The sequence below is a fragment of the Mangifera indica genome, unplaced genomic scaffold (genome assembly GCF_011075055.1).
Source record: "Mangifera indica cultivar Alphonso unplaced genomic scaffold, CATAS_Mindica_2.1 Un_0058, whole genome shotgun sequence".
NCBI lineage: Eukaryota > Viridiplantae > Streptophyta > Magnoliopsida > Sapindales > Anacardiaceae > Mangifera > Mangifera indica.
Window position 1 is genome coordinate 10,941 of NW_025401150.1, and position 72,089 is coordinate 83,029.

At 32.3% G+C, this 72,089-nt stretch overlaps 3 protein-coding genes and 1 long non-coding RNA gene across 10 annotated transcripts in view; 1 reads left to right on the plus strand and 3 right to left on the minus strand.

Annotated features, from left to right (window-relative positions):
- Nucleotides 1-485, minus strand: part of LOC123207088 — a 5,092-nt gene extending 4,607 nt beyond the window's left edge. For 2 of the 5 annotated variants that reach the window (XR_006500211.1, XR_006500208.1), the window contains exons 1-2: nt 361-479; nt 1-58 (exon numbers count right to left, since the gene is read on the minus strand). The exon at nt 1-58 is cut by the window's left edge. This is a non-coding gene — a long non-coding RNA (uncharacterized LOC123207088). The other 3 variants (XR_006500209.1, XR_006500207.1, XR_006500210.1) reach the window with 2 other exon arrangements.
- Nucleotides 486-25,710: 25,225 nt separating this feature from the next.
- Nucleotides 25,711-29,112, minus strand: LOC123207089 (UDP-galactose/UDP-glucose transporter 3). Its single transcript, XM_044624344.1, has 7 exons — nt 28,909-29,112; nt 28,662-28,759; nt 28,423-28,550; nt 28,089-28,119; nt 27,202-27,305; nt 26,872-26,993; nt 25,711-26,283 (listed from the first exon to the last, which is right to left on the minus strand). The coding sequence occupies exons 1-7, from the start codon at nt 29,010-29,012 to the stop codon at nt 25,875-25,877; spliced, it is 996 nt and encodes a 331-aa protein (XP_044480279.1). The 5' UTR covers nt 29,013-29,112; the 3' UTR covers nt 25,711-25,874.
- Nucleotides 29,113-50,884: 21,772 nt separating this feature from the next.
- On the plus strand, nt 50,885-55,274 carry LOC123207093 (probable serine/threonine-protein kinase PBL3). Of its 3 annotated transcripts, none has more exons than XM_044624348.1 (6): nt 50,885-51,322; nt 52,634-52,974; nt 53,057-53,192; nt 53,988-54,124; nt 54,233-54,356; nt 54,681-55,274. In XM_044624348.1, exons 1-6 carry the CDS (start codon nt 51,253-51,255, stop codon nt 55,133-55,135), a joined length of 1,263 nt encoding a protein of 420 aa, XP_044480283.1. In that variant the 5' UTR covers nt 50,885-51,252; the 3' UTR covers nt 55,136-55,274. The 3 variants fall into 3 exon arrangements, with proteins under 3 accessions (XP_044480283.1, XP_044480284.1, XP_044480285.1); XM_044624349.1 differs by having other exon boundaries at nt 51,089-51,322; nt 52,576-52,974; XM_044624350.1 differs by having other exon boundaries at nt 51,185-51,322; nt 52,570-52,974.
- A 130-nt stretch (nt 55,275-55,404) lies between these two features.
- LOC123207091 (probable serine/threonine-protein kinase PBL9) lies at nt 55,405-56,404 on the minus strand. The gene is made up of 2 exons (XM_044624346.1): nt 56,374-56,404; nt 55,405-55,802 (listed from the first exon to the last, which is right to left on the minus strand). Exons 1-2 carry the CDS (start codon nt 56,402-56,404, stop codon nt 55,405-55,407), a joined length of 429 nt encoding a protein of 142 aa, XP_044480281.1.
- Between the last annotated feature and the right edge of the window lie 15,685 nt (nt 56,405-72,089).

Sequence of the window (72,089 nt, forward strand, 5' to 3'; positions counted from 1 at the left end):
TGAAAATGTGATGATTTAATCAATTACCCAGCAACACTGAAGAACATTATCTGGTTTCCTGGGCAATATTTGGCTCAAAAACTCATTTCAAACAGAGATCATCATTTGAGTAAACAAATCAAAAACTGAAACATCAATGGATTTTAGTAAACAAAAACTAAAACAAAGATTATCACCATTTCAAACAGAAACTCATTTGATTAAATAAAACTGAAACATTAACAGATTTCAGTAAACAAAAACTGAAACAGAGATCATCACCATTTCAAATAGAAAAACAAGCACTAAGACCAGAGATTACAGTAGACCCATTTCAGTAAACAAGGAGATAAATAACAAATCAGGAAGAAGAAGACTTACTGACAAGTTGAGCAACGATTGAGACTAGAGATATAGAATGAATTACCAATGCTACACTTGGGAGATGGCAGACTAGAATACCCAGTGAATTGTGATGTTAAGTGGAATCGTGAATTGGGAATAATTAAGGTTTTATGCTAATTCAATTAATAATATTAATAGTCTTAACCCAGACTAACCCAGACTAACTAGAAGGCAGAAGCGACAAGAGCCAACAATGCCATCCCACCACATATGGAATTTATAAACAGTTTTTTTTTTTTTTTTGGGAAATTTTAGAGTCAAACTCAATTCTTCTGGTTCTGATCTGTCTGTCTGGTTTACCGATTTTGATCGAGCCAATTAACAGACCATGTTTTTATATAAATTTGACCGGACTTGAAGTGGTTCCTGATTAAACTGATTGGTCCAGTCTGATTTTAAAAACCATAGTCCCAAGTTAAAAAAAAATACAAAATTGATAGTTTGTTCTTGATAAAATATCACGTAACCAATTTACCCACATCTTTGAAATAAAACACATAAAGTTCAACAATATAAGCTTTATAAATTAGAGGTATACTTGCTTATAACACGACTTTCCATTTTGTTAATTCTTGAAAGCCTTATTGATATCTACTTTGTTAATTACAACAAAACCTTTTTTTTCAATGTAAACAACCAAACATTCATTTATCCAATTGTTGTTCGTTTGATTATGAAAAGTAATCTTTACAGAATTCATTGTAAATAATACCCTTTCAACTTTTTCAATAACTACGAGTAAAACCAATACTAACTTAATAAGCAAGAAAACTTAATCCAATACAACATTTTTCTTAAACTCTACAATTTTCTTAGTAGTGTCGACAATTCCTTCATCATAAAATTCATAGAAGTAAAAAAACAATCTTAAACATAATCATTAATGTAAAAACTATAACCTTACAAATTAGAGACTCAAATGTTGGTTTGGAAAAATTGCATATTATAGACAAAAACCAATATCGTAGTTTGCAAATAGCACTGACAGAACAACTGGGCAAATTGTAGATTGCAAGGCTCATCTTTTTCGGGATAAGCTTCAACGAAATATTGCAAAAGTAAACAAGCTAGAGAAGGAAATGGCCAGTGTGACTTGTAGCCTACAAATTCCAAGATAAGGATAGGCCTAAGTTATACTATTAAACTTTTTTTAAAAATTATTTTAAGGATAGGACTAGGCCTACCGTAAAAAGGGTTGGTTCCATCATTGAAAGTGGGATGGTGGTGGTTTCACAGTATGAGGAGGTTATGGGTGGTGGTTAATATAGGGAGGGATAATGGTGAGGTTTGAAATGAAGGGTTTTGGATAGTGGTGGAGTTTAATATGCAAGAAGTTAAATTTTATAAATTTTTGAGGTAAACTATTATTTAGCTTCAACAAAAGCAAATCATAATTTAGTATTTTTTTACTAATTTTATGATAAATTAGCATATTTTATTATCAAATTTAGGGAAAAGGACTATTTCCCACCCAAATTTTAACCCAATTTCAAAAGTATATCTACACTTGATGAAAAACTCAAACACCCACCCAAAGTTTAATCTGTTAGGACTTACCCACATATTTTCTGTTAGGGTTAAGGGATAAATTTGTCATTTTATCAATAATATTAAATAATTAAAATTTTATCTCATTTTTTTCCTTTAATTTGAAAACCTAACATTTGTCCCTTGAATTAAGTTTTAAAAAATTCATTTTTTCCCCTTGAAATTCAGCCACTTTCTTTGGCAACGGAGAAGTTTTTGTCCAAAGGTTGACCTCTAAACGACGATCGTCGTCTAGATCTGGACGACGCTTGTCACTCTCTCTCCAGCCACATCATCACCGGTGGCCGGAGGGAAAGTGAAAAAAAATTAGGGATTTAGGGGGGTGAAAGTCACTTTTCAAAGTTCAGGTATGGGGGAAAAGTTAATTTTTAAAATTGGAGGGGAAAAATGCGATAAAATTATATAACTTGAATATAAACAGTAAAATAATGGTTTGACCCCTATATTTAACAAAAAACTTAACGACGGTTTAGAAATGGGTGGATGTTTGGGTTTTTTATCAGACGTGGGTATGCTTTTGAGATTAGGTTAAAAATTTGGTGGGAAATAGTCGTTTTCCCTTAAATTTAATATGGTTTGAAAATTGTAATTTTTTTGTGATAATACACTCAACCATGGGTGAAAGAGTAATGAAAATAAAGATCAAATTTTAACTTGAATTTAAGGTTGTCAACCTGACCCAACTTTAGTAGGGAGGAGATTCCTAATAGAAATGAAGATGGGGATGGGAATGAAAATATTCTCGCAATTAGGGATGAGGATATATATATCCTCACCCACAACCTAACTTGTGCCTGTCTCTTTGTATTAATATCTAAACTTAAAATACTAACATATATTTTGTAAGTTTAGTTTATTACAAATTTGCCACTATTATAGAAACCCAAATTCTTAACCCTAAATCTCATTACTTTTCTTTGCACTTGCCAATACCCACCAACTCTTTAGTTCTCTTTTCATCTCTAGACTCCAGCTCTCTAACCACCATTTGAATTGATTCCATTGTGAATTAAAGGCATATTTTAACTCTCTCTTAGCTTTATAATTTTCCTCCAACTCATTATCTTAGTCACTTGACTTTATCTCGTTGTTGTAAAATGAGATAACATTATTAATGGAGTTGTTATCATTCTTCTCATCCTTATATAAATTTTAAAAAAAAATCATAATAGAAAGCTACATTAAATAAGAGAGGTTGTGATTGAATAGGAGAAGTATTTATATGATTGAAACGAAAAAAGAAACTCCCATTAATGTTGAGAATTTTTAAACGTTTCTTTGGTAAATTTAAAGGGATTTATATAGATGTACATTGTATAGGCTTTTGAAACTTTTAAAACCACTAAAACTTGGTTGGATGGGAAAATAGTAAACTAAAGAAACCTAAAAACAAATTGGAACCTATTAAAGAAAGTCCAGTTGACTGTTGTATGCCTTTTCAAGCTTGAAAATTTATGTTATTCCTAAATCTCATAAAACTTGGGAAAAGTACAACTAAAGCAGAATCTTATTAATGCATATGAACATAAAAATAAGGCTTAAAATTATATTGAGAATTGTATGGAGAGCTAGCTCTTCAAAGTAGAACAATATAGATGAACTTTGGCAAGATACTAGTATTTTGATATAAAGGAAAATTAATAATTATTTTAAGCTTCTTTCTATTTAAAATTTTCTTTTATACACATACTTATATGTCCGTAAGATAACACAAAAAGTTTCATAAAATTTGAATGAGAAATAGAATTTGGCTTTTGTGTTCTACATTGACTTATATTCTAAATTTTGGACTATTTGTCAAGAATGTTAGTTAAAGACTATTTTTCTAATTAAAAAAAAATTGAAAATGTTAGCATCCAAAATTCTTATTCTTCCAAAATTTTAATATCTTTTAAAAGTGGTCATCATACTACAACTATGGTAAGAAGTAATCAAATGCAATTGTTAGTTGATAAAAGTAATGAACCAATCCAGGAGATGGATAACCCTTGTTTAAGCCCTCTTCAAAATTCCCCTAACAAATTTCTTGTTACTAATTCCACTGGAAAGTGTAAGTCAATTTTATGACAATACTTCGAAAAAGTGAAGATTGATGGAAAAAACAAAGAGGAGTGTAACTAAGGCTAGATAAGAGCTAAGTTGAACCCAAACAGGGTTTATCTCATTTTTGGCTCATTTTCGATGAGTAGAGGCTCGGGCTTTTTGAGCTTGCTAAAAACATGATCGTGTTTGATCCGCTTCATAATTTTAGTGTTTGGGATCGATTCGCACTTTGCTTAGATTCGTGTGTTCTAGGTCGGGTTTCCTCTGATCAACTGCAGGCTCATATTTCATTCTTGACTTTGGGCTCACATTTTAGGCTCATATCAAATTCTTTCTAATCAATCATCTAACAATTTCAAACATTTAATCAACTAGTGTTATAATTTTATAGCCAATATATATTCTTAAAAACTGTAATAAAGGGCTCATCATATAAACTCATTTGCAACATTGTTTTGATATGAATCACACACAATATTTTTTCATTAGTACTTATCTAGTGCATTGCCTATTAATCAAGGAATTAAAAATGAATACATCATAAAAAGGAGCAATAGAAACTAGATTACTCAACTCGAGCTTAAACATCAAGCATCTTGGCACCTCAATCTTAATACAATATAGATGACCTTAATTCCATCAAATATAGCTTATGCTTAGAACACCAAAATTCAATCTTAGCAACAAAAAAACCTTCTTCTATAATATTCAAAAGATGTAACTTATTAACCAATAACCATTTGCAAATTCAAACGTTCACAAATAGACAATATCATAGTTGATAATAAAAGTATGAATCAACTTTAATAGAAAGAAATTTGATAACAAAAATTTTAGAGAAATAATTAATTAAATTAAAACCAGATTACATATCTAGGAGCTAAAATTTACATTAAAAATTTATTTGAATATTTTAAACTAAAACTTCTGTAATTGAAAGAAGTACAAAAGCAGTAATATTCTGAAGTAGAATTTTATCTTTTTTTGTGGCTAAATGTGGACAAAGGCATATGAATTTTGAACATTCTTTATTTGAATAGCTTGTATCTTCAAGGCTTTGTACTAAAATTCCCTTGAACAAATGCTTTTCAAAACTCTCAAAGCTATAAATATGGAGAGGACTCATTACAATATACAAAACATGGGATCATCACAACTTATACCTTATCACATGAGTCATTAAATTAATCCAAAAAGAAGGGGACAATCATCATAATAACTGTGTTATAGATTTTGGTTCTTCATTCCTAAAATTTTATCTTATTTTATTTTTAAAGTACTATTGATCTTTCTAAAAGCTTCATCTAGGACTTACATATGAATTATAACGCTTCTATGACTATAAATTAGGGTTGGTTGAATTCGATCCAAAAATGCGGAAGCAACAGAACCAAATATGCAGAACCCAGTATATAGAAGAATACAACATATAAAAGCCATATAAGATGCAAAACAATATAAAAGCCATGCAAGATGTAGAACTGCCAAATGCTTACTTTGTTGAGACATTGTCGAACGGTAAAAGTTTGTTAGAGAATGTTGGAACAAATGCAAGAGAAACTCCAAAAGTGAGATGACGTCGTGAACAAGTGAAAATGCAATAGAAAACATCAAAGTCACAACAATTGAACAGAGGCACTGCCAACTGTTAAGAAGTGACTATGAACGATCATCTAGTCTAGACAAATTGTATGGTGGTAAACGAAGGCACTCAGATTTAGTTTACTTTAGGTTTAGTCTGAGGATTTTTTAAAATGTTATCAAGAGAAGTCTTTGAAAGTGGAAGAAAAGAAAATCCAAAGGCAACCTGTATGGTGTTGTTTCTTCCAAAGTTAAAAAAATTAACCATTTAAACGAGTCATGATTAGCTTGCCAGTTGAGCTTGACTCACTCAACTCATGTTCAAATTCAGACTTGTATTCATTTTTTGCTTAAAACATAAGCTCGTGTTTGTTTAGGGCAGTTTAATTCGGGCTCGTCTAAGCAAAGCTTGTTTCGAGCTCGAATAAGCTCACTTTGAATTTAGCCTAATGTGTAACTATTGCTATAAATAATTGGTAAGTGGTGGAAAAAATGGCAAAATAAATTGACATTATCTATTTGTCAATTTGAAATGGACCTTGTAAATATGTTTATTTTGCATGAGTATCCCTAAGCATAACATATCATTGTAGGTTTAGGAGATTTTACGGCACCATTTAATCCTTGTTCAAAATTGTCCTTAGAAACACTATAATGAAAGATGTAATGAAAATTTATGATGTTGAAATGGGCAATAAAATTGTTAAACAAAAATTGGGGAGAATCGCAATCACTTGTGATTTGTGGATCGCAAGCAATGAAAATAAAAGATACATGACCATTAAATCCAACTTCATTGATAACAAGTAGAAGTTACAAAATAGACTCAGAAGGTTGGTTTTTTAATGTTTAATGTCTTTTAATATATTTTGTTGTGTTTTATCTAAATTTTAGGTTTGTTTATGTTCCCACCCTACATACAAACAATCTGCCTTTTAAGGTGTTGGTCAAATGTTTTTATGAGTGGCTTGTACAAGGATTGTTATGGTTTGATGTCATCTAAAGTGTTGCTATAAAAGGGGTAATTATAAAAATGGTGATTAACAATACCGAGATCCATATAGAGGCTACGGTAGATCAATAAAGGATTTGTCACTCTCATGCATAAGAGAAGATATCTCAAATGAGAGTACTAAAAGACATCGATAACCACTCAAAATTGTGGCCACAATGGGATTAGGTCAAAGCCTGATTTTGAATCATATAACCATTGAAGTGTATCAATTCATATTAAGGAGTTATTAAGACAAATATGTATTTGTGTTTTAACCTAGAGAGATATCAATTGACAAAGGAATCATATTATGTGTAACCGTGAAGTTGACAAAGCTTAAGAGTTGTTTGTTAACACTCTGTTGATTGGGTGAGAATGACACCTTGTTGGAAGCCAATCTTGATCCATGTCTAGATTCAATTCGAATCTAGCCTCTATTGGCTCAATAAAGAGTTATAAATTATACATAAAAATGAGTTGATTTAGACTCTAGAGGCATAGAGTTATTTGGTGATAATCTTGAAGTGTTTAAGGTGAAATTACGAATTAATTAGGCTTGCCCAATAGAATTGAATCAACCTAGTTTGACCTTTTCATTTACTATGAATGACCGTTCATGGCTTATGAACGTCTGTTCATGGTCAATCAGATTAGGATAAAACTTTATTCAAATTCATGTTGGAGGATCTAAATAAATCACAAATCGTATAAGATAAGAATCAAGGATGAACGATCGTTCATTTGACTATGAACTATTGTTCATGGCATTTTATAAATATAGACACAATTTCACAATTTTGCAATTGCAAAAGGCCAAACGACTATTTCCCACCCAAGGTTTGATGTTTTCTCAAAAGTCCCCCCTTTAACTATGGAAACACCAAACACCCACCCATGACTGGTTAGATTTAACCAAACCCTAACGGTGGTAAATTTAATCTCATTTTTCCTCCTAAAAGTTTAAAAACTAACATTTTTTCCCTAAGCTAGGTTTTAAAATATCTCATTTCCCTCTCTAAGGTTTGAAAATATCGCATTTCCCCCTAGGGTTTATCTCTCCGGCGTCATCACTGGCCGTCTTCCCCTCCCGACGGTTTCTCTTCCACCGACAGCCTCCTTAAACTCTTGCACTACTCATCCGACGCAGAGATAAGTCATCTGGGAAAAGAAATCGTCTTCCCAGATGACGAAGATGAGATCTTGTCTTCATCGTCTGGGAAGACGATCGTCTTCCCAGACGATGAAGATGAGATCTCGTCTTCATCGTCTGGGAAGACGATCGTCTTCCTAGACGACTTATCTGACGACGACGATCGCAGTTGGAAGATGAAAACGAAGATTAAGCCCGATCGCAGTTGGAAGATGAAGACGACGACGACGATTGGGAAGACAAAGAACTTCGTCTTCCCCGACGAAGTTCTTCGTCTTCCACGACTTCTCCAACTCCGATGGGGGGTCCAAATGGGAGGAAAGAGATCGTCGGAAGGAGAGGATGCTTCGGGAGGGAGAGACCGTCGGCAATGGAGCCAAAATGTCGTCGAAGATTTTCGAAAGAAACCCTAGGGTGAAACTGCAATTTTTTAAAACTTAGGCTGGGGGAAAGTTTTAGTTTTTAAAGTTTAAGGGGGCAAAATATATTCTATTTAAGTTTATTTTTAATATTATAGCAAAAATGACGATTTTACCCCTACCACCGTTATAGTTTGTTTAAATCTAACCGACCATGGGTGAGTGTTTGGTGTTTCCATAGTTAGAGGGGAGACTTTTGAGAAAACATCAAACCTTGGGTGGGAAATAGTCGTTTGGCCATTGCAAAATTATACAAATGAATGTTTGTCCTCAAAAATACTTTTCTCATTCACATAGCCTTTTGTAAATGATTCTAGCCTCTTTCAATTCGTGTTTTGCATTGATACCAAGGTATTGCCTCATAGTGTGTTCGAGAGCAATTTTCTTGTCATGTAAAGATTGGAGGAGTCAACCAATGTATGTGTCATGTTCTAAACACCCTATGGGTGATCTAAGCGAAAGAATTTTTGGGGTATATGTTTGTTTATTAAAATTTTGTTGTATTTTGTTGCCATTGTTGAATTCCAGTGACCCGAAAATTCTAATATTTAAGGAATGTACATGAAATAAATACTTGTTTGATTGAGTGATGATGTATGTAGTCATATATATTTTTTACATCAATTATTGTTTAATTTGTAAATTCAATTTGCATCTATTGATTGTGGGTTGTTGATAATTGATACAATGTAAATAGCATGTTGAATTATTAAGTTTTATCCCTTCTTTTTTGTTTGTTAAAATTGTTAAAAGTACAACTTTAGAAATTTAGTTTATTACCAATGATTTCATGTTTTTGCATGAAATCATCTTTGATTTGTGTTGTTGCAAATTTTGAGGGTTATTATTAGTGTGAAATAGGTTAACATGCCATGTTGTCTCAATCTAATAAAGGCGTACCAGATTTGGGGAGGTTTCTAGTGACTACTTCATAGCATAATCTGGAAAATGTGTTACGAAGGCTCGTCCACGCAACAATGAATGATCATTCATCAACACATTTCACAGCTTTAACAACCATATGATCTCTTTGTCCTTTAACGTATTTGCAAATAGATGTTCGTTCATCTTGGATGGATGCCCATCCATTAGTGGAAAAAGTTGTCAATTACATGGTCATTCACGGCTTTGGAATTTATTCAAAATTTAGATACAAAACGATGAACGAGCATTCATGAGCCTTGAGAAATTATAGTTTTAACCCAGTTTCAAAGAATGTGGACCAAATTGTAATTTTTCATACCTTTTGATTACGATGTATGTATGAATGTATATACATGATGTCTTATATCATTGTTTTTTAAATTAGACCATTGATCGAACTAGTTATCTCATTGGTTCATGATTTAAGTGGTTCTCAAATTATAATGTGTTTTTTGAATACTATCAATTATTTATCACATTTTTCAAACATAAATCATATGTATTTAAACAAAAATGATTTGATGTCACTTATCTAGTTTTCTCCTATTAAGAATAATTGTATAGATAATTAACTTATTTCAGCCTACGAAAATCAATTCAATTCAACTCTTCTCTCTAATTAATATATGTTTATTTTCAATAACAAATTATTTAACTCCTAACTAACTAGTCAACTATACTCTTTTAATGTTATCCACTATCATTTTGATTTTTCTTTTTTTATAAATACATATACAAAAGACATGTCAATCTTTTTATATGAAAATTAAACAAAACCATGAGTCGGTTCATGGTAGAATCAGTAATCTAGTCTAGTTTTAATAGCACTATTCAGTATATAGCAAAAGACATATGAATGTTTTGTTTCTTTTAGAAATGTATGGTTGTAAAGTTTTCAAAATAGGACATACACGTCTTGCCTTCTCTATTATTCTAGCATACTTTATCTTATCAACTAACTTCCCTCAAATATAACTTAAGGTTTCTAATTTTATCAAATGAAAATTTAGAGTAGTTTTATTTTATTTTATTTTTAAATATAATTAGGAAGCAAAGGCTTGTACACTTGAAGAATGAAGATGAAAGAGTTCTTGAAAACCCAAATAGTAGAACCTAGGTTGACTAGTTAACTCTTCATGGCTCAAAGGGATTGACATTAGATTAAGTTGTATTACATTGTAGAATGCATGTTTAGGGTTTTATTTTATTGTAAAATAACACTTCACATGTGAATTAAAACTGGTAGGACACAAATTATCAAATCCCTCAATCAATATTATGTCAAACTATTAATAATCAACATCTTCCAATATAACACCTTGATTGAGTCCCTGTTCACTAGAACCTTATTTTCTAAAGTGAATGATACTTTTCTATGAAGAAAACAATCATATTGTGGTTATATGGGGTCTCACATAACTAATATACTTTGTTTACTGATCAAAGAGATTGTTGAGTTGGTTCAATGGGATCTTAGTTTACTAAGAAGTTTACTGGGACTTTCTTAATCCAACTGTGAGGGTTATTAACTTGAAGAAAATAGTGGAAGCATTTAGTTTAAAAAATGAAATTAAATGAATGAACAAATTAATTACTCATGCTTGTAATATGTAATTGTAGATAACCAACAATCACCATGTCTAACATTTCATTTCATTCAATTCTTGAGAAGAACAATAGGTTGGATAAAGGCAACTTCTCTAATTGGTGTAGAAATCTACATATTATACTACTTCATGAGAAAAGGTTATCTATCCTCGAAAGGATCCTAATCCTTGAGCTTGGTCCTAACACCACCCAAGAGCAAATAGATGCTTGCAACAAGTACCTTGATGACTCCATGAAGGTTTAGTGTCTTATGTTGGCCTTAAGTACATTATTTAGGTGTAAACTTGTTGGGAGAGGCTAAGTTGGCCCTTATGTAGTGAAGATAATTGACTACATTGAGTGGTTAGTGAGCTTAGGCTTTTGCATGGATAATGAGCTTGTCATTGACCTAGTTTTAAAATCTTTTCCTCTATCTTAAGTGAACTTTATCATGAATTTCAACCTAAGCAAGAAGGAGAAGGCCCTTGAAAAGCTTTTGTATATGCTAAAGACTACAAAGAATGAGGTTAGAAAGGTTAATACTAATGTGCTTATGGCTGAAGCTAAGGGTACGACCAAAGCTAAATCCAAGGCCAAAAATTAGTCTGCCACTACTACATAACCCACTAGTGGTGTGAGAAAGGAAAATGTTGTTTGCTTCTTCAGTGGCAAGTCTAGTCACTAGAGGAGACGTTACAAGGCCTTTTTAAAAGCTAGAAAAAAAAGGTAGTTACTTATATTTTAGGTATATTTGTCATTGAGATAAAGTATTCTCTTTATACATCCTAGGTTGTAAATATAAGATATGGTTCTCATATGTATTCTGATATGCAGGAACTATGTTTGAGTAAATTGCTTACCAAAGGAAATGTTGACCTACATGTTGGAAATGGAACATGTGTTGCTGCATTAGTTATAAGGACTTATTATCTTTGATTACTTACTCGGTTTGTTTTAGAATTAAATAATTTCTATTATGTAACATCTATTTTGAGAATTTTAATTTTTGTATCTGTTTTAGATATTGAGGGATATTATTTTCAGATTGCTAATAGTGTTATAACCATAAGCTTAAATGATATTCAATATGGAATAGCAATATTATGTAATGGATTGTATATCTTGAAACTCGATAATGAGATACACAATATGCAAATCAAATGTTTAAAAACAAACAAATTTGAATACCACATATTTATGACATTACATGCTAGGTCATATAGAACCGAAATGTGTATCAAACTTTCCAAAAGGTGGGTTTTTGCAATCATTTAATTTTAATCATATAATGAATGTGAATCTTCTCTATTAGGCAAAAAGGCCAAAAAACCTTTCACTAGACACAATGAAAGGGTGTCTAATATATTAAGGATCATTCATAGTGATGTGCGTGGGCTTATGATAATGCATGACAGATATAGGAAATCATACTTCGTCACATTTACTGATAACCTTAATAAATATGACTTTGTGTTTTTGTTGAAACTTAAGTTTGAATATTTTAAGAAATTCAAAGAATTCAAGAATGAAGTGGAAAACATTAAAATCTTCTAAAGTGATCAATGAGGTGAATACCTAAGTACTGAATTCAGAGAATACCTAAAAGAGAATAGAATAGTGTCTCAACTCTCTCCTCTTGGTATACCTCAATATAATGGTGTATTTGAACAAAGAAATAGAACCTTAACATAAATGTTCAAGTCTATGATAAGTTTTACAAATCTACCTACCTTTTTGAGACAATGCCTTAGAAACAACTACCTATACATTTCGTCCAAATCTATGGACAAAACTTCATATAAATTATGAACTAGACGAAAGCCCAATCTAGATTACTTAAAGATTTAGGAATGTGAAGTTGCATTAAGAAATTGACTTTGAACAAGTTGAGTGCTAAACCTAATAATGTATCTTCGTGACTTGAAGAAAACTAATGGTTATTGCTTCTTCTACCTAGAAAAGCGAAAGGTCTTTGTTGTTGGAACTGGTGTTTTCCTCAAGAGAGAATTTATTTTCAAAAACACTAGTGATAGGAAGGTATAACTTGATAAAGTTTTAATACCACAAGATATTATAGATATTAGACTAGATAATATGCTATTTAAGATGGTTGATCATAGTGAGATAGTTACTCTACCTCAGATGGAATGCAATGAACCAACTTAACACACACAAGAATTACATAGGTCTTGCTAAGTGTACCATGAGCCTAAAAGATTTGGTTTTCTTATGACTCAGCTCAGTAATGTACTTGTCATCTATGATGATGAGCCTAAGACTTATGTTGATGTTATTTCAAGTTTAGGCTCTAAAAGATGGTTTGAAACCATGAAGTCCGAGATAAATTCTTTGTATTATAACCAAGTGTGATCTATGGTGGATCCACCTAAAAAGGTAAAACTTATAAGGCATACATCAGTTTTCAAAAGAAAAACTGATATGGAAGGTAACGTGCATACCTATAAAACATGACTAATTGCCAAATACTTTACCCAAAAACATAGAATTGACTATGATGTAACCTTTTCATTAGCTACAATGTTTAAGTATATCTTTATTATGCTTGCGATTATTGCATACCATGATTATAAAATCTAGCAAATAGATGTCGAGACTATCTTCCTAAATAGTAACATTGTAGAGGATGTGTATATGACACAACCTAATAGTTTTATTCTTGTTGGACTTACTAGTATTGTAACAGTTCATTTATGAACTAAAGTAAACTTCAAGGAGTTTGAACATTTGTTTTAATGAAGTTATGAGCGAGTTCAGTTTCATTAAAAATTAAGATGAATTGTGTGTGTATAAGATTGGGAGGATAATTACATTTCCAATATTATATGTTACTGATGTATTAATTATTCAAAATAACGTACCAAACTTACGATTAATAAAGGTTTGGTTATCCAAGTGCTTGTTCATTAAAGACTTAGGAGAAGTATCCTACATATTTGGTATTAAGATCTATCATGATAAATCACATAGATTACTTGGACTAAGTCAAAGAAAATACATGGATAAGGTGCTGACTAGGTTTAGTATAAAGGAATCCAGGAAAAGGTTTCTGCTTATGTCCTATAGTGTATATCTCTCAAAAGAGATATGTTTTTATACATAATTTGAGATTGATAAGATGAAATAGATCCTATATGCATCTATTATAAGATTGATCATATATGTCATGCTATGTATGAGAGTTAATCTCTCTTACACTTTAAGTGTTTGTAGTAGATATTAATCTAATCCAAGTGAAAAATACTAGACAACTATTAAAAAAATATCCTAAAGTACCTGAGAAGGAAAAAAGATGTATTTTTAGTTTATAGAGAATACCTTAAGCTCATTATGAGAGGATATAGTGATGCTAGCTTTTAGACTAATCGAGATGACCTCAAATCTCTATCGAGATTTGTATTGTTTTTGAATAGTAGTATAGTTATTTGGATAAACTTTAAACAAAGTACAATAGTTGATTCTACAATGAGGTCTGAGTTTATTGCCTTCTCCAAAGTGACAAAGGAAGTTGTTTGGTTCAAGAAGCTCATCACAAAACTTATAGTAGTTCCTAACATTGTTGAACCGATCAAGCTCTAGTGTAACATGTTGTAGTAAAAACATGCACTCATATATAGGGTCAAAAGGCATAAAAAAACTCCACATTTAAAAGTAATTTAGCTTAAGATTTTAGTTATAATTATTATAATTATTAATTATTCTTTTTTCAGTTTGTAGGAAAACAACTCATAATTTAGGAAAGATTTGCTAAGGAAACATGAAGAAACAAAAAACATTCAAAGAAGTTTTCTAATTGCATTAGGAATCAGTTGATGCAGGCAAAAGAAGAAGAAAGTATCCAACCTTGCTAACATCAAAAGGTTAGGAAAGTGTAAATTTGGCACTAAATAGAATCAAGAAAGGATTTTCATGGAATCTCGAGAGCATAAGGATAAAAAAATGCTATAAAAATGTGTCAACATTCATTCAAGGGGGAGACTTTTCCAAGGAGAGCCTTTAGTGAAAGCTTCAACAATTCGTAGACTACATTCCAATAGCTACCAAGAGAACTTATGACAATGCATGATAGCAATGATAGTGACAACTAACCTTCCACAACATGTATTCATACTTAATATAAGTTTCTTTACTTTTGATACAATGTTTCATATTTGTTATTACACGCTTGTATTTAATATAAGTGGCTAAGTTTTCTTTATTCTAGGAACTAAGAAGGACATGTTTACCCCATAAGTTTGTAGTACACTATTTATGATTTTATAAATTGTTATATTTGCTTCATTGAATAGTTATTCCATGCTTGTGAAAGAGATTTGGGCATATCTTACACATGTTTAGAGGCTCACGTAGATTATCAAAAGGTAGGTACAAAATTAAAGCATATATTCCTTGAACTTGGATCATTAATGCTAAAGATAAGTCAGTTCTTTATGGAGTAATTAGAATCACAACTTGTAATGGGTAGCAATTGTTAGGTTATCACGAAAATAGAAACTTATTCAAGAGTTACACACTTAGTCAACCTCGCAAGGGGAGTTTGGTTAATTCAAGATATCCAAATGATAATAATATCTTGATTACTTTAACTGCATTATTATGCAGCAGACTTATATGTATGTTATCGATGAACCCCAAGTCCTAAAAATCCAATGTATACGAATTCTTTAAGATTGTTTATTTACTTAGTTGCAATTTAATTTAATTACTTTGTTATCCTTTATATCTAAGCGTATAGTTGAAGTTGAACACAACCTCCTTAGCTAAATCCAAGCCTTGGTTTAATTAGTGATTGATTTCACAATCCCTAGAGGATCGATAGATATTATATTACTTGATAAGTTGTGAACTTGTGAGTGGGATGCAACACAACAACGATGGAACCATTGGTTAGGCAAATGAACCATGGTCTTACTAGAGGTCTAAGCATATATTAATATGATATCACTTGATTCGAGATCATTCAACATAGAGATATACAAATTGTGATGGTTAACAAAGATGACAATTTGGCAGACTCGCTAACCAAGTCTCTATCGTAGTAAAAACATGACAAACATGTAGCTGCATATGACATTAGACATATGAGTGATTAGTTATAGTATAAGTGGAAGAATGTTAAAATAGTGTCATAGAGCCAATCGATTTGTACTTTTGTATATTGTGTTTAGTTCATTTATTAATAAAAGTGTTTCCATAATTTATTAATATTAGCATGTATTTAATAAAATTGTAAGAATAATATGTTGTTAAAATGGTAGAACCATGATAAGGGGATCAGATAATTGATCATGGGAGCCCTATAAACACAATAGGTGACCATTTTAAAAATGTTTATGATCTTGACATTACTTTGACAAAAGACATAAGTATTAGAGATAAGATTATTATAGTGTTAAACTATCTCACCAAAAGATGGCAACAATTTTCACATGTCGAAGCTATTAGTAGACAAAACTTCGTGTAACACATAGATGCATATTGTAGACATGTTCATCAAACTAACCTGACTTAAAGATTTCAATATAGATGGTTATTCCAGTGCCTATAAAATAAATCCTTTAACTCATGAATGCATGTGATCTTTCAACTTAAGGTCATTAGACTATCTCCTACAAGGTCTGTTATGGTTTGATGCCACCCAATGTGCCATCGTAAAAAGAGTAACCATAAAAGTGGTGATTGACCATACTAAGAACTAGATGAAGGTTATGGTGGATCAATAAAGGATTCATTGATCTCGAACACAAGAATAGATATCTCAAATGAGACTACTAAAAGAAATCAATAAACACTCGAAACTATGGCTATAGTGGGATTTGGTCGAAGCTTGATTTGAATTATATGGTCATTGATATGTATTTGTTCATATCGAGAAGTTATTAAGATAAACATGTATTTGTGTCTTAACCTCAAAAGATATCGGTTGACAAAATGATTATATTATACAAAATCATAAAGTTGACCGGGCTTAAAAGTTATTCACTGAAACTTTGTCAACCGGGTAGTCATGACTCATTGTTAGAGGCTAATCTTAGTCTTGGTCCAGATTCAACTGAATCCAAACACTGTCGGCTCAATAAAAAGCTTATAGGTCACATGTAAAAAAGATTCAATTTGGACTCCAAAGACATAAAGTTATTTGATGATAATCCTAAAGTGTATAGATATAGGTGAAATTGTGAATTGATTAGGCTTGTTCAATAGGATTGAATAGGCCTAATTTGACATTTTCCTTGACCATGAATGATCGTTTATGAACTATGAATGCTCGTGTACAGAGAGTTAAATTAGAATAAAACTTTTTTTCAAATTTACGCTCAAGGATTTGGATAAATCACGAAATGTATGGGATAAGGATTAGGATGAATGACCATTCATTTGACTATGAATGGTCATTCATGGCAGCTTATAAATATAGACACAATTTCAAATCTTTTTGTAAAATTACACAAATAAACATTCGTCCCTATAGACACTTTTATAGAGCCTTAGTAGCCTTTTGTGAATGATTCTAGCCTTTTTTAGTTCTTGTTTCGTGTGAATGCCAAGATGCCACCTCATAGTAGGTTGGAGAGCGATTTTCTTGCCACATAAAGATTAAAGGAGTCAACCAATGCAAGTATCGTGTTCTAAACACCCTATGGGTGATTTGCATGTTCATGTATGTTCTAACTAAAATGTGATCCAAGCAAAGGGATTTTCGCGGTGTATGTTTGTTTAATAAAATTTTATTATATTTTGCTTCCATTTTTGGATTTTGGCAACTTGAAATATCCCTACATTTGTAACATTGCTAATACAAAAACTTTTGTATATTCCAAAGTAGTAATAAGATAACCTTATCAAGATTAGTTTCTTACTCTTCTTAATCTCTTTTGTTTATTTAACAATAGTATCCAAACCTACATAGAATTAAGCTATTATAGATGCACTAGATTTCTTAGTAGTTTATTAATTTATTGCTAATTGAGTATTGTCTTTGCTTGTTTTGTTTTTCAGAACTTTTTTTTCTTTTGTTGCAATTAATTTTGCTTTTGAAATTAATCATTGCAAATTAATTTTTAAAATATTGTTTCACATCAACATGGAGAGTTATTAAAAATATTGACATGAAGAGTTAATGATGAAGGGATTGATTATTGCATATTGTAGTTGTGAATGAAATTGATTTTAAAAAAAAAAGAAGAAATTTTTGTATTTAAATTGAAGTAGCAAGCAAATATTTTGTGAAAGAAGTATCGTCATGAAACATTTAGTTAATGGGAAAGTGTAATGATTTATTTTACATTAATTTGTTTTATCTTCTATAAGTATTGGAAAAGAGAAAATAAAAGTAATTTATGCATGTAGATATAAAAAGGAGATTTTTTCCCATAGGTATAAGTATAAAAAGGGAATTTTTCCCTATAGGTTCCTTACATGTACACGACTAGGAGGGGGTTTTTCGATATAGGTAGGGTGAAAAGAAGAAGAGAAAAGATTTGCTTTAAACTTGATAATCATTGAATCAGGAATACATATTTTATACAAATATTTTCCTATAATTGTGCTCATCTATTCTAATTATGCTAATAAATTACATACATAATTGTAATATAATTGTGCTAATAAATTACATAATTGTGTCATGATTATTGGAGATATCATTGACTTTCTCAAAACTCCCCCTCAAGTTAGAGAGTGAATATCAAGAACTCTTAACTTGTATATCATTACAAAGAAAAATTATTTTCCCAATAGCTTAGTGAATACATTTGTAAGCTGATTAGTTGAAGAAACATATTTGGTTATAACCAAACCATCTAGTATTTTGTCATGAATAAAATGATAGTCTATCTCTATATTCTAGTTCTTTAATGAAAAATGGGATTTGTTGCTATGTGTAAGGCTACTTTATTATCATAATACAATAATGTCGGCTTTGGGTGAAATATTTGTAAATCTTTCAACAATGAGTGCAACCAAGATAATTCATAGCATGTTCCTGTCATGGCCTTAAATTTGGCTTTTGCTAAGGAGAGAGATACTATTTTCTGCCTCTTTGTCTGCTAAGAAATAAGAGAAGATCCTAGAAAAACATAATAACCTATGGTGGATTTATGAGAAGTTAGACAACTTGCCTAATCCAAATCACAAAAGGCTTGTAAAGATGAATCATTTTAAGAAGGGAAGAACAAACCTCGTCATAGATTGTTTTTCATATAAGGCAACACGCGTAAGGCAGTTTCCATATGTAGTCCACGTGGTGCATGCATGAATCTGCTTAATGTATGCACCGAATAAGTGATTTATGACCAAGTAACAATTAAATAAATTAGGTATCCAATAAGCCGCCTATATCGAGATGGATCTCTAAATAGTTCACCGTCATACAAGAGTTTTGAGTTTTGCTCCATGGATAATTCACGAGTTTAGCACCCAAAAATCCACCATCTTTTAGAATTTCCAAAGTATAGTTTCATTAAGAGATAGAAATACCTTTCTTTGATCGAGAAACTTCAATGCCCATAAAGTATTTCAAATTGCCTATGTCTTTGATTCGAAAATGATTATGTAGAAATTGTTTAAGAGTAGATATGACATCGAGATCATTACTCGTGATAAGAATGTCAGCAACATATATCAATAAAGTTGTAAAGGATTTGTCTTCAACAAACAATAGTCAATAAAGTTGTAAAGGATTTGTCTTCAACGAATAATAGTCATTTTCACAGTAGGAAAAAAAGTGTCATGATAATCGATACTTGCCAATTATGTATAACATTTTGCAACCAAACGAGTTTTGTAATGCTCAAGAGTACCATATGAGTTATGCTTAATTTTATAAACCCAACGATAACGAATGGGCTTTTTGTCAAAAGGAAAAGGAGTGAAAGACCAACTATGGTTGGCTTCTAAAGCAGTCAATTCAAATTGTATTGCTTCTTGCCAATAGGAATGAAAAGTGGCTTCTTCATAAAAGGTAGGCTCAATATCTTAACTGAGGTAGAAATAAAGAAACGATGATGTGGTTAATAATGATGATAAGAGAGAAAATTATAAAAGGGATATCAAATACCTTTTTGTGAACCAAATGAGGAAGACGATGATGGTTTAGGAGACGCCACTCGATTACATACATAGTCACGTAAAGTTGTGGTAGGAAATAAGGTCTTTAAGAAAGACGTAAAGCTGGTATAGAAGAAAGACTAATAAAAGTAGGCAGAATAGGGTCCAAAAGAAATGGTGGTGTTGGTTGGATAGTTGAAAGAGTTTTTGAAGGGAATGAATCTGATATGATAGTAAGAATAATAGGTGCTAAATTTGGAGTAGTGGATGGAATGGACTCATAAGGAAAAACATTTTCGTGAAAACATCACGACTAGTAAACACTTGATAGGTTGCAAGGTCATAAAACGTGTAAGCTTTCTGGCCAACTAGATAACCAAGAAAGACACAACGTTTAGCTGGAGCAAATTTATAAGGAACATGCATATCAGTAGTGTATGCAAGTCACTCGAAAACTTGAATACGAGAATAAAAATGGACTTTGCCATAACGCTGTTCAAAAGATGTATGTTGAGAAAGAAATGTTATAGGCAAACGATTAATGATATGGACAATAGTGAAAACATATTCAACCCAAAAACATAAAAGGAGATAAGGTTGAAAGCGAAGGGCTCGTGTTATCTCAAGAATATGGCGATGTTTGTGCTCTACAATCCCATTTTGTTAAGAGGTGTAAGTGCAAGAATGTTGATAAATTGTGCATTTTTGTTTAAAAAATTCCTCATAGAAAAAATTTCCCTTCTATTGTCAACCTAAATGTGAGCTATAGAAGCATTGAATTGTGTTTAGACAAAAGAGAAAAAATGGGCAAGTAAATGTTGCATTTCACTTTTATAATGCATAAAAAAAAACATATGAATCTATAATAGTCATCCATAATAATCAAAAAATATTTAGCACTAGAAAGTAAGAGAATTTTATAAGGGCCTTATATGTCATAATGAATCAATTTAAAAGGTCTAACAGACAAAATTGAACTGGTAGAAAAAAGAAGCCGATCTTGTTTTGCAAGTGCACAAATATCACAAGCATCATTGGATTTAAAAGGAAAATTTAACAAATTGTTTGCTAGAAAATCTAATCTAGCAAAAGACAAATGGCCTAATTGGTGATGCCACAAGGTTGTAAAAGAGGTGTCTTGAGAACAACATGAATGACTAGCAAGGGTTGTTGGAGATTGGATGTTATATTATAGTTTCTCTGCTACCATTGCAACCAAGTAATAGAGTCCATCTTGTTGTTTACCCAAACCAATCGTCGTCCTTGTCATTAGGTCCTGCAAATTACACCAATGTGGAAAAAAAGTTATTGAACAATTGAGATCCCTTGTAATTCGACTTACAGACATTAAATCCACCTTACAAGATGGCATACCAAGCACATTTTTCAAAGAAATAATTGAATTCAAGGCTAAAAGCCCAATAGATGCAATCGAAGCCTGTTGTCCACTTGACATAACAACTGGTGGCAAAGATGTGTTCTTACTATTGTTGATAAGTAAAGTTGGAGATGAAGTAATGTGGTTTGTTGCACCACTATCAATAATTGATTGAGATGTTTGTGATAAAACTGAGAAGGCACTGGCAACATTAGCCTTAGGATTGGTAGAATGGGATGCCTCTTTACCATGTATGATAAATAATATTTATTTAATTTGTAAATCAGAGAGCTCATTCGTCATCGATTGCATCTCCTACATCATTGAACCATCATTGACACTATTAACCAAAGACTAATAACTATTGTTGTGTTTAGAACAAATGCCTCTTTGATGAGACTTTGATGATGCATGTTTTGGATGTCTTGTTGGGTACCCATTCAACTTCCAACATGTTTCTCATATATGATGATCTTGATCACAATAAGAGTAATGTAGAGGTTTGCAATTAGATGAGTTGGATCAAGAAGAGGTACTTTGTCTATGTCGAACAACAAGAGCTACTAGTTCATCCTTTCAAACAACCGTGGTTAAGGCCTCTATTGTCTCACTTGTAGCACCCAAGTTTTGCTACTTTTCTTCTTGTACAATGGAAGAATAAGCTTGTGCACCATCAAGTAGTGGATTCATCAATAGGATCTATCCTCGGATAGCATTATAGGATTTATTAAGCCCTATAAGAAATTACATCAACTTGCATCTCTTACTATCTGCCCTAGAAGTGCAAACAATGTTATTATATGAGCTCAATTCATCTTATAATTTTTTAAGCTTCTTGTAGTAAATTGCAATAGTCATCTAATCTTGAGGGAAACAAGTTATATCCCTTTCAATCTGAAAAAGACGCAAGGCATTGCTTTGAGAAAAATGACTCTGAAGGGCTTCCTATACCTCTTGCGCAGTGGTTGAAAAAATAAAGCTATCTACAATATCTAGTGTGAGTGAATTAAGAATCCATGATAGAACCATATCGTGACATTTTTTTCCATGATGCATGTTCTTTTTGGTTAGTCACGACAGATGGCATTGTAGTGGTTCCACCAATAAAACCCAATGTGGATTTGGCATTCAAAGAGATGACCATGGCTTTGCACCATATGGAATAATTATCCCCATTGAGGGGTTTGGAAACAAGAATCATTCTAGGATAATCTAAATGATGGAATGAATAAGGATCGGTGACATCTCAGTTACCTCCATAGAAAGGTTTCTTGTTTCCCATGGTGATAGGAAATAGTTAAAAAAAGGAAAAGCTAGGGTATTGTTCCCTACTGTAACATCATGAAAAGAAGAGAAAGAAATATTTTGCTTTGAACTTGATAATCATTAAATCAAGAATACATCTTTTATATAAGTATTTTCCTATAGGGAAATTATAAAAAATAGCCAAAATTTAGGGGGTCTAAGCAAAATTACCCAAAATATTTAGGTTTAAGCAAAAATGCCTAGGTTTTGTGAAATGATGAAACTACCCCTCATATATAAACACAGCAAATTTCCTTGCTTCCCACGGTCATTTCACTGTGCAAATTCAAAATTTCCTATTTTCCCACGGTCATTTCACTGTACAAATTCAAAGAAAATTCAAAATTTCCCACTTTCCCACGGTCATCCCACGGTCGACCAGATTTCTGTCGATTTTCTTGCTTTTCGACAACCGCAAATGGCAAAGAAGGTTAGTATATCTCCCGTAATCTTGTTTGAATCAAGTTATTGCTCATATTATTGAGATTTGATTGAGATTTTGAGGTTTGAAATTTTAGGCTTTCTATTTGAACAATGCCTAAAATGTTTTGATTCTTGGTTGTTTTCGTTGAATTGATTGAGACGTTTTGTGTTATACAACATGTAGATTTGATTTATGAAAAAATCGGAGGCCAAAACAACCAAATTTTGGTTGAAAATGGCTGCCGAAGAATCGGCAGTCCGACCGTGGGAACAGTATTTCCCACGGTAAAACGATTTCTCCTACGGTCAGTAGACATTGACCGTGGGTTAGGGGGGTAAAATAGCTTTGTTAAAGTATTGGGGAGCCGGGGGAGATTCCTTAGAATACAGTGGGTTTTTCTAAAATTTGCCATATAATAGTTGACTTGTTTTAAAAAAGAATTTTCATAAGGGGGTAAATTGAGAATTTTGTTATCTAGGGTTTCTGATCGTGCAGTTTCCGAATTTTATATCTGTTTTTTCTGTCATAGGGTTTTTCCATATGTAATTTTCAAATTTGAGATTCGATTTTTTAAATTTTGGAGCTTTTTGGCACAATTTACGATGTAATGACGTAATTTTAACTCAATATTTCGATTTTTTCGTTTATAGAATATATTGATTCGTGCTTTTGAATTTTAGTTCTGTTTTTCGAATTTCACCGTTTTACGATAGATCGACTCGTATTTTTCAGATTTCTGAAGAATTTTTTGATTGTTGTCATTCTAGGGTTTTTGAACTTTTAGAATTCGAATTTCAGTTCTGTTTTTTCAAATTTCACGGTTTTACGATAGATCGACTCGTATTTTTCAGATTTCTGAAAAATTTTTTGATTGTTACCATTCTAGGGTTTTTCAACTTTTAGAATTCAAATTTCAGTTCCGTTTTTTTAAATTTCACCGTTTTATGATATATCGACTCGTATTTTTCAGATTTTCGAAGAATTTTTTGATTGTTGTCATTCTAGGGTTTTTCAACTTTTAGAATTCGAATTTCAGTTTCGTTTTTTTGAATTTCACCGTTTTACGATATATCGATTCGTATTTTTCAGATTTCTGAAGAATTTTTTTATTGTTACCATTCTAGGGTTTTTCAACTTTTAGAATTCGAATTTCAATTTTATTTTTTCGAATTTCACCGTTTTATGATATGTTGACTCGTATTTTTCATATTTTTGAAGAATTTTTTTATTGTAAAACGATCAATCTATCATAAGTTTGAAAAATATGAGTCAATTTGAAAAATACGAGTTAATCTATTGTAAATTTGATATATCGACTCGTATTGTAAATTTGAAAAATATGAGTCAATCTATCGTAAAACGATGAAATTCAAAAAAACAGAACTGAAATTCGAATTCTAAAAGTTGAAAAACCCTAGAATGGCAACAATCGAAAAATTCTTCGAAAATCTAAAAAATATGAGTCGATCTATCGTAAAACGGTAAAATTTGAAAAAACAGAACTGAAATTCGAATTCTAAAAGTTGAAAAACCCTAGAATGACAACAGTCAAAAAATTTTTCAGAAATCTGAAAAATACGAGTCGATATCTCGTAAAACGATGAAATTCGAAAAAATAGAACTGAAATTTGAATTCTAAAAGTTGAAATACCCTAGAATGACAACAATAAAAAATTTTTTGGAAATTTGAAAAATACGAGTTGATCTATCGTAAAACGGTGAAATTCGAAAAAACGAAACTGAAATTCGAATTCTAGAAGTTGAAATACCCTAGAATGGTAACAATCAAAAAATTCTTCGGAAATCTAAAAAATACGAGTCGATCTATCGTAAAACGGTGAAATTCAAAAAAACGGAACAAAAATTCGAATTCTAAAAGTTGAAAAACCCTAGAATGGTAACAATCAAAAAATTCTTCGGAAATCTGAAAAATACGAGTTGATATATCAAAATGCCCCCTAAATTTTAATAACATTTCATTTGACCCCTCAATTATCTATTCCTAAAATTTCATTGAGAAATTTATAATGCTCTTATAATGTTTAATATCACAATACCCCCTAACTTTAATAAAATTTCATTTAACCCCTTCTAGTGAGTGAGGAGGTTTATATAAATGAAGGAAAGGGTAATTTTGGTATTTAAAAAAAAACATGGGCATTTTTGCTTAGGAATAGTGAATTTGGGCATTGTTGCTTGAAAATAGTGACTTTGGGCATTTTTGCTTAGTAGGAGGGTATTTTGGCCATTTTTGATAATTTCCCTTCCCTATAATTGTGCTAATAAATTGCATACATAATTGTACTATAACTGTGTTAATAAATTATATAATTCTGATATGATTATTGAAGATATCACTGATTTTAGGAGATAAAGATCTTTATCATCCTCGTAACAAAGATGATGCAAGGATGAAAAATGATATTTTCTATTGGAATGAAAAGTAGGATATGTTGCTTTCCCTAAATGAAAAGGAGCACAAACACTCTCATAAATATATGTGATATTAAAATGAGTGGAGTTATTTAAGAACTTAAAATAATAATAATAAAAGGAAAAATAAACCTATTCATTTATCCTTCTTTAAAATACATACTATTCTAATAAAGGTCATAAAACGATGCTACGATGCTCTAATTTGGGTTCGTTATTTTTCCTGCTTATAAATTTGTTATCAATTTGAAACTATTTAACCGCATTTTTATTTGTCGTTATAGGGGAATGTGAAGCTTTACCAAGTCAAATAAATACTGAAAACCACCTAACCTGAGCAATTACTGCAATGAAAAGTGTATTTGCAGAATCAATTGGTCATATTTACCTATAATTAGCCAGAAGGATTCAGATATTCAAAACAACCTTCAATTATCATATTGTTATTATATTTTGTTTAAGACATTGAAAAAATTCTAAGAAAGTACTTTTTTGGTCTCATAAACTTCATAATATACTAAGACATTCAGAAATTTTCTACGTATTACATAATTGGTGATACGTCAAGAACCACGGACAAAAACACAAAAGGTGCTAAAGTTACATATAAGGTTCAAAATTGTTAGTCCCTCTTCTCTTCACATGGGTTTTCTCTTCTTCTGCGATCTCTGCAACTTCTTCCACTTCAAGTAGATCTGGTACGACAATCCAGAGAAGACCATGAATACACATCCCCATTGCTTTAATGACAAGGGATTCCCACTAAGCAGAGAAGACACCACAATGCTCACAAACTTGCGGGTTGTGGTGATGGTGGTGTTAGTAAGGGAGCCAAATCGGCTTATGGTTAGAAAGATGAAATTCTGCCCTACTGCACCGCAGAGGCAATAGAAAAATATGTCCCAGGCTGCCTCTGGATGCTGCTTACAGAACTGCACAGCCTCAAATCCGCTAGCATGCGGCCAACCAAACATGTAGATCATGTTGTATATTGTACCCCATAGATTCATTCCCAACATTATATTCCAAGCACTTGTCTTTGGATACCTATGCAGACAACCCACGGATATATTCTTTAATAAAAATATTTAAAACCTTCAAAAAGAATCAATCTGGCACAGAAAATTAAAGGATATTCAAAGAAAAAAGGAAATGTTAATGTTATAGCAGGTATTTCAACAAAATAGTAGTAAAAGCTGGAAGGATAAAAATATGGAAAAAGATGTCTCCTAATTATTTATTCTGAAACAACATTATGTGTTTCACACATAAACTAGGCTACAACCTTTTCCATAATTTTAGGAATATACAAAGAAAAAGTTCTCCACTAATGCTCTCAAAATAAACTCCATCCAGCCAGCGGATACACGCTACATCAGAATGGGAGAAGTAACAAGCTAGCATCTAGACCAGCAAGAGTATTTAATGAATGAAGACACAAGAGAAATGGTTCTTGAAAATTTTTTATGTTGCAGACATCACTGCTTATCAGCTAAATGAAAAACTGGCAACAAGAGTTTTTCTTTAATTGTGTTAAGACTTTGACAAGGGAGCAAGAAAAAGGCAGAACATTCACAAGGCAACTTCAATGTCATGGATGCTCAGTCAGAACAAAAAGGTTATTGCAAAACTTACCTTGCAGATATCGAATCCTGAGTTGCATTTGTAAATCCATCAAATGCAAGGTTCAGGAAACAGAGCCCATAACCAAGAGGTGCATTTGGATGAGCCAGCTTACTAATAGTCTTCGAGCTAGTCTGAAATCAATCCATAAACAGATGAGGGGCATTAGGATCCAATTTGTAAATTCTTACATTAGGATCAAATTTGTAGAAGCTCACACTGAAACAAGAAGTTATATAATCAAGTAAGTAATGTGTGCCTACCATGAAATAGCACAGTATTTAAAGAGAGAGTATATAGTTAAAAGAAAGAAACCTAATACTGCTATATATATGTCCTCACCTTCAAGAGTGCAAACATAGATACTCCTCCAGCAACAAGCAAAGTACAAATATACTCAGGAAAAGTATATCGTATACCATAAACTAGGGTACCCATCAGCATAACTGCACACAGGTAAAAAATACTGTCAGTAGTTCATGTAAACCATCAGTGACAAGAAATATTTGTTATAAATGTGCAAAAGAGTCAACCATCAGCAAAAAAATATAACTCAAAATGACCATTAACGAAATCTGTTTCAGACACAAAATAAATAAACATTATATAACATGAATATGCTATGGGTCCTGATTCCAAAAAAAAAAAAAAAAAAGAAGACAAAATATTAAAGGTCATCAATAAGGATCACCCAAAGCTAATTCAAAATCCAAAAGGTAGTTTAATGGATGTCATTCCCAATAAAGGAAGAGAAAAGCGAGAGAGCAATACAAATATAGCATCCCAAAAAACTTTTTTCATTAAATAAAACCATTCAATTCTTTAACTCTGATAAAACAAGATGATATTTCCAAGACTGGCTCTTGCATATTTGTCACCTAAGCTAGGGCACGTAAGTAGATAACAATCAAAAGCTTTTTACATCTTTCTCTAATGCAATCAATATGTGGAAGGGTTGGTGACAGAAAAGTAAGTTCATGTAAGATATCATTTGATGGAGTCAGGCTCCATGACCTTCTTCCAACTCCTACTCCAAGAAATTACATCAGATGAGTGAAAGATACTGGCAAATACTAATCATTAATGGAAACAATGAGTCCATCCTATTTTTCATATTTTTACATATAACACCATGTTAGAGAACCAATGCTAACATTAACGACGTACTATGATTACATTTTTATGAATACTGAAAAGTTCCAGTAAAAATGCTGGACTAAATATCTCACCTGGAATCATTTTAGAGGATTTTGCCAGAACCTACATATAACAAGATTATAATTAATACTTGAGATCAATAAAATAACCAGCCTCTAAGATGTTACTGAGTCCATACGTAACATTAACAGAAGTCATGTTTGCCTTACCCACATACCAGTTATTCCTAACAAATTACATAGAAAGGAAAACATGGTCCGGTAAAATCATCTAGGCTAATGTTCTACATCATCAACTGTACATCTATACCAACACTTCCAATATAAATAGCACATCGAAATAAGCAATTTATGCATAATATAAAGTGAAAGAAGACAAAGTTAGGAAAAAACAAATCGAAAATACCTGAGCTGGGTAACTTATGTACTTTAAAGCTTCTATACCCATGGCCGGACCAATTGTATTGGTAATGCCAGCACTCCAATATGCCCACCAAGGAGCACCACCAGAATTATTCGACCAAAGTTTTATCACTGTTAAAATCCATCAAGCACATAAAAAACTGAACTCACTACTAAGCTTCATTTATCTACAGTAGACAACATACAATGCAAGCGATAAAATAAAGATACGAAATCACTCACTTATATAAGACCAGATCAAACAGACCACATTTTGAGCCAAGTTAAGGAATGCAAGGTGCTCAAATCTCTTCCCATCTGGACCGAATCGCTTGGTCGACCTAAACAGTTCAACAAAAATGTTCAGATACGAGAAGGATTCTGAACTTTCTATTCAAATTCAAATTTAACTGAATCGTAAATTTGAATCTATGAAAAATACACTATATGTCAAAGTGAAAAGTCACTTCGGTTGAAAAGAAAGTCTTACATAGTTTCTTGAAGGACACCTTGGTAAATATAGGCGGACCAAATACCGGAGACGCAAAATGCCAAAACCAAGACTCGCCGGAAACCACTGCCATGAGCTTCCATTTGACGTCGCCGGCGAACAAAACCTAAATCTACGGATTGATTTTGTATAACTGAATTTAGAAACGATGGGACGGTGAGAATTATTAACCACCAAAACTGCGTGTCTTCTGCGAAATCGGAAGGCTATTTAGAGAGGAAGTAGCGCGAAGCTACGTGGAAACTCCACGTGGCTGTTTCTTATTGGCTTAAATGACTTCATCTGGCGTTTCTCATTGGCTGCACATGCGTAGACGTGGACCCCATCTCCCAGGAAAAAACCCGTGCTGGAAAACTTTTAAAAAGACAAAAAGGAAGCCAGTTGGGCTTAATCTCCATTTGAGCTAGCCTCATCTGACTATTTAAGCCCATTATTTTATTTTTTCAAATTAAATAAAAATTAACAAAACAAAAGCGAGAATAAAAAATTATCATGAATAGAAAAAATATTATATCGTAAAGATATTAGTTATTAAAATATAAAATATAAGATTGGAAGCATAATTTCGATTTTTTTTATATTTTATAAATAGTAACAATTAATAAATTGTATATTTTAATTTTAATTGATGTCATGGATTTTGCTTGATTCAGGGTTGGGATATTTTTTTAACAATTATGTCAAAATTATTTCCCTATGATGTGATGTCATTTAAAAATTACTGTTATGAAGACTAAAATAAGATAAGAAAAAAGATAAGGCTTGGAGCTGATATAACATAATTACCAATCTTTTTAAGTTAAAAAAGATTAAAAATTACCAATTGGAAGTATCTCTAATTCATATTTACTACTAAATTAAAAGAACATAACATAATTCAATTAAAATATTCTTTGCTATTGTTAAAATATGTTAGAATATATTTCAAATATATAGTTTTCTATGTTAGAATATATTCTAAATATATAGTTTTCTAGATTAGCATATATTCTAAATATATATTTTCTCTTTTTATATTATTGTCTATTAATTTTATTGATTTGTATTTCTTTATATAGAAGATATGATATGTATAAATTCATTTATTATTTCGATAGTTGAATAAACCAAAAATATAATTTATTTATATTTTATCATAGTATGTTGCTATTCATTAGATTGGCATAGTCACACGTGGAAAAATGAATTCATTAGTTCAGATACACTCATACATTCACCTACGTGGAAAGATGAATTTAGTAATTTGGTATGGTAACACTCTCATTTACGTGCAAAGATGAGTTCATCATTTCGTTACACTTACATCATCATCTTGTCATTGGCATTATCAGCTACTAATTTGCATTACAAATTCAATTCAGCAAATTTTTTACCTGCTTAAGTTTGAGGGGATGTTAGAATATGTTAGAATATATTTCAAACATGTAGTTTCCTATATTAGAATATATCATAAATGTATGGTTTTCTAGGTTAGTATATATTCTAAATATATGTTTTCCTTTTTACATTATTGTCTATTAATTATATTTATTTGTATTTCCTTAAATAGAACGTATGATATGTATAAATTCATCTATCATTTTGATAATTAAATATATCATAAATACAATTTATTTATATTTTATAATAGTATCAGAGTCAAGTGTTCCTGTTGGTAATCATTAGATTGATATACTCACACATCACCTATGTGTAAAAATAAGTTTATTAGTTCGAGCACACTCACACCTTCACTTATGTGGAAAGATGAGTTTATTAGTTCAAGTACACTCGTACCTTCATTTATGTGGAAAGATGGGTTTATTAGTTCAAATACACTCGTACCTTCATTTATGTGGGAAGATAAATTCATTAGTTTAGGTACACTAATATCTTGACCTACTTGGAAAGATAAGTTCATTAGTTTAGATACATTCACACATTCATCTATGTAAAAAAGGTTGATTGTAGGATTTGAAAGTTGTGGGCTACATAAGGTGAATCTCATTTGGATTCTAGGATAGTTTTGAGCTTTATAAGATTGTTAGATCGAAGTGATATTTTATCTTACTTTAGAGGTCAAGTTAATTTAACCCAAACAATAGGAACTAGGGGTATTTGATAGAGTTGGCTCTTATCTAAAACATATATGAATAGTAAGTTAATGGAACAAGCACTCCAATAGTTAGAACGATTGTTTCACATCAAACTGATCTTTTATCCATGACTTGTCCTTATTTTGTTATTAATGTCAAATATTATGGACAACTATTGAGTTAATTAAATGAATGTTTCAACTTCCTCATCTAGTTGATGCACAACTATACAAGTTCTTGAACGACGGTTCCACCTTTTAGAATCATCGTTTCATAATGTGTATAAACATACATTGTTATTCAATACTTCAAAGATTTGGAGAATTTTCTATTCATTGAAACTCTGTCAAATTACACTGTGACAACTACAAATACGTCCAAAAGACATTTTGGTTATTTCATTTTATTCGGATTATTTAATTTGGAAATTTATAAAGATAATCAATTGTGCATATTGGTTGTACACCCATTCATTTGTTCAAATAATTAATGTAATGTGAATGATAGGGGGAAAAGCACTATTATAAATTGAATGTCATGAATGACTATGCTTAAATGGTGCATGGTCATTCATACATAATAGTTATGGATAAATCGTGTCTCTAAAAGTTAGGGAGCATGATCTAGAAAATTATAACTACTCGAACGATCATGCATAGGGAATGCATGACCAAATGCAATAGTTATAATTGAAAAACTATATAAAGAAATAAATATTCAATAAACAAAGAGATTTTCTACATACATATAAACACTAACAAGAGAAAGTTAGAAAGAGAGATTATTTTTGTTACTGAGGTTGTTTGTTGTCGGAAAAAAAAGAAGGTTGCCAGAAAACTCATTGCCACATGAAAACCTTGTTGGACTAAAAAGGAAAGATAAGTAGGTTTACTATCATCCCTACCTTATCTTTGATTAAATTTGTAAAACACATTCATAGTTAACAATTTTTTGATGATATGATATGATGTGATGCTAATGAATTTATGATTGAGATATCAAACAACATATACTGAAAAAAGAAAATTACAATATATCATGCTTTGATTAAAAAAAGGGAAATTGAGAAGTTTTTTACATTCTAGTACACTATGATTTCGTTTCAAATGATCAAACATGCAAATATGTGTTTTGGCACTATAGGTTGGACCTAGGGTGATATCAATTTAAATTCCATGTGATAGAGCATCAAGACAAATATTGGAAAGCCAAAAATTAAATTTTTAGATGTTAGTGAATGACCATGCAAATATGTAGCTAATGTTCATAAAATTAGTAAATGGTGTTTTGGAGATTGTTGCTTTACTAATAATAATGATCTCAACCCCATAGGTCAAATTTGGGTGGCTTAGGACCATTTGAAAGTGAACGTGAGGATATTACATAAATTGGACCAAGTTATCCATTGTGAAGCCAAATTGAATGACTTTTCGACCCTTCCTATATGTCTTTTGTGCATGGTTTAAACAATTCTAATGAAAGAAAGCTCTTTTGGGACAACTTGTTGAGACATGCTAGGCTTGTCAAAGAAGATCCATGGGCAGTGTTAGGTGACTTCAACGCCATCAAAAGTTTAAGGGGAAAAAAGGGTGGATAGACTCATGTTAAAGCCTATGAAGGTGATTTGAATAATTTGTGCAACAACTCTTCTCTTGATGATATGAGGTTTATGGGCTCCTTTTTTACTTGGAATAATAATAGTGAAGGACAAAAGAAAATTGAGTGTAAACTTGATAGAGATCTTGTGAACAAAAAATGGGGAGATGTTTTCCCTAGATCATTGGTTGTATTCAAACCAAGAGGTCTCTTGAACCACTCCCCCAATGTTTTGGAATGGGGTATCAACAGTGAGGCTTGGAGAACTATGTTTAAATTTGTAATACCCTCAAGTATATTCCAGGGGTAATTATGTCTTTTGACCCTGTTTTGAGATTTTTTTCATTTAATATATATATATATATATATATATATATATATATATATATATATATAGTTATTTATATATAGATATATAAACAAACAAAAAAAAGAAGTCAAAAAGTCAAAAAGAAAAGGAAAAAGACAAAGAGAAAAAGAGAAAGAGATAAGGTTTAGATATAAAGAGAAAGAGAAGACTTTTCCATCATTTTTACATCTTCTCCCGTAAAGCTCCAGCAGCCAGCCTCCCTTCATGTTCTTTTCTTTTGTTTTGTGAAGCCAAAGGAAGAAATTGAAGAGATATTGAAAGATAAAATAAAAAGAAAAAAAAGAGAAGCACCTTGGAAGCTTTGGTAACCTAAGATCTCCTTCCTTCTCCTTTCATCTATGTTTATATGCATGTTATATGAATATGTTAGTGTGTTTTGGTATTGATTTAAAGTGATCTTGGTGATAAAGGAAACAAAACAAGGAGAAGGAAGCCAACTTACAAAGATTTGGCTTGAAACAAGGTAAGGGATATCATCCTTGATATGTGACATGTTTTAGGCTTTTGGTTCCTTAGATCTATGTTATAAATGTTGATTTTGATGTTGAGGAATGTTGTTTTTCCATTTGGGATGTCTATGTATGTGATTTTGTTCATGGCAGAAAGTTGCAGAATATTTACAGTTTTTGCCACTGAATTCGTCCCATGTTTTGGCTGCCTGATTGAATGAATTATGAGTGCTATTATATCTTGTTGGAAAGATCTTTGAATCCTCTTTCCAATGATATATAGCTTGTATGAATTAGAGATCATTTGGATTGTTAAAGATTGTATAAACCGAAAGGACTGCTTTACTAAATAAACAGAGGAGGCAGTTTTGTCACTGAGTTTATCTCACGTTTTGACTGCCTTATTTATGGAATCATGAGTGCTATTATATCTCGTTGGAAAGCTCTTTGAATTCTCTTTTCAGTTATATATAGCTTGTATGAATTGGGGATCATTTGAATTGTTAAATATTGCATGAACCACAAGGACTGTTTTATCAAATAAACAGGGGAGACAGTTTTTGCCACTGAATTTATCTGCTGTTTTGACTGCCTGATTGAATTAACTATGAGTGCTATTATAGCTTGTTAGAAAGCTATTTGAATCCTCTTTTCAACGATATATAACTTGTATGAATTAGGAACCGTTTGGACTGTGAAATTGTATGAAAAAGAAGGCTGCCCTGTCAAATGAACAGGGCTGTGAACAGTATTTCACAGTTTGGAAAGGAAAAAGAAAGAAAAGAAAGGAAAGGAAAAGAAAAGAAAGGAAAGGAAAGGAAAGGAAAGGAAAAAAAAAGAAAGAAGAGAAAAAGAAAAAAAAAAGGTTGGGACTCAAGATTCAAGGGTCGTCACAAGAGTAATGTCTGGTGAGTTATGAATAAATTTAGATGGAAGCGAAATTAGTAAGATATAAGACTCGCACGCATGCTATAAACTATGAAGGGGCACTTTACACTACACCGCCTGTAGTAGGGCACGTCCGCAGTAGGACACATCCGTAGTAGGACATAGACCTCTAGTAGGGTTTGCTCGCAGTAGAGCATGCTCGCAGCAGAGCTCAATTCAGATTCAGAAACAGTGTAGTGAAAGAAAAAAAGAGCTTGAGCTTAGAAAAGTGTCAAATCCCTATAGTTAGCTTCCAGAAAGTATTAAATAGACACCAGATGGGACAAAGTATGACCCAAATAGTAAAGAGTGAACTAAATTACCCCCTCAATCTCTTATAGAGGTTAGGATGTGAGGTTGAGTCCCAAAAGTGAGTTAGAACAGGAAAAAAGGATAGTTTACTTAATTTTTCCCCTTACTGAGTGTTCTTATCACTTACTCCCTTTTCTTTCCTGATTGCAGGTACAGGTGATCGAGGTAGCTGCGAGGCAGGGTCAGGTCAGCGTAGTTAGATTCGGTTGGAGCAGGTTATCTCTGGTTTATATTACATGCATACAGTGGCATGTTCTTATCGATTTTTGACTTTTGAGATTATGGTACAGTTGCATATGATTACTCCCTGTTTTCAGATGCTTTCATATGAGTTTTCCTAGGAGTATATACATCTTTTGTTCGCTTCCAGATTTTCAGTTTTCTTGGAGTACTTCCTAAACACTTTTAATGATGCATTTATTTTAAAGTATTTTTAAAAAGAAAAAAAATAAAATGCTACGCATATTAATTCGTAACATTTCTCCTTCGATGGGTAGTACTTCTAGGGAGGGATGTTACAAGTTGGTATCAGAGCATGATTTTGGAACCCAAAAGATGTTTTCTAAAACAAAATGGAGTAATCAAAGTAATACAGAGATGAAATACCCTCCAGCCACGTTGACCACCCTCGCAGCCGATCACTGTAAGTTAAGTTTTCATTTATACCTGCTGAGTTTTATGAAACTAATATGTTCATTTTCAGGACCTATGAGTCAAACACCAGTAAATCCCTCTCAGAGGAGCCAAAATGAAGGAACAACCCCTCAGGTACCCCAAGGGGCACTCAGTGCACATGATGTGCGAGAGATTTTTAGGGAGATGATGAGAGAGCACAGAGGTGCTTCTACACAGGGAAGTGAGACAACACATACGCCACCAACTTAGGGACATGATGTGAGGGAGGTTACTTCAGCATCTACAGTAGCCCCAGTGAGGACTCAGTTGCATCCTATTTTCAACCTCTCTAGTATGCACCAACCTCAAAAATTTGATGGTGCAAAGGACCCAATAGCGGCTGAAGAGTGGTTGGAATCAGTAGAGAGTGTCATGGCCTTGTTTGACATGACTGATCAAGAAAGAGTGAGATATGCCACTTATCTTTTCAAGTCAGGGGCAAGAATCTGGTGGAACATAGTCAGAGAGACGGTCAATGTCTCAGAGATGACATGGTTCAAGTTCAGACGTAGATTTGAGGCAAAGTACAAGGGTGCTGATATTACTTGTATCAAGGCCCAGAAGTTTATCAATCTAGTGCAAGGGACAGACTCGGTAAAAGAATATTCTACAAAGTTTAATCAATTGTCCCAGTATGCCCCCGAGATAGCTAGCACAGAAATGGGGCGTATGCAGAAGTTTGTGTACGGGCTGGATCCAGAAATAGCTCGAGATGTTATGACAGGGGCACAACCACCTAGAACTTATACAGAGGCCTTTGATGGAGCTTTGAGGACAGAGGTTTTTGTTAGGAGGAGGTTTAGTCAGACCACAGGGTAAAAGGTTACACCTCCCTCTACCATGCCAGCTCCCCCAATGAGTAGTGGTTCAGCTTCAGTACAGAGAGACCCTCCTCCAGAGCGAGACAGGAAAGGTAAACGACCCTTCCATTTTAGAGGTATGAAAAAGAACTGGAAGAGTGGAAAGAAACAAAGAGTACCTGAGATACCAACTTGTCAGAAATGTGGGAAACACCACAGAGGAGAGTGTTTGACAGGTCAGACAGTTTGTTTCAGATGTCGTCAGCCTGAACATATTGCTCGTTTCTGTACAACTACCCCAGTGAGAGTAGAACAGCAGCAGCCTATAGGAGGGGCTACAACCAGAATTTATACGATCACCCAAGGCCCAACAGAGGCTAACCCATCAGCAGTCACGGGTCAGATTCTCTATCTTGATACTCCTATTTATGTTTTAATTGATTGTGGGGCTACTCATTGTTTTATAGCCAAAGGTTTGCTTGAGAGGTTAAAGTTGTAACCTGTTAGAATAGCCTAGAGGATTATGATTGAGTTGCCTGATGGGGGGTCAGTTATTAGTGAGATGATGCTACTAGGACAGAGTATTATGATTCAGGGTCGACAGTTACTAGTGGACCTGATTGTATTCGAAATGCTAGATTTTGACATGATTTTAGGGATGGACTTTTTAGAGAGATACAGAGCTGAAATTGATTGTAAAAAGAAGAAAGTGAGATTTAACCTAGACTCTGGAGATCAATTCGAGTTTGGTGAAGGTCATATCCGGAGTTTGATGATCAGTATGTTAAAAGCTAGTAAAATGTTGAAAAAATGGTGTACAGGATATTTGGCTCATATAGTGAGCAAAGTTGAGTCAAGTCCAACTATTGAGGAAACACCAGTGGTACGTTAGTTTCCAGATATGTTTTCAAGTGAGTTACCAGGATTAGCTCCCAAGAGAGAGATTGAGTTTAGTATAGAGTTGGCACCTGACACAACACCTATTTCAAGAGCACCCTATCAAATGGCCCCTACCGAGTTACAAGAATTGAAAAAGCAATTTTAGGAGTTATTAGATCATGGTTTTATTAGACCGAGCCATTCCCCTTAGGGAGCTCCCATTCTATTTGTGAAAAAGAAAGACGGGTCTATGAGAATGTGCATTGATTACAGAGAGCTAAATAAAGCCACAGTTAAGAACAAGTACCCATTACCCAGGATTAATGATTTATTTGATCAGTTGAAGGGATCCGTGGTCTTCTCCAAGATAGATTTGAGATCTGGTTATCACCAGGTGAGAGTGACAGAGAAGGATATACCCAAGATAGCTTTCCGAACGAGATATGGCCATTTTGAGTTTGTAGTGATGTCATTCGGATTGACAAATGACCCTGCAGTATTTATGGATTTGATGAACAGGGTATTTCACGACTGCCTGGATAAATTTATTGTGGTATTCATTGATGATATCTTAGTATATTCTTGCAGTCGAGAGGAGCATGAAAAACATTTGAGGTTTACCTTCCAGAGATTGAGAAAGAAACAACTGTATGTCAAATTCTCAAAATGTGAATTTTGGCTAGATAGAGTTACCTTTTTGGGGCATGTGATTTCAGCAGAGGGTATATCAGTGGATCCTAGTAAGATCGAGACAATAGTTGAATGGCAGAGACCAAAGACAGTCAAAGAGGTTCGTAGTTTCCTGGGTTTTGGCAGGGTATTATCGGAGGTTTGTGAAAGGATTTACCAGATTAGCTAGACCTCTTACAACCCTCACGAAGAAAGCAATGCCATTTCAGTGATAAGATGCCTGTGAGACAAGCTTCCAAGAATTGAAAAGAAGATTGACTACTGCTCCAGTGTTATCACTTCTAGAGGAGGGAGTTGAATATGATTTATACACGGATGCCTCACACGGTGGTTTAGGAGCAGTGTTGATGCAACGAGGCAAAGTGATAGCATATGCCTTAAGACAATTGAAAGAATTTGAAACTCGATACCCTACTCATGATTTGGAGTTAGCAGCGGTGGTTTTTGCTTTGAAAATTTGGAGACACTATTTGTATTGGGTAAAATGTAATATTTATACTGATCATAAGAGCCTTAAATATTTCTTCACTCAGAAGGAATTAAATATGAGGCAGAGGCGATGGCTCGAGCTAGTAAAAGATTATGATTGTGATATTAAATACCATCCAGACAAAGCTAATGTGGTTGCAGACGCCCTTAGTAGAAACGTGATGATATCATAATTGACGGTCCAGAGAGAGATGAACCGAGAACAGATTGAGCTCGTGATTGGAGCCTTCGCTAGGTTAGAGATTCAACCCACTCTCATAGATGAAATTCGAGAGGCTCAGACACAAGATGATTAGTGTCAACAAAAAATTCAGAAAGTAGAAGAGGGTCTCGAGGTAGATTTTCAAGTATCGAATGAAATTCTCAAATTTAGAGATCGAGTGTATGTTCCCTAGATAACTGAATTAAGATAGAGAATTCTTACAGAAGCTCATAGTTCTTTTTACACTGCCCACCCTAGGGGTGTAAAGATGTATCAGGATTTAAAAAGACATTTTTGGTGGTCAGACATGAAAAAGGATATAGGTGAGTTTGTTACTAGATGTCTCACTTGTCAGCAAATTAAGGCCGAACACCAGAGACCTGCAGGGTTACTTCAGCCTCTACCTATTCCAGAATGGAAATGGGAGCATATCTCCATGGACTTCATTAGTGGACTCCCTAGAGCTCAGAATGGATGTAATGCTATTTGGGTGATTATTGATAGATTGACTAAGTCAGCTCATTTCTTGTCCATCAAAGATACTTCTACCACAGATCAGTTGGGGAGATTATATGTTAGGGAGATTATTAGATTACATGGTATACCCAGGACCATAGTATCTGATCGTGATACGAGATTTGTATCAGCTTTCTGGAAGAGTCTCCAAAGATCCTTGGGTACTAATTTGGCATTTAGTACAGCTTATCATCCTCAGACAGATGGTCAGACAGAGAGGGTTAATCAGATTTTGGAAGACATGTTGAGAGCTTGTTGCCTAGATCATAAAGCTACGTGGGTAGAAATGTTGCCCTTAGTGGAGTTTGCTTACAATAATAGCTACCAAACGACTATTCAGATGCCACCTTATGAGGCATTATATGGTAGGAGGTGTCGTTCTCCTCTTCACTGGGATAGGATAGGAGAGAGAGATGTGTTATCCCGATCCCTTGGGCCCGAATTGACCCAGAAAATGATTGATGATGTCCAACTGATCAGACAGAGAATAAAACAGGCTCAAGATCGACAGAAAAGCTATGCAGATCATCGACGCCGAGACTTGGAATTCAATGTAGGTGAATTTATATTTGTAAAGGTTGCTCCATTCAAGCATTTGATGAGATTCGAAAAGAAGGGAAAGCTAGCTCCCAGATTTATTGGTCCATATGAGATACTTGAGAGAGTTGGTAAAGTAGCTTACAGATTAGCCTTACCAGCGAGTATGGACCGGATTCATGATGTATTTCATGTCTCATCGTTAAGAAAATGTCTTGGTGATCATTCCCAGGTTGTGAATACAGAAGATATTAAGTTATCAGAAAACCTTAGTTATGAAGAAAAACCGATTCAGATACTTGACAGAAGAATTAAACAACTAAGGAACCGACAGATTCCTCTAGTAAAAGTCTTATGGAAAAGCCAGAAGTTAGAGGAGGCTACCTGGGAAATGGAGCAAACCATGAAGGATAAGTATCTAGAGTTGTTTTTGTGAATTCCGAGGACGAAATTCTTGTGAGGGGGGAAGAGTTGTAATACCCTCAGGTATATTCCAGGGGTAATTATGTCTTTTGACCCTGTTTTGAGATTTTTTCTATTTTAAATATATATATATATATATATATATGGGTGTGTTTTTTTTATACATATATATATATATATATATATATATATATATATATATATATATATATATATATATATATATATATATATATATATATATATATATATATAGTTATTTATATATAGATATATAAACAAAAAAAAAAAAGTCAAAAAGTCAAAAAGAAAAGGAAAAAGACAAAGAGACAAAGAGAAAGAGATAAGACTTAGATATAAAGAGAAAGAGAAGACTTTTTCATCATTTTTACATCTTCTCCCGTAAAGCTCTAGCAGCCAGCCTCCCTTCATGTTTTTTTCTTTTGTTTTGTGAAGCCAAAGGAAGAAATTGAAGAGATATTGAAAGATAAAATAAAAAGAAAAAAAGAGAAGCACCTTGGAAGCTTTGGTAACCAAAGATCTCCTTCCTTCTCGTTTCATCTATGTTTATATGCATGTTATGTGAATATGTTAGTGTGTTTTGGTATTAATTTAAAGTGATCTTGGTGATAAAGGAAACAAAACAAGGAGAAGGAAGCCAACTTACAAAGATTTGGCTTGAAACAAGGTAAGGTATATCATTCTTGATATGTGACATGTTTTAGGCTTTTGGCTCCTTAGATCTATGTTATAAATATTGATTTTGATGTTGAGGAATGTTGTTTTGCCATTTGGGATGTCTATGTATGTGATTTTGTTCATGGCAGAAAGTTGCAGAATATTTACAGTTTTTGCCACTGAATTCGTCCCATGTTTTGGCTGCCTGATTGAATGAATTATGAGTGCTATTATATCTTGTTGGAAAGATCTTTGAATCCTCTTTCCAATGATATATAGCTTGTATGAATTAGAGATCATTTGGATTGTTAAAGATTGTATAAACCGAAAGGACTGTTTTACTAAATAAACAGAGGAGGCAGTTTTGTCACTGAGTTTATCTCACGTTTTGACTGCCTTATTTATGGAATCATGAGTGCTATTATATCTCGTTGGAAAGCTCTTTGAATTCTCTTTTCAGTGATATATAGCTTGTATGAATTGGGGATCATTTGAATTGTTAAATATTGCATGAACCACAAGGACTGTTTTATCAAATAAACAGGGGAGACAGTTTTTGCCACTGAATTTATCTGCTGTTTTGACTGCCTGATTGAATTAACTATGAGTGCTATTATAGCTTGTTAGAAAGCTATTTGAATCCTCTTTTCAACGATATATAACTTGTATGAATTAGGAACCGTTTGGACTGTGAAATTGTATGAAAAAGAAGGCTGCCCTGTCAAATGAACAGGGCTGTGAACAGTATTTCACAGTTTGGAAAGGAAAAAGAAAGAAAAGAAAGGAAAGGAAAAGAAAAGAAAGGAAAGGAAAAGAAAGGAAAGAAAAAAAAAGAAAGAAGAGAAAAAGAAAAAAAAAAGGTTGGGACTCAAGATTCAAGGGTCGTCCCAAGAGTAATGTCTGGTGAGTTATGAATAAATTTAGATGGAAGCGAAATTAGTAAGATATAAGACTCGCATGCATGCTATAAATTATGAGGGGGCACTTTACACTACACCGCCCGTAGTAGGGCACATCCGCAGTAAGACACGTCCGTAGTAGGACATAGACCCCTAGTAGGGTCTGCTCGCAGTAGAGGATGCTCGCAGCAGAGCTCAATTCAGATTCAGAAACAATGTAGTGAAAGAAAAAAAGAGCTTGAGCTTAGAAAAGTGCCAAATCCCTATAGTTAGCTTCCAGAAAGTATTAAATAGACACCAGATGGGACAAAGTATGACCCAAATAGTAAAGAGTGAACTAAATTACCCCCTCAATCTCTTATAGAGGTTAGGATGTGAGGTTGAGTCCCAAAAGTGAGTTAGAACAGGAAAAAAGGATAGTTTACTTAATTTTTCCCCTTACTGAGTGTTCTTATCACTCACTCCCTTTTCTTTCCTGATTGCAGGTACAGGTGATCGAGGTAGCTGCGAGGCAGGGTCAGGTCAGCGTAGGTAGATCCGACTGGAGAAGCTTATCTCTGGTTTATATTACATGCATATAGTGGCATGTTCTTATCGATTTTTGACTTTTGAGATTATGATACAGTTGCATATGATTACTCCCTGTTTTCAGATGCTTTCATATGAGTTTTCCTAGGAGTATATACATCTTTTGTTCGTTTCCAGATTTTCAGTTTTCTTGGAGTACTTCCTAAACACTTTTAATGATGCATTTATTTTAAAGTATTTTTAAAAAGAAAAAAAATAAAATGCTACGCATATTAATTCGTAACATTTCTCCTTCGATGGGTAGTACTTCTAGGGAGGGATGTTACAAAATTCTTTAACTTTTGGGCAAAGCACAATAGGTTTTAACCTATTGTTAAAAATGCTTGGAGTAAGAAAATTTATGGTAGTTTTATATTTAGACTTGTTTCCAAACTAAAGAAAGTTGAAAATGCTTGGAGGGAGTTGAAAAAAAAAAAATATTGCTACGTGTTGGAAAGACTTGAAAGGGTGCAAATTAGACTTGTCAATGACCTTTCAAATAAAGACCTTTGTGAAAAAGAGAAAGAGTTGACTTATAATCTTAGAAGACTTAGTCGGGTGGAAGAATCTTTCCACAAATAGAAATCAAGAATTTGTTGGTTTAAAGAAGTTGATCAAAACTCAAGCTATTTCTTTAAATGTATTAAGGGTAGAGGAAACTAAAACGCTATCAATGACATATGCCTTGAGAATGGAACTTTTACCAAGGATAAAAAGAAGCTAAAAACCAAATTCATCGACCATTTCAAAGGCATCCTAACCAAATCTGGAAAGGTGATTAATGATAGAGAGTTTGTTGATTTGATTGATTTGTGCATTTCTATTGACTCGACCATTAATATGAAAAAAAACTGATAATGGTAGAGGAAATTAAAGACACTATTTTTGCTATGATTAATGAGAAGACTTTGAATCTTGATGGTTTTAGTGCCCTCCTTTTCAAGTCAACATGAGATATTGTGGGTGAAGACTTTTGTGAACCCATTAAGCACTCTTTCATATAGGGTATCTTCTAAATGAGGTTAACTGCATCATCTTAGCCCTAGTTCCTAAGTGTAACAATACATATTGGTTTAAGGATTTTAGGATTAATCTTATTGTAATGTAATTTATAACTGCATCACAAAGACCTTAACCAATAGATTAAAGGGATATTGCCTAGCTTTATTAAAAAGACTCAAGCAACTTTTGTTGGTTGGAAAAGTATTGGAGATAATACTCTCCTTTATCAAGAACTTTTGCTTAACTACCATAAAGAGAAGAAAAACAAGAAGAGATATGCCATCAAGCTTATGGTTCAACATCTAGCTACAGCCAAGCTTACCTGTAATTTGTATTTTTTGTATTAGAATTATCATTTATTTTTTTGGTTTCTATTTTGGTTTACGTATAGTTAAGTTTTAGTTGGCAGGCCTACACAATAATTGCAAAGCTTGATAATTATAAAGGTTGTATGTCTCTCCTCTTGAACTATATCATTGTAGAAACTTTGATAAGTTCTCAATAAGAGATAATAAGTGTTTGTATTTGTAATGTTTGTGCAAGCCTAGGTAGGCTTTAGCTTTTTTTTTTTTTCTTGCTATCCTTCTCGTCAAAAAGGTTGAACTTAGGTTATTCTTGAGCCCTTTTAGAGGACTTTTATATTTTTGGTGCTAATATATACCTTTACCTACCATAAGAAAAAACTCTTTGGAATTGCTTCAATTGTTGGAGTAAAGATAAGGAAGAGAAGAAAAGCAAGAAAAGAGGAATAGAGGTGTCTTATTTGAGAAAACAAAGTCAAATGATTATAGAAAAATAAGATGCAAAGGCAACTAAGTAAATCCTTTTATTTTCAATTATTTTTCAAACAAATGGTAAGAAGGATTTATACTGTCAAAGCCTCATTCCACTACCCCTCACCCTTAGCAACACCACAACCACTCTTATCACCGTCGACAATACTACAATCACCCTTTGGCATCATAAAAAAAAAAAAAAACACCATCATCGGTAGCACTACCATAATCCCCTGTCAACATTAATAATCCTAATCAAACATTCAATCAAGCAGATAAATCTATTAAATGCTCAATCAAACAAACAAATCAATCTATTAAATGTTCAATCAAACAAAAAACTCTTCACATTATTTAATTAAAATAAGCCTAGTTGAAAAATAGATTATGATTAAAATTGCATAATTCTAATGTGATTTTCACTTAATTGTATAGAATGGTTTAATTCCAATAATAGGAATCACATTAGAAGAAAAAAAGAAAAACATAGTATTGTTGTTTCTGCGAGGGTAGAGGAAAGATCTTAAAATATTGGTTGGTGACATTAAAGGTTGGCTAATCAACACACTTGGAGCAAAAGATTATTGACTTTTTAAAGAAAAAATAAAGCTTAGAAAGGGGGAGAGATGATGGATAAATAAACACACTTTGAGAAAAAAGGTTGACTTTTTTAAGGAAAAATAAAGCTTAGATAAGGAAAGAGATAATAGATAAGTAGAGTTTTAGAGACTAGTGAAAAATATGTACAATTTGGGTTGAGTTTCTAGGTATTTTATCATGTAATAGGAAGAGCGGATGAGATTTAATCTCAATCGTATGATTGGAATCATACAAGAAGAAGAAAGGAAGGAAAACAAATACAACTTTATATCTTGGAGGCTAGTGAAAAAAAAGAGTTGTCCTACAAAAAAGAGTTACAACAAGATGAAGATTGAATAAGAATAAGTTGGACTAGTTAAAATTTTAGGAAAAAAAGTTTTTTGTTTTTCTACTATTATTTTTCTAAAATTACAATTAATATTTAAAATTAAATAAATAAAATTACTTAAATATTTTTATTTTAGAATGGTTCAAATGATAGATAGCCCCTAATACTTCTCTAATATATTTTATATAAATATTTTAATATGAGAATCAACTAATAATTAAATATCGATTTTTGTATTAACAATATATATAGTTAATTACTCAAATTTATTACACTAAAGTATAATAATAATTAAAATTGGGAAGTTAATTATTATACCCTTTTTTTACCTCACACATACAAATTAAACTAAAAATTTTTTTACTATACAATTATTGTAAAAAAAAAATGCAAAGTACTGAAAATACTCTAGGATATATATTAGCAGCAAAACCCATTTCTTCCCCTTATAAAGTCGATCATCCAATTTTGAAAGATTCTTCTTCCCTAATTTCAATAGATCTAAAGACGAATCAACATTTTCGTTCAATTTTTTCAGTTGTAAAGTATACATCTAGAAAATGGTAGCTAAGATGAGTAATGTATCAATTATTCTTAGTTATTGGCTTAGTTTCAGATTCTCAATTAGGGGTTGCCATATCTTGGTTGATTTCGATATGTTTATTATTCATTGTTAAGGAAAAAATGCTTGTTTGCCTTATTTTGTTATGTTCTCCATTGAATTTTTTTCACTGGAAAACCAATAACTCAAACTTTTCCATTGGCTTTATGGATTTAGATTTGATTTTGTTAATTAAAATAGTGCTTTGTTAGTTAGAAATGGTTTATGTGTGTCAAAAAATGATTTTTGATGCATGATTTGGTTGATTTGTTGGTTGAGGTCAAACAAATTTTTGTTTTGCAATTAGAAGTATCAAAAATGTAGAAAGTGATAGGCTAACCGACATAGCATTTGACCAGCCACTCAGAAATGCAGAAAGTGGTAGGTTAGTCAACTTGGAACCTAACCTACCACTCAACAATCACATAATTGATGGATTTCATCAATTTTAACAAAAACATTAATGTAAATTATTGACTTCACAGTTAAATTTGTTCTTTTTTACTAACTTAATAGTGGTTTTCGCGTTTTATTTCAAAGACTCAGTGTCAATGAGTGAAACGACAAGTTTAGATTCCATGTTGCCCATACATTTCGAGTCTAGCTGACTATCAAAAGGCAGAAGAAATGTACTCAGATTGCAACAAACCCAGATCAGACAACAAAATCAACCAAATGGGTATTACAAAAAAGGAAAAGCGAAAAAATGCAGCTTTAGTGTCTTATTTTCGCATTTTCATCAGCATTAACCAACACAAACTCGTTTCTATTATGAGACCCAGCAATGAGTCTCCCTCTCGTGTCCATAACTCACCGTAGACACTGAAAAAACCCACACTACCCACTTGCGAAAGACACCTCAGAACCTGGTCATAAACTCAGTCACTCCCTGAAACTCAGTCAAGAGATCCAGGTGACAAGAGTCTGCTCATCAAACTCCCATGACAAAGAAACAAAACCCCAACAAGAAATGATGCCTAAATCTAAAAACGGTCATTCGGTCAGATTTATGGGATTTGCGCAGATCCATGTGGCAAATCTGATTATTTCAGTCAAATTTTTAGTGATCTTCACACCGGAACACCACCGGAGAGAGAGAAGGTGTCAAATGACACGTTAAAAAAATGAAATGTCAGGAAGAAAGGTGACTAGAAATGGAAGTGTAATGTTTTAATTTTTTAAAGAGCGGGTTTTAATCCTAAAATACGATCATAAAATTTTAATAAAAAATTAATTTTTTAAAATTAATTTTTAAAATTAAGATAAAAATAAAATAAATTATTTTTTCATATATAAAATCTCAAAATAATAATTTTATTTTTAACAATAAAAACGAAATTTCCTAGATTGGTAAGGATTTTAATTTTTTAAAACTAATAAATAAAAAAAAAAATAAACTATGGGTGAGAACAAATCCTTTTGCTAATTACGACAGCATCCCTTGCACTTAGGCAAGTGTTATCCATTCGACTTCTTTGTCTCGAGGTTCAAGAATAATTATTTCCCACCCAAGCTTTGACTAAGTGACACGCCCTGTAAGTTGAAAATGTCAATTTTTTCATCCTTAAATTAAATTTGTTAGGGAAATTAAATTAAATATCTCATCCTACCCTAAACTAAGTAAAAATGCCTTAATTTTTATTTTCTAAGCAAAAATGTCATATTTTCAAAGCCTCAAGCAAAAATACCCTAAAAATTTTAAAAATACTAAGACTACCTTTCACTACGTCGATATGAATTCTCATTTTGATACATTTCTCACATCATTCAAATTCTCACTCTCACCTTCATTTTTAGTCAATATTTGATATTATGGATTCGTTCGAAAGAAAGAAAATTCAAATTTCTAAATTCAAACAAAAAAATCACTTTGTGAGAACAAGGTAATTATACGAATTTTAACCCAAAACTTAATTTTATTTGTTAAATCAAGTTCGTATATTATATGAAAGGGGCATTTTAATATTTGATAATATATTAGGGTGTTAAAGAAATGTTAGAAAAAATATATGGACATTTTGATATTAAACAAGTTATAAAGGTTTTAAATGAAATGTTAGAAAAATATAAGGTCATTTCAATACAAGATAATATATGAGAATGTTAAATAAAATGTTAGATAAATATAGAGGTATTTTAAAATTAGATAAAATATTAGGGTGCTAAAAAATACTCCTAAAATGATGGGGCGTTTCGATAATATAATAATATCAAGTTTATATATGTTATGAAAATATAAGAGGCATTTGATATTTTATAATATATTAGATGTAAAATGAACTACTTAAAAAATATAGGGACATTTGGATATTAATCAATAAATAAAATAAAGATTTTCGTTTTAGGTAATGTATGAGATTGTTTAATGAAATATTGAGACATTAGAGGTGACATATTGATATTCAATCACAAATGAGGGGGATAAAAAAATTATGAAAAAATATAAGGGCCATTTTGAATTTGTAAATGTTTATTGTGGATTTTTTTATGATCCATGTTATTTTTTTACTAAAATTCTTTATTATAGGATTGATAATTGAAATAGTTAGGTATACTGTTATTCGTTTCCAAGATGAATGGATCTAACGTAATCATAACATAATGAAGTATATTGAAGATTTTAAAAATTTGATTAAAATTATATCCAGAACAATATTTGAGGGATTTATCTAACTTTTGAATAAAAAGTGAGGTATCGATTCGCTCTGACACTACATTAAGCTATGTATGAAATCAAAAAGTATCAAGCTCAGTTTTCCTATAAAAATAAAAAATGATGAATATGTAGAGGGCCTTATTGACATGTCACAATAGTTATAGGAATGCATTCTAGTTTTTGTTATATGTACCGCAATCCAAGACAAAAGGAAGAAGAAATATGTGGTAACAATGATAGTGAAGTGAAAAAGGAATCCAATAGAGAAGACTTGATTTATTTCCATAATGATGTATTCTATATTGCTACAGAATGAGTTCGTAGAGACAAAAAAAGGGTTCTAAATTGAGGTGACTTTGATAGAATTGAGATGACTAATGTTCCTTTTAATGAGCTAGACTTTGGGGATACGTCATTTGTTAATTATGTATAAATAGTTTCTAGCTTGAAAATCTTATTATGAGTGACAGGAATTATTCTGGAATTTTTTTTTTTGATGTCTCCATTGATCCATTTAAGTGACTATATAATTTTTCTCCACAGTCTTCAACATTATCAAATGGTGCATGATCGATATGAGAGGAGAATGTTGTAACTTGGTGACATTTTTAAATATAAAAAAACACTTGTAAGATGTAGTGACTCAATATGACTTGGAGTAAGGATTTCAATACAAAGTGATGAAGTCAGACATGGGGAAATGAAAGATTAAGTGCTATGATAAGAAATACAAATGGTTTCTATCAGGAAGAAGAGTAAAACCCATTCAAGTGCTTCGAATTTGAAAAATGAATCCCCTACACACACATTCAATAGATCAGATAAAACCATATCACAGACAAGTTAGAGCTTGAGCTTTAAGTCAATTAATGAAGTCAAAGTTTGTGTTAATTGATCGTATTTAGCGATCTAAAGAAATCAGTATTAACATCATCGACAAATATAAAATTGACAAATCATATTCACAAGCTTTGTGGGTAAGAAATTTGGTATTACATTCATTGAGACGCTCATTAGAAGAGTCATTTATGCTCTTACTCGATTAATGTTATAATTGTGCTAATTTAGGAATTGTGACGTATATAGAAACAGACGATGAATATCGCTTTTAGTATTTTTTCATGACATTGGGCTATTTTATTTGTGCATTTAAACAATATCTTTAACATGTTATTTGTATTGATGTTGTTTTCCTTAAAGATCGATATTTAAGAAATTTATTTCTCACGATGGTACTAGATGGTAATATCCAGATCTACTCAATAGCTTTTGGTGTGGGTAAAAAGGAAGATGTGGTGTTGGCTTTTAATAAAGCTTAAAAATTGCATCCATAAAGTACCAAAGTTGACAATAATCTTAGATTGACATTACGTTATATACTCTGTAATGGTTAAAGTCTTTTTATATGAACACCATGGATGATGTTATCATTACCTTTTTTGTAACATGCGATCATAATACAAGCACAACTCATAGGTAACGTGTTTACACATTTGTGAAATTTTTATACTTTTAAAAATTTTATAAATTTTGATAACAATTTGTGCATATCATTGATAGACTCATAGGTAGTGTGTTTACATTGGAAAACAGCGAAGACATATGAGATCTATTGATAAGGTGCATCTTCAAGCGGGAGCTTACCTACATAAGGTGGGGTTTTAGCAATAGAGCATGACACATTTTTTAGAGCATAGTTATAACATAATGATAATTAATATTACAAAGTGATTTAATGCTCTCGTCAAACATGCACATGGTTTGCCCATCATGATGTTCTTCGAGTTTATTTGAAGCACATTGTAGCAATGGTTTTATGAGATGAGAAACCATACAAGTATGTATGACATTAATACTAATTATCTAATTGATTATGAGTTTTTACACTTATGTTTGTATATTAATAGATGTGCGAATGATTTTTAAATTACAGATGAATGTCTCTGCCTATTACACCATGGACAAAGGAAAAGGTTGACCACCATGTGTTGAAGGCTATGTGCTTGGAGGTTCGTCTAATTACAAATGTTTGATATTAGATTATAAGTAGTTGTAGACACTTGGGCATTGTGGACTTTTATAAAATGGTTTGTATGTGCATGAAATTTTAGCTTTCACATATTCTATGTACGCATATCGTTATTGCTGCAAGATATAAAAGGTCACCAGTATCTATGTATGAGTTCATCCTTTTGATACCATCGAATCCTTTCTATAATTTTGTTTTTAATAAATAATGGCTAAATTTGCAGTGAATAGCTAGCTAAAATATGAGTTATTAACGTTGAAGGGGAGGTTAAACCTGATATTATATTAAACTTTTAATTAAAATTATATAATGAAAAAATTAGCTGTTTAATTTATATAAACCAAACAAAGTTGGGTTAAAATAATTAGTTCCTTTATAAAATTAATAGCTTTCAGTGTTAGAATTGATGGGAACCATAATTCCTTCCAGGCATGCAGTTTAAGATCCGATGAAGTTAGAAATTTTATTTACTAAACTGAAATTCGAAGGTAAAATAATAAAGATGAAAGTCATCTTGAAAGGATATTCATAATTTATTTGAATTTTAAATGTGGTTAGACAGCATCAATAAATTATATTTATTGTAAGTACAAAATTTAATATTCATTAATATATCATTAAATAATTAAATAATATTTAATTATATAATAATATATTATATATATATTTAAAATAAAATATATATATTATTATTTAAATAATATATAAATAATATTATACAAATCAATTTTTAAATACATATATAATAAATTTTAATATAATTAAATATTATTTTATTTTAATTCAAAATCAACCAAGAAATTTATGACAGACATTAATAATATATTTGTTTTCGGAGGGAAGTTCCGTAACCGCATAGAGAACGGTATGAATTTGGGGAGGTGGAATCTGAAATCAAATGATTCACCGACTAAAAGGGTAAGGGAGGTAGCGGCCAACGTTGCCCGCAAGTCTCTACGCGGAACACGCATAAAAACAAAACAACACAAATCAAAACCCGCGTTTCTTCTTCTTCTTCGCGTTCCTTTCTCCCTTTCGCTTTCTAGTTACTTACATACTTCTTACTTGTGTCCATTTTCTTCTGTTTAGACTCCCACTTGACACACCAAACTCTACGTTTTCCTTTCCTTTTCCACGATCCAAATTCATTTCTTTTGTCTTAGAGAACTTCATTTATTTGATTAGTTTATATCCACTAGAACTAGCAACTACAGAAAATAAATGTTACCTTTTTAGTTAATTAAGTTATGGGGAATTGTTTAGGTTCTTCAGATAGAGTAGATTTCACCCAGAGCCAGAGCGTACAGCCTATTTCTGGTACTTCTCTTTCTTTTATTACTTATGTTTTCTCTTTAATTGTTTTATCAGAATTTTTTTTTAATGGGTTATATTGTTATGACTTTACAATTCTGATTCCCTTTGACTTTGTTTTTGTTTTTTTTTAATTTTTTTTTATGTTTTTGGAGTGATTTTCTATCTCGAAATGAATTGTTTTAACTTTTATGTTTGTGATTAAATCAAAATTATGGTTAGACTATGGATAAAATGCTCTCTTTCAATTTTCTGCCTGGTTGGTTCTTTGACCATCAACGTTTTGGTGTATATAATTGTTATTGAAGATGTGGATTCTTTCTGAAATTTCAGTTCTTTACGTAGGCTACAATTAGGATGTTTATTACATTTCCCTTTACATTCTTTGAACCTGGGTCTTAAATAACTGTGTAGATAAATCTACTTGGTTTTTGCCCTTTTTTTTTAATTCAAATTTTTATGATTAAATGAGTTTTTAAGGAGTTGTTTGTGAATTAAATAAGAAAAAAGGGGCTTGGGTTACCCAAATAATTTTTGGGGGAGGGGGGGTTGTGGCCGGGCGTGAGGGGTTCGGTTGTTTTTTTTAAAGCTCTGATTGACAATTTTTTTGAATTTATGGCTGTTAGTTTCTGAATTGTTGATTGTTTCACTTCATGCTAATAAACTGGGAAAGAAAGAACCACATAGGACTTGCTTTGGGGGTTAACAGCTATTCCTTTTTGAGCCAATTGTGATGAGTTACATCATTTGGATTTTGGTGTAGGCCAATAGCCCTCTCTCATTACTTTGGGTTATACTTCAACCTCTCCTCCAAAAGTGAAGGTGTTAATTGGCATGCATAGCCATGAATAAGACACCTTAGGACTTTTCCTCCCCAACATATTATGCAAACAAAATTGTTTATAACCAAGTTTTGGCTGGGAAATAATTCCCTTATGGCAATAGTGAAGTTCAGGAAACTTTAGATAAGTAAGGGCTTTGGAGTACTGTGTGTAATTGTTTTTGTGTCTTGATGATCAAAATGAGTAGTGAGGAGAAGCATAATGTTTAGCAGCTTGTCCATTAGTTATGTTGGCTTTTTACCTAATTGGAGAGTGGCATTCAAATAATCTATACTGATTTCTGAGGTAACATAGCTTTCATTTTAATCATGTTCAAGAAGGTGCCTTCCAGGGTGAAGGGTTTGTGCAACACATAACACTATCTATGTAGACCTGCTTTATAGAGTTTGATTGAAACAATTGTTATGTTAGAAACAGCCTTCTGTTGTCAGCATTAGATGAGAAGCTGGAACTTACATTTCTCTTCTGGAATCAGGAGCCTCAAGAATTTCCAGTAAATCAAGCCATTCTTCTGCTCCTTCCACTCTAACCATCCCATCTTGCAGTGAAAAAAGTCATTTTGAATGTCTTCCTACACCAGGGTCTGAGGGTGAAATATTGTCTTCTCCAAATTTGAAAGCCTTTACATTCAGTGAGCTCAAGAATGCTACTAGAAACTTTCGTCCTGATAGTCTTCTTGGTGAAGGTGGATTTGGTTATGTTTTTAAAGGATGGATAGATGAGCACACACTTGCACCTGCTAAGCCTGGATCAGGAATGGTTGTTGCTGTCAAGAAGCTTAAACCAGAAGGTTTCCAAGGCCACAAGGAGTGGTTGGTAAGTTTTTTTTATTTAACATTTTTTTGTGTGTGATATTTATACTCTTCTTTACAACTTTGTGCTTTCTGATTTGTTTCAGACAGAAGTTAAGTACCTCGGACAGCTTCATCATCCAAATCTGGTTAAATTAATTGGATATTGCTTGGAGGGTGAGAATCGGCTTTTGGTCTATGAGTTCATGCCCAAAGGGAGCCTAGAAAATCATTTGTTCAGAAGTAATGTCTTCAACGTTGTTGAAAAATTCCTATACACTATTTTATACAGTTTATATTTTTACTTAATGGATATATAAATCTTATGGTCATGTAGTTGCTGAGGAACAAATATACAAGCAATCAAAGACCTTTTCTACTCTGCAGTTCTTGTTGTGGGAAAATTGACTACTCTTCTGTAACATTTATATGGCTAAATTAAGTTGTTTTCTCAGAAGAAATAAATAGCAAAAATGTAGGATTAAAAATATTTGTGCCTGTCTTTTTTGCAAGAAGAAAGAGGTTGAGGTGGAAATTTAGTATTTTTTTTATGTCATTTTAATCTTCTTTCACTTCTAGAATAAATTCATACAAGAGTTATAGCCAAGAGAAAAATTACGCTGTTAAAACACTGAAGAGAGAAAAGAAGAATCAATTTGCAAAATGGCTCAACATTATCCTTGACCTTTGGATTTCCTTATTTGCTCCATTTCCCTTTAAGATTTGCAAACTTGTCTTCTCATTACATATATTTAAGATGCATCTGAATGTTGAAATCTGTGGAAGATGCCGATTAGCTCATTGGAATTAAAACAATGACTAAATATATGGCTTTACTCAGTTACAGTTCCACTGCCTATAGGTACCCACTACCGCTAGGATCTGCTGTTCCACTTTTTAATTGAGTTTTTCTTGCTTATATATACATATAGGTTCTACAAAAGCTATTCTGTGTTAAACCAACTCAGTAATGAAATGTTGGAATGTTATGAAGCTCCTTGATCTGGTTGGTGACCTTTGATGTTCTCTTTTTTTCAGGAGGACCCCAACCACTTTCTTGGGCAGTAAGGATAAAAGTGGCCATAGGAGCTGCCAGAGGGCTCTCTTTTCTTCATGATGCAAAATCACAAGTTATATATCGGGATTTTAAGGCTTCTAATATTCTACTTGATGCGGTATGCTTATTAAAACAGATAATTCATTGTTGCTTTGCCTGTAGTTTGTGTATATAAGTCATTAGATTTATGCACGTTACTGGCGATGACAATGCATTTGTGATGTAGGATTTCAATGCAAAACTGTCTGACTTTGGTTTGGCCAAGGCAGGTCCCACTGGTGATAGAACTCATGTTTCCACACAAGTTATGGGTACTCATGGTTATGCAGCACCAGAGTATGTTGCTACAGGTATGTAGAACAGCTATATTATACTGTTTTTATTTACATTGTTTTCTGAATGAAGCTTGTAAATCTATATTGTTATTAATTTCCTCTTTCTGGGTCTTGTTATATAAAATCTATATTCTTCTCAAGTAAATTTGCATTGAGGTCGAACCTAGAACTGTGTTTTCAATGAATTATTTTGCCTTGGGAATGTCTAAGGCAAACGCCATCTGATATTAGGTTGTTTTTTGTATTTGCAATGTTTTTTTATAGAAGTTGCAGAATTGCTACTGCTGTCTGAATACTTGCTTTGTGTACTTTGAGTAATTTGTCTTCATTGTTGAACAGGCCGGCTTACAGCCAAAAGTGATGTGTATAGCTTTGGAGTTGTATTGCTTGAACTATTATCAGGACGATGTGCTGTTGACAAAACAAAAGTTGGTGTTGAGCAGAATCTGGTAGACTGGGCAAGGCCATACTTGTCTGACAAGCGAAAAATATTTCGGATTATGGACACTAAGCTAGGGGGCCAGTACCCACAGAAAGGAGCCTATACAGCTGCTGCTCTTACTGTACGGTGCCTAAGTACTGAAGCTAAACTAAGGCCTCGTATGTCTGAGGTTTTAGCAGCACTGGAGCGACTTGAAGCCCCCAGGAATGCGAAGAAGCTCTCTCAGTCTGAACTGCAGAGGGTCCCAGTTCCAGTCCACAGGTCTTCCATGAGACAACAACGAACTCCACTTCGTATGACTGCTAGTGCTTCTCCATTACCAAATATCCGGCAATCTCCACAACTACGCTGAACCAAGGAGCATTTTATTAGTAAATTTCTTGTATGCTTCCATGTCTGTTAATATTTATGTAATACTAGTGTATGTTATGATGCTAAATTTAGAATGAATTGTACCGAGCAAAAAATAAAAGTCTGATGAATTGTACCAACCTTATCTGGCCTGCATTTTTGGGAATAGATTAGAGACAGTGCAATATTAGGTTCTATTTTCACATGGGCATGATTAAAAGAAGAGTATGGGCAATGCACATGAAGTGAATTTGAATAGGAATTATGAAATTAGCATTTCGGGCTACATGACTTTCTAGATGAAGTGTTCAAAGTGGGAGGCTCTTTTATTGGGCATTTAGACAGCCTGAGGAAGTCCCAATTGCCGCCCATAGGTAGCTCTAGTTGCTCTAGATCAGCTACAACCTGTGTCATTGTTGGCGTGGTCTTCGGTTCTAAACTAAGGCATCTAAGAATGATTTGAGCGAACTCTTGAGCTTCCTCCATCCTTATGTTCTTCCCTAGTCTCTGATCAACAGCGCGATGCAGTTCCTGCTTGTTGCTAAGATATGGCTTTGCCCACATCCCTGCCAAACCATTTGGATATTTTTTCACTGCATCTTTGCCCAAGAAGATCTCTAAAAGTACCACGCCGAAGCTATAAACCTCAGTTTTTACAGTCAAACGTCCTGTAAAACAGATACATAAATGAGCAACAAACAGAGCTATTTTCCTTATACATCATTAGTCATCACCGGGAAGATGTGATTTAAAATGATTACATCACCTGTTGCAATATATTCAGGAGCAAAGTATACTTTGGTGCCAAGTTTGTGGAAATATGGGACTTTCCAACTAGGGGTCCAAACTTAGCCAGTCCAAAATCTGATAATTTGGCATTGAAATCCTGCAATATTCTCTTACAAAATGAACATCTTGGAACGTCAATCACGTAAACTGATCTTTCAAAAGCTGTGTTGAAATTACAAAGAAAAAGAACTCATATCATCTAGCAGGACATTCGAAACTTTAACATCATGATGAATGATTGGTCTCCAATAAGTATGAAGGTATTCTAAGCCCCTGGCTGCCCCTAAAGCTATTTTGATTCTTTGATTCCAGTTTAGGACACAATCATTTTCTGCATGTCACAATATATAAACTGTCTAAATTTCTCTAGTCATTTGATTTTATGTCATAGTAGAGTCTTAAAATTGGTTAGCTTGCTTGACTTACAGCTCAGGAGATGATCTTCCAAACTTCCTTCAGTCATGTACTCATAAACCAGCATTCCATGTTCACCTTCAAAGCAATACCCTATGAGCTTTATAACATTCGGATGATTTAATCTGCTCAAAAAATCCAATTCATTCTCTATGAATCAACAATTCACACCAAGCCTAAATTAGCATTGATAAATACATCAAGAGGGATTGAGAATGGCATATAAAATGTGACACCCTTATCCATCAAAATGCATTTGAATTGTAAAGCTAAAAAGTAAAATCATAGTGGACAATGTACTGGGTGAAGTGGAGAATATCGACTATTGAATCAGAGATGTTGGCCTTGAAATCCTTTCCTTCTCAGTTTCTTGACAGCAATGGCAATTCCATGTCTTGGTTTTGCAGGAGTCATTGTCCAAGAATTGATGTATCCTATATAAGCTTCCCAATGATATTCTTTTCGCTAAATTCGCGCGTAGCAGCCTCCAGGATTTTATGGCAAAAACAATTTAGCCTGCCAGCATGATTTATGTATATACGTTGGTTTTCTGCATGCACAAAAACACATCAAGTTAAACTAGGAAAAGAAACAAATTCAGTTACAATAATTAATTTATACCTTTCTGTGACTTTGAATGTCTCCACTGTCAGTATTGATAATCGTATCTTTCATGTTTAATGCGACTCACTGCAGCATGGAACGTAAAGTAACATATGCTAGTTGATGAATGGAAGCTGAAAATGATGTTATTTGCTTTTACCTTGTAAAATATTTGAAGTCTTTTTCTTCTTTTGTGTTGTATGAATTTTTCTGGGAGGAGGCACTCCTGATTATAATTAAGATTCGAACAGATAAATGATATGATTAACATCCATTTGAGCTAAGAATTTGTATAAAGTAAAAGAAATTAAATTAAGACAAACCAGCTGGAGGATTAGCAATGTTGAGTGGTTGATCATTGGGATCTAGAGCTTTTTCCCTTAGACAATTTCCCATATTAATTAACAAGAAAAAAGCAATAAAAAAAGCTAGTAGTGTAAAAGAATTATAATGAAGTGTCAAACAATAGAATTATAAACATGATCAGACCTTGTGAAAAATGAATGGCGAGTGGAACTAAGCCAAGGCTTTGCACTCTTTATTTAACCTTCTTTTATCGATGAATTCTAAGCATATTGCTATAATATTAAATGAAAGGTGATGCTTATGTACTCGTAAATTAGAAGGGCATTTACTAAGATGGAGAAAATTTTCATGTTTTTACGTGACAGTTGTAAGATGTTGATGGATCAAGGTCTCCCAGAATCTCATCACTTTCCCTATAAAAAAATAAAATTTATAGTAATTATAAGTCCAAAGACTTATTCTCACTACTTTTTAACACATACTCTTATGTTAAATTTAGTTATTTATATCAAAGATAAAATAATTTTTTTCATATTTTATTTATAGAAATAATAATTTAGTTTTTTTTAGGGACTGTTCTTCTTAATAATTTACTTCGACGAGTTGTCTGACACTTTCTCTTTTTTTTTGGTGGTTTCTCAACATAAAAATCATAAAAAATCTAATTAAAATGGTCAAATTTATCGTATGAATTTATGCAAATCCAATCCCATAAATCTTAGAATCTAGCAATGTCGCAGAATCTATAACTAGTTTCACATATTAGAACAAATCCCATAAATTTAAATATAAAAAATAGGAATGCACGAATTAAAAAAAATCTTCAATTGATGTAAATCACTCCAAAAGCTCAAAATTTACAACTAAAGACTAAGACTTTATTATTGTTAAACTGAAATACTGAAACAAGCATAGACAAAAAGCAAGTTAATTCATGATCCAATCAACAAGAAAACAAAAAACCTCCAAAATAGAAAAACCAAACCAGAAGAAAATGTACTTGATAGGTAGGTCCCGCCTCAAGTGGTAAGTTTTGGTAAGGGAATCCTTTGCATGTGTGCGAGCAGAGAGAAAAGTCTGTCTAGATAAAAATAGAGAATACAGGTAATATGTTCAAACTGACTCCAACAAATTACATAGCTTGGAGGTCAATGATGGAGGATATTTTGTATAGGAAAGATCTGTGGAAGCCTATCAAATCTGTCAATGGTGTAGCAGTTGGCAATTCGATGGATATGAAAGATGAAGACTAGGAAGTGCTCCATGAAGGATCGAATTACTTAAGAGGGGGGTAAATCAAGGAATTTGAAACAATCTTTATCAAATTAAAGAATTAATCCAATTTATTTAATTTAATGAATGTTAACTATTTTAATATAATTTATGAGAATGATAAGAGATATTTTGAACAATCAACACAATCAAAATAATATAACATAAAATATAAGTTTGAGAGATGAGAAAATCAAACACATGATATATAGTGGTTTGGCACAGTCCGACTTATGTCCACTCTTCTAAGCTATCTCTCTTGGAGTATTCTACTAATCTTTGGTTAACAAAATCCCAACTAAGCTTTTCTTTACAACAAAAATAGCTTCCAAGGTGCTATTAACCTTTATAAATACTATAATTCAATTTCTCTCACTAAAAATTTCTTAGTCTCTTCAAGAGTGAACCTCACTCTCTTATTGTACGAATTTTTGTATAAATTTGAAATATAATCTCTCTCAAATAGTATATATGAAAGTTTAAGCTTATTACAACTCAATACAAATGAAATCAAAAAGTATGTAAGCAAGGGTTTTGATTAGAGAAGAGAATTTGCAAGTGAATAGCTCAAAATTGATTTGCTCTCAAATATATGAAAGTTCTTAGTGGCAAAAGTCTATATCAAGTGAATCTGATTGGGTTTATATAGGGGAAAATGATGAAAGTTACCGTTGTGCATAAAAACTAGCTGTTTTAGTTTTCCAGAAAAATTAAAATTTTGTCGATTGGATGTAATTTGGTCAACCAGATATGACATGACACTTCTATAGTGTCTACGTGATACTAGCCGTTAGAAAATTTAAAGCAAAATTTGGTCGATCAGATTGAATTCGGTCAACTGAATTTCTAAAAACCAAAATGCATGACTTTTGGATAATTTGAAAGCTATCATTGAAGAATTCGATTTGTCAAATTCAGTCAATCAAATTTTATTACATTTTACCCCTTATATTTTTAAAAAATTTATTTGCCCCCTAAACCTTTGAAAAGTGACAATTTAACCAATATTTGAAAATTCTTTTAAAACCAATTTTGAGATATGAAAATGTAGTTCACAAAACTTCATCATTTTAAATGAGTTAATAAACTTTGATAAAAATTTGGCTTAACCTAATAAGTTTGAAAAAAAAAACATTTTAACCCAAAATGTAAAAGATATGAGAATAAATTGTGAGTGAGCTATTAGATATAAATAAACATTCTAATCAAAACAAATATTTTAAAATTATAAAAATATCTACCTAAACTTGAGTTTTTGTTCAAATCTTCAATAATTCTTCACTTGAGTCTTCTCTTTTATTTCTATCTTGAAATTCCTTTAAATGCATTTTATGAATTCTTGCAATTTAAACTTACACTTAAGTAAAGTTATTAGTCAATATGCTTAGAGACATATTAGTTTGTTATCATAAAAATAAAAGTATAATAACTCCTTGAGTTAACACTTAATAGGAAGTATGCCACTCAAATTAGACAATGGATTGAAAGAAGCATTATGTAGAGCTTTGCTAAAGAAACTGATGCTTGCAAGCTGTAGGAAAAATTGGAGAAGACGTATGCGTAACCAAGTACACAAAATGTAGCCAATTTGATATGCCACCTCATCACCTCGAAATACAGAGATGGTAGTAGTATGTTTTAACACATGAACAAGTTTGAAAGTGTTACAGATCAACTCACAATGATGAACTGTAGATTTGATGACAATCAATTAGCAACATTTCTGTTGATTTCTTTGCCAAAAAGTTAGGATGAACTTTTTGTATCTATGAAAAATTCAACCTCTGATGGAAAGGTGACCATGGAAATGGTGAAGGACAAATTACTGAATGAAGAATCCAAACGATAGCAAGATGGTGAAACATTTGATGCTTTTGTTTCAGAAAAGCAAGAATGGCATAGCAGAAACAGAAGTAGATCTCATTAGAATCAACAAAAGGGCCAATCAAAATCTTGACCAAGAAAAGACATCACTTGCCATTATTATGGTAGGTCTAGATATTTAAAAATGGAGTGCAGGAAATAGAAAGCTGAGCAATCTAAAAATCAACTAGTAGAAGCCTCAAAAGCAAACATTGTAATAGCTGGAGACGAAGTTAAAATCGTCCTAGGTGACAATATGATCAATCTCACATGTCAAGATCAAATTTGGGTGGTTAACTTAAGTGCTTCCTTCCATGTCACTTCAAGGAAGGATGCCATCTCATCCTATATTACTAGAGACTTTGGTTTCATGCGGATAAGAAATGATGAAGCATCCAAAATTGTCAGCATAGGAGATGTTTATTTGGAAACCAACACTGGATACAAATTGCTTCTCAAAGATGTATGACATGTTCCAGACATCAAGTTAAATTTAATCTCCACTGGAAAGCTCGATGATGAAAGCCATGAAAATTATTTTGGCAAACAGAAGTGGAAGGTTACTAAAGATACTCTAGTGATGGTTAGAGGAAACAACATAAACTCCCTCTACACAATAAAAGTGAAGTTGTTCAAAAATTGGACGAATGTGATGGAGAAAGAAGTCTCAATCGAGTTATGGCACAAACTAATTGTTCATATTAGTGAGAAAGGGCTCTAGAGGCTTGTAAGAAAAAAACTTTTACTTAGAATCAAAGGTGTACCTCTACTGACTTGTGTCAATTGCATCCACAAAAAATAGCATAGAGTTGCATTCCAAAGTTCCACACCATCAAGAAAACCAAATATTCTTGATTTGGTACACATTGATATATGCATATTCATTGACGACCACCTTAGAAAATTGTGGGCCTTTGCCCTAAAAACCAAAGACCAAGTGTTAGAAGTTTTCAAGAAACTCTATATAAAATAGAAAATTTTCTACATACTATAGAAAATTTAGCATAAGACTTCAGAAGTCAATACCAAAAACACCACAACATAATGACATTGCAGAAAGGATGAACAAAACAATTTGTGAAAAAATCATATTTATGCTTTCAAACGCAAAATTGCCAAACTCCTTTTAGGGGGAGGCAATGAGAACTGCAGTTGATCTAATTAACTTGTCACCTTTAGTTCCACTCAATGGCAATATACCATAAAAGGTATGGACTGGAAAAGATATTTCTCATAGGCATTTGAAAATGTTTGGTTGTAGAGATTTTATTCATATTCCACAAGATGAGAGAACCAAGCTTAACAAAAAATCCAAGGAATGTATATTCTTAGGTTATGCTCATGAGGAATTTGGCTATAGACTCTGGGATCCTGTTGATAAGAAGATTATTAGAAACAAAGATGTTATCTTCCTTGAAGATGAAACCATTGAAGATATCAAGGAAGCCTAAGCAAATAAAAGAATATCCAGTAAATCTGGAGCGGGTTCCTCTACTTGTTGATTGCAATGAAGGGGGAACTTTACAAGACAATAATAAAAGGGGAGTCATGCAAGAAGGTGAAGAAGAAGGAGCTGACGAGAAAGATGTTGATGAACCTCTTATCATACAAGAACCTGATTCGAGAAGATTGGTTGGAAATCGAGTCAAAAGATATAGATTCCCTTCAAGTGATTATATGACACTTACTGAAGGAGGAGAACCAGAATGCTATAAAGAAGCTGTGCTAGATAAACACTAAGAAAAGTGGTTGGAAGCTATGAAATGTTTTATTTTTTCATTTTCTTCAACATTAATCAACACAAACTTGTTTCTATTATGAGACCCAACAATGAGAAATCGATCATAAACTATAGATACTCTCGTGTCCATAACTCATCGTCGACACTGAAAAAATCCACACTACCCACTTGTGAAAAACACCTCAGAACTCGATCATAAATTCGGTCACTCCCTGAAACTCAGTCAAGAGATCTTGTTGACAAGAGTTTACTCATCAAACTCCTATGACAAATAATCAAAACCTCAACAAGAAATGATGCCCAAATCTAAAAATAATCATCAAGTCAGATTTATAGGATTCGCACAGATCCATATGACAAATCCGATTATTTTGGTCAAATTTTTGGTGGTCTTCACACCGAGAAACCACCAAGGAGAAAGAAGGTGTCGAATGACACATTGGAGTGAAGTGCCAAGAAGAACGATAATTAAAAAATGAAGTGCAATGTTTTGAATTTAAAGAGAGCAGCTGTTAACCATAAAATATGAAAATCCTAAAACCCTTAGATGGTGAGGATGAAAAAGTAACTTTCTAAAATTAAGTTGGGAGAAAATTATTAATTTTCAAAACTAAGGTAAGACATATGATAAATTATTATTTCTTTATATAAAATCTCAAAATGACTATTTTACTCTTAATAATAAAAACCAAATTTAACATATTGGTAAGTATTTTAATTTTTTAAAATTAATGGATAAAAATTTAAAAAATAAAAAAGGTGAACAAGTCCTTTGGCTAATTATAACAACATCCGTTGTATATAGGCAAATGTTATGTATTAGACTTCTTTGTCTCCAGGTTCAAGCTAGTTGCATTAAAGCTATATAATAAGGCCAAATAACTATGTCCCACCCAAGCTTTGACTAAGTAACAGACCCTGTAAGTTGAAAATGTCAATTTTTTCATCCTTCTATTAAATTTGTTAAATTTTTTTGGAAAATTAAATTAAATACCTTATCCTATCTTAAACTAAGCAAAAATGCTTCATTTTCTATTTCCTAAGTAAAAATGCTCTATTTTCAAAGCCTCAAGCTAAAATGCCCCAAATTTTTTTAAAACAAAAGACTACCCTTTACCACTTCTATATAAACTCTCATTCTTATACCTTTCTCATATCATTCAAATTCTTACTCTCACCTTCATTTTTAGTCAATATTTGATATTATGGGTTCGTTCGAAAGAAATGAAATTTAGATTTCTAAATTCAAGTCGAAAAAAATCACTTTGTGAGAACAAGATATTTATATGAATCTTAACCCAAAACTTAATTTTATTTGTTAAATCAAGTTCATATATTATATAGAAGGGGCATTTTGATATTTGATAATATATTAGGGTGTTAAAGAAATGTTAGAAAAATATGAAGGCATTTTGGTATTAAACAAGGTATTAAGGCTTTAAATGAAATTTTAGAAAAAATATAAGGACATTGTGATAAAATATAGGGTCATTTCGATACAAGACAATATATAAGGGTGTTAAATAAAATGTTAGATAAATATAGAGGGTATTTTGAAATTAGATAAAATATTAGGGTGCTAAAAATACTCCTAAAATGAAAGGGTATTTCGATAATATAAAAACATCAAGTTCGTATATGTTATGAACATATAGGATGCATTTTGATATTTTATAATATATTAGGGGTAAAATGAAATATTAAAAAAATATAAAGGCATTTAGGTATTAATCATATATATGAAATAAACAATTTTGTTTTAGATAATTTATGGGGGTGTTTAATAAATTGTCTGGACATTAGAGGTGGCATATTGATAGTCAATCCTAAATGAAGGGCTTAAATGAAATTATGAAAAAATGTAGGGGCCATTTTGAATTGGTAAATGTCCATTGTGGATTTTTTATAATAAAAGTTATTTTTTTACCAAAATTTTCTATTGTAGGATTGATAATTGAAATGACTGGCTATACTATTTTTCGTTTCCAAGGCGAATGGATCCAACATGATTATAACACAATGAAATATATTGGAGGTTTTAAAAAATTGGTTAAATTCCATCCAAAACAACACTTGAGGGATTTATCCAACTTTTGAGTAAAAAGTATGGTATTGATCCGATTTAAAACTACATTCAGCTATACATGAAACCAAAAAGTATTGAGCTTAATTCCCTTGTAAAAATCGAAAATGATAAAGATGTAGAAGGTCTTATTGACATGTCACAATACTTCTAGGAATGTATTATAGTTTTTGTTACATGTACTGCAATCGAAGGTCAAGAAAAAGAAGCAACATATGGCAACGATGATAGTGAAATGAAAAATGAACCTAATGGGGAAGACTTGGTTTATTTCCATAATGATGCATTCTTTATTACTGCAAAATGGGTTCATAGAGACAAAAAAAAAAAAGGTTCCAGATTGGGGTGACTTTGATGGGAACGAGATGATTGATGTTCCTCTTAATGAGTTAGATTTTGGGGATATATAACTTGTTAACTATGTATAAATAGTCTCCAGCTTGAAGATCCTATTATGGGTGGCAGGAAATATTTTGCAATATTTTTTGATAATGTCCCCACTGATTCATTTAAGTGATTACCTAATTTTTCTTCACAGCCTTAACATTATCAAATGGTTTATGATAAATACGAGAGGGGAATGTTGTAACTTGGTGACATTTTTAATGATAAAAAACACTTGCAAGATGTAATGACACAATGTGCCTTGGAGAAAGGATTTCAATACAAAATGGTAAAGTCAGACATGAGGAGATGGAAGATTAAGTGCTATGATGAGAAATATGAATTGTTTCTATCAGGAAGAAGAGTAAAACCCAATCAAGTATTTCAAATTCATAAAATGAATCCCATACACACATGTTCAATAGATTAGATAAAGCCACATCACAGGCAAACTAGGGCTCAAGTTTTAAGTTAATTAATGAAGTCAAAGTTTGTGTTGATTAATCATATTTATCGATCTAAAAAGATCATTATCAATATCGTTGATGGTATAAAATTGACATATCATATTCATAGGTTTGGTGGGTAAGAAATTGGGCATTACATATTGAGAGGCTCACCAGAAGAGTTACTTATGCTCTTGTCTGATTATTGTTATAATTTAAAGCGTGCTAATCAAGAAACTATGATGCATATAAAAACAAACAATAAACATCACTTTTAGTATTTTTTCATGGCATTGGGTTATTCTATCCATGTATTTAAATAATATCTTTGACTTGTTATTTGCATTGATGTTGTTTTCCTTAAAGGTTGATATTTAGGACATTTATTTCTCACGGTGATGCTGGATATTAATAACTAAATCTACTCAATAATTTTTTGCATGGGTAAAAAAGAAGATGTGGTACTGGTTTTTAATAAAGCTTAAATATTGCATCTATGAAGTACCAAAGTTTGCAATAATCTCAAATCGACATCACATTATATACTCTACAATGGTTGAGGTCTTTCTAGATGTACACCATGGATAGTGTTGCCATCACCTTTTTTGTAACATGTGATCATAATACAAGCACAACTCACAGATAACACGTTTATACTTTTGTGAAATTTTTATACATTTGAAATTTTTATAAATTTTGATAACAAAGTACTCATATTATTAATAAACTCATAGGTAGTGTGTTTATATTGGAAAACCGCAAAAACATACGAAATCTATTGATGAAACACATCTTTAAGTGGGGGTTTACCTACATGAGGTAAGGTTTCACTAATAGAGCAAGACACACTTTCTAAAGCACAGTTATAACATAATAACAACTAACATTACAAAGTCATTTAATGACTTCGTCAAACACATAAGGTTTGCCCATCATAATGCTCTTCGAGTTTATTTGGGGCATATTGTAGTAATGGTTTTATGGGAGGAGAAACCATGTAAGTATGTATGGCGTAAAAACTAATTATCTAATTGATTATGACTTTTTACACTTATGCTTATTTATTAATAAATGTGCCAATGATTTTTAAAATTATAGATGAATGCCTCCACCTCATTACACTATGGACAAAGGAGAAGTTTGGCCACCATATGTTGAAGGCTATGCACTTGGAGGTTCGTCCAATTACAAATGTTTGGTATCAGGTTATAAGTCGTGGTAGATACTTAGGCATTGTGGATTTTCATAAAATGGCTTATATGTGCATAAAGTTTTAGCTTTCATGTATTCAATGTAAGCATGTCATTGTTGTTGCAAGATATATGAGACTTATCAATGTTTATGCATGGGTTCATCGTTTCTACACCATCGAATACTATGTGATATGTATGTGGAAGCTATCAATCCACTTGGGAACCAATCAGAATGGTTACTTGCCATCGATGAAAGAGTTATTCTGCCATTTGTTCTTGAGTAAATTGCAATAAAACTGAAAAAAATGAAAAAAATATAAAATCAAACACATGACGAATAAACCATCGTAAATAAATATATACATAACATCTCAAAAATCATATGAAAGACCAATGATAAATACAAATGTATATTCGCGATCTACTTGATGTAGCGAAAATACAACTGTAAGGTCAAACACTTAGGCATTAAGGTAGATGACTCACAATGGAAATCTAGGCTCTGTGAAAGCGTCATACATTTTATGAAGTGCAACATAAAAATATTGTAATCATTAAAACCTTCACCCTCCTGGTGGGCACCCTTCGCTTGATGCAATATCAAATGATCTTTTCGTAGTGTATACCCAACAATGGTCCAAAAACTCATCCCTACTAATGATGTTGGGATGAATATGGTGTAGGGTTGCATTCACCACTTGAGCCCATCATTTTTGCCTATATATGTTGTCCTAGAGACATATATAGTGATCGATCAATCATGTAAATCTAGGACCCCAACAACCTAATGGGTATAATTGAAGTTTATAAGGATGAAAACCTAGAAACATTGAGAAATTATAATGGACACATGTGTTGTATATAAGTAAATTTTTATGGAAACACGCATATGCAATACCCTATCAACCTTTTCCTATGGTTTGTAAAACAAATCAAGCATGTAATCTACTTATACCATCTTCATGGATAGCTTAGGGCATTAATACTCTTCTGGCGGCGTGGTACTTTAACTCTCATATGTCATTCTGATATATCCTATGAAGAAGGTATGGGTCATCGTTTAATTCTATGAGATGATGGCTTGCTATTCATACTGGTGTTGACATAGTACTGTCAAGAAGGAATCTACATGCTGAAATGAATAAAGAACATGAATTGTATTATGTTTTCATAAATATATAAAATATTTAAACCAAGTCAATAGATATAGGCCACTTACATCTTCGGTCACCCATTCGTGTAGCTCGACAACTATGTCAAAAAACGGCTTTGGACTTTGCTCCTGTGCAATAAACATCATAATCTTTAGATGTTGTAACTTTGGTGTACCATGTAAGGAAAGCTTCTTTATGCTCTACAATAGACAATGGAATGGTCTGAACCTATCGTCTCGCCTTCGATTTTATTAGATTTTTATACGAAGTGTGAATAATAGACTTTTCTAGATGACCCTAGCATAAGCGATCCGCACAACTAAAAAATTACATAAAATTATTAATTCAATTATTCATCTTAGTTAACAAACATGATGAAATCGGTTAATGTTATCTTCTTTACATATGATGGATGAGGTTTGGTAGGGGAATTCTTTATTGTTATTAATCAACCATCTATACCCTTAGGATGGACTGAAGAAGTAATTTAATATTATCAGTGATCAATATATCTATAAATATACATTTAATTATAAATATACCTTATCATGCTCTCCCTATGACATAACATCGAGTAACTTATCCTTTTGTGAACTAATATCAATGACCCATTTGCTTGGCCTGGGGAGGTAAGCAATTAAACACAATCATTCATCTTGAAAAGAAGGAAAAAACAATTTCAATATACATAATAATATTTAATTGCATTCAACTGACTTAACAACAAGAATTTACCCTACCTCTATAATCGAGGAAGGTGTGTGTGTGGAGAACTTTAAATCGATACTTCTTCAAGACCATACCTTGTATGAATATTAATAATAAATTGTTTAATAACATTTTATATAAATATACTAACAAAAATTAATTACAAAACTCTGGTGAGAAAGGTGATGGAATCGTAGAGCCAATGGGTAAGGGCCTCCCAACACCATCGTGAGTACCCTATGCGAAGTTAATATACGTGTTAGACAAACTAGTAAATACAGTTTACAGAATGAATAAATAAGATGTGGCATTATCACCTGTTTAACTGTATTTGTTCGTATACAAGTCATGATGTCCTTCAAATGACTCATACGATCTTCTAGTCGAGATATCTACTCTCGCAAGATTGACATTTGGTCCTACAAACAAGAAATCTCACCATATATCATATTGCCCTACTGGGCCAATGCAATATCTAAGGGGGACAGAATAGGTGATGTAGTCGATGGGCATTCATGTATAGGATGCTCGATAACAGGGTCCTCAACGCCATGAAGATGTTTGGTCTCAGTGGGTAGGGTCTCAACAACATGACATGTAATTTACTTGGTAACAGGGGCTTGAACATCAATAGGTGTCTTAAGACAAAGGGCTTGAATGTCCACTAAGACCAAGTATGACTGGGGTTCCAACATATCCCTGTAGGCAACAATGTCAGCATACCGTCATGTAGCCTCATTGGTTAGTGATAGTTGGAGCAGGAAAGTAACATCATCTTACTTATTAAGATATATAATTAAACATATTTGCATGAATCAATAAAATCAATCAACTAATTCCCATATGACTTTATCCAAAAATATCTCTCATATGCCACCTAAACATTCATGGAGATGTATCAATAGCAACCAAGTCCACCCAATTATACAGGGTGTGGATTGTCTTATAGATCTAAAACTGCAATGTAAACATTAATGTTTAAATTCAATTAATAATTTTTTTCCCTGACAATCAATATATATAATTAATAAATATACACTTACTTGGAGTGCGAGTGGGAACCCATAGATATCATATCACTCACCTGGGACATTGACTTTTATGTCATTTTTCACACTAGAACACCCCACGAGTAAGAGTTGAAACTGTCCAAGTGATCGACTAACTAAATATACTCTACAGATATCTTCTTTCATTTCTCGTTCCCTAGTAACACCATATGAAGGCAATATAATCTGACCATTTTGACGGTATTGATATCGTCATCCCCCCATGGCTTTGCCAAGAAAACTCACTTTAAATCATAATATTGCACCTTTTAACATCCTTGAAAGTAGTTCTCCCAAATCTTATCTTTAGATCCTCATGAAATATATATGAAAGAACAGTGATTTGACTAAATGATAGCCCAGTCATAAGTGCAAACTCGAATGGGCCCATTAATTCTAAACCAAAACTCATTTCTCCCTAATCCTTGATACAACTGTCACAACATGAATAAGTGCACCAACACTCAACTAAATCTCATATCTTGTAATCAAAGCAAATGCCCAAAGCAAGTCCTCTCCAACAATTGCAATTGTGTTTATGTTAATGTAGATTTAATTTTAGACATTGCGGTTTGTTGTACATGAGAAGTAACCTTTGCTTGAAAGTGTCATGCCTTGTCCGAAATTCTTAATTTGATGTCCTCACATTTTCTTTTATTGGAAATATCCTATAAAAAAGAAATTATTATCATGATAAACTTGATAAGAATTTCATAAAAAACAGATATAAAATCGGAGACAAAAAAAAAATGATCTTAAATTTGAAAACTATAAGTAAAAAACTCATAAAATAACAAAAACAAAAAAATTGATCTAAAATTCAAAAACTACACATTAAAAAAAATCATAGAGTGACAAAAATAAAAAATTGACCTAAATTTTGAAAACTACATGTCGAAAAACGTTACAATGAAAAAAATTGAAAAATGGACTTAAAATTCAAAAGCTATACGTAAAAAACTTTAGAATGACAAAAATTGAAGAACTAGCCTGAAATTCAGAAATTACATATTGGAAAAAACGCTAAAATGACTATCACCAGAAAATAGACTAGAAATTCAAAAATTACACATCGAAATACCCTAGAATGAAACAAATAAAAAAACTAATCTAAAATTTGAAAATTGCACGTCGAAAAACTTAAGTATGACAAAAATTGAAAAACTAATCTAAAATTTGAAAACTATATATCGAAAAACCTAAGAATGACAAATATCGAAAAATAAATTTGAAATTCGAAAACTATATGTAAAAAAACTCTAAAATGACAAATATCAAAAAATAGACATGAAATTCTAGAACTACACATCCAATTATCCTAAAATGACAAAAAAATCAATTTAAAATTTGAAAACTGCACGTCGAAAAACCCAAGTATGACAAATACCAAAAAACATATATGATAGTCAAAACTATAGGTCCAAAAACCTACAAATGATAGAATAAAAAAACAGGCATTAAATTGGAAAAATAGATTTCGAAAAATCGTAAATTGACAAAAACCAAAAAACCAACCACAAATTCGAAAACTACATGTCAAAAAACTTATAAATCACAAAAAGAAAAAAAGACATGAAATTCAAAAACTACAAGTCGAAAAACCCTAGAATGTGAAAAGCCAGATATAAAATTTGAAAACTATGCCTAAAAAAACCTTAGATTTAGACAAACTATCAATTTGCCCCTTAATATTTTCTCACTCTTTCATAGGTCCTAAATGTTTAAAAATTTCAATTTACCTCCTTATCAATTTCTTTCTCTCCCACAGGTCCAAAATATTTAAAAACTCGTAATTTCCCCCAGAGGATCCTATTAGTATCACTATTTAAAAAATCAACATTCCCCTTACCCTGTGGTCATCCGTAAGATACTATTCTAAAACTTGCAATTTTTCCCTTTCTCTCAAGGTTCTCTGATAGACCCCCCAATGTAATTACTGTTTAGAAAATCACATTTGCCCCCTCCCCTGTGGCCTTGATTCAAGTAGGGGCATATTTCTCAAATTTGAGATTCCTCAGGTTTAATATTTCTCCCCCGAGGTGAAGTTCTAATTTCAAAATTGCACAATTTTTTGACCAAAATCTCAGTTTCTTATTACTATTCCAACAATAAACAATTCTACACTTGCTTAAACACAATGGCTCTAAGCTAATTCATCTAAAGCAAGCAAGAATCAAGCCATAAAATCAATTGTTTAAATCTAAAAAAGGCCCAAAATCTTAATCTAATTAGTAAAAATTAAACAAAACATTATTCAAATAAGATAAGTGACGATTTATGCACCTTCTTTGTTATTTTCGTCATTGGAAAATGTAAAAAATTCCAACCAAAAAGTCAAAAATCCGCACACTGGTAACTTCGTGGAAGGCCTAGGTAATTCTCTAATTTTGGGAATAATGAACCGGGGAATGTATGGGTGGGAATATAAATTTTTTTTTTAGTTTATATATGAGGGTACTTCAGTTAGTTCAAGTAAAGAGGACAGTTTTGCTTAATTTCAAAAAATTGGGCAATTTCGTTAATCCCATGATTTTTAGGGTAATTAATTTAATATCCAAATTTTTTATATTGAAAAGGGAAAAATTCCTTCAAGCTAAATCACATCTTACCCTAAAATTTTATTAAAAATTTTATATACTCCTAATTTATATTAATTTTAATTAACATAATAAAAGAATTTACTAGTTGGGTATAGATATAGGTGTAAATGACATATAATTGTATGTTTGAGAGGCGAATTGTAATTTTTTAAAATGTTAGGTGTTAATAAAAAAAATTTAGAGGCTTTCGAAAATTTTAAAAAAGTTTAATGGTGTTTTTTAATAATTTTAAATTTTTAATATGCTTTCAATAATTTAACAAATGACATTTACACTTTCAAGAACATAGTAAAATACAATAAATTAAGGATGTAAAATCATATTTAACCAAAGACCTTGCCGTGTTAAAT

Excerpts from the sequence above, each read along its gene's own strand:
- LOC123207091 (XM_044624346.1), bottom strand. The coding sequence starts at position 56,404 with ATGCTGGTTTATGAGTACATGACTGAAGGAA. Across the intron at positions 55,803-56,373 it reads TGAGTACATGACTGAAGGAA|GACGTTTGACTGTAAAAACT; the intron begins GTTTGGAAGATC and ends TCTGTTTTACAG.
- LOC123207089 (XM_044624344.1), bottom strand. The coding sequence starts at position 29,012 with ATGGAAGCTCATGGCAGTGGTTTCCGGCGAGTCTTGGTTTTGGCATTT. Across the intron at positions 28,551-28,661 it reads TTTGATCTGGTCTTATATAA|TGATAAAACTTTGGTCGAAT; the intron begins GTGAGTGATTTC and ends GGATTTTAACAG. Across the intron at positions 27,306-28,088 it reads ATCCTCTAAAATGATTCCAG|TTATGCTGATGGGTACCCTA; the intron begins GTGAGATATTTA and ends ACCTGTGTGCAG.
- LOC123207093 (XM_044624348.1), top strand. The coding sequence starts at position 51,253 with ATGGGGAATTGTTTAGGTTCTTCAGATAGAGTAGATTTCACCCAGAGC. Across the intron at positions 52,975-53,056 it reads AAGGCCACAAGGAGTGGTTG|ACAGAAGTTAAGTACCTCGG; the intron begins GTAAGTTTTTTT and ends GATTTGTTTCAG. Across the intron at positions 54,125-54,232 it reads CTAATATTCTACTTGATGCG|GATTTCAATGCAAAACTGTC; the intron begins GTATGCTTATTA and ends TTTGTGATGTAG.